This window comes from Crassostrea angulata, chromosome 5 (genome assembly GCF_025612915.1).
Source record: "Crassostrea angulata isolate pt1a10 chromosome 5, ASM2561291v2, whole genome shotgun sequence".
Classification (NCBI taxonomy): domain Eukaryota; kingdom Metazoa; phylum Mollusca; class Bivalvia; order Ostreida; family Ostreidae; genus Magallana; species Magallana angulata.
The window spans coordinates 7,979,693-8,051,781 of NC_069115.1; the positions used below are offsets into that span (position 1 = coordinate 7,979,693).

General features: G+C 33.3%; 5 protein-coding genes and 2 long non-coding RNA genes across 10 annotated transcripts; 2 read left to right on the forward strand and 5 right to left on the reverse strand.

The window, feature by feature from the left end:
• Nucleotides 1-2,238: 2,238 nt before the first annotated feature.
• Nucleotides 2,239-7,075, forward strand: LOC128184261 (citramalyl-CoA lyase, mitochondrial-like). Its single transcript, XM_052853690.1, has 8 exons — nucleotides 2,239-2,418; nucleotides 2,696-2,812; nucleotides 3,327-3,496; nucleotides 3,988-4,176; nucleotides 4,947-5,145; nucleotides 5,404-5,517; nucleotides 5,733-5,911; nucleotides 6,203-7,075. Exons 2-8 carry the CDS (start codon nucleotides 2,749-2,751, stop codon nucleotides 6,302-6,304), a joined length of 1,017 nt encoding a protein of 338 aa, XP_052709650.1. The 5' UTR covers nucleotides 2,239-2,418; nucleotides 2,696-2,748; the 3' UTR covers nucleotides 6,305-7,075.
• A 1,720-nt stretch (nucleotides 7,076-8,795) lies between these two features.
• LOC128184675 (uncharacterized) lies at nucleotides 8,796-11,258 on the reverse strand. Its single transcript, XM_052854245.1, has 2 exons — nucleotides 11,113-11,258; nucleotides 8,796-10,473 (listed from the first exon to the last, which is right to left on the reverse strand). Exon 2 carries the CDS (start codon nucleotides 10,460-10,462, stop codon nucleotides 9,182-9,184), a length of 1,281 nt encoding a protein of 426 aa, XP_052710205.1. The 5' UTR covers nucleotides 10,463-10,473; nucleotides 11,113-11,258; the 3' UTR covers nucleotides 8,796-9,181.
• A 2,841-nt stretch (nucleotides 11,259-14,099) lies between these two features.
• Nucleotides 14,100-17,628, reverse strand: LOC128184448 (uncharacterized). The gene is made up of 2 exons (XM_052853903.1): nucleotides 17,567-17,628; nucleotides 14,100-15,938 (listed from the first exon to the last, which is right to left on the reverse strand). The coding sequence occupies exon 2, from the start codon at nucleotides 15,876-15,878 to the stop codon at nucleotides 14,604-14,606; it is 1,275 nt and encodes a 424-aa protein (XP_052709863.1). The 5' UTR covers nucleotides 15,879-15,938; nucleotides 17,567-17,628; the 3' UTR covers nucleotides 14,100-14,603.
• Nucleotides 17,629-20,033: 2,405 nt separating this feature from the next.
• Nucleotides 20,034-21,691, reverse strand: LOC128184076 (uncharacterized). Its single transcript, XM_052853397.1, has one exon. The coding sequence runs from the start codon at nucleotides 21,689-21,691 to the stop codon at nucleotides 20,429-20,431; it is 1,263 nt and encodes a 420-aa protein (XP_052709357.1). The 3' UTR covers nucleotides 20,034-20,428.
• Nucleotides 21,692-21,821: 130 nt separating this feature from the next.
• On the reverse strand, nucleotides 21,822-25,357 carry LOC128184607 (uncharacterized). 3 transcript variants are annotated; one of them, XR_008243755.1, is made up of 3 exons: nucleotides 25,099-25,357; nucleotides 22,552-22,669; nucleotides 21,822-21,915 (listed from the first exon to the last, which is right to left on the reverse strand). It is a non-coding gene; the product is annotated as an uncharacterized LOC128184607 (long non-coding RNA). The 3 variants fall into 3 exon arrangements; XR_008243753.1 differs by having other exon boundaries at nucleotides 22,552-22,659; nucleotides 24,887-25,357; XR_008243754.1 differs by having other exon boundaries at nucleotides 22,552-22,659; nucleotides 25,099-25,353.
• A 4,245-nt stretch (nucleotides 25,358-29,602) lies between these two features.
• Nucleotides 29,603-32,483, forward strand: LOC128184132 (uncharacterized). Its single transcript, XR_008243697.1, has 3 exons — nucleotides 29,603-29,787; nucleotides 30,346-30,446; nucleotides 31,423-32,483. It is a non-coding gene; the product is annotated as an uncharacterized LOC128184132 (long non-coding RNA).
• A 7,424-nt stretch (nucleotides 32,484-39,907) lies between these two features.
• LOC128184130 (uncharacterized) lies at nucleotides 39,908-49,254 on the reverse strand. 2 transcript variants are annotated; one of them, XM_052853476.1, is made up of 3 exons: nucleotides 49,136-49,254; nucleotides 47,235-47,397; nucleotides 39,908-42,330 (listed from the first exon to the last, which is right to left on the reverse strand). In XM_052853476.1, exon 3 carries the CDS (start codon nucleotides 42,326-42,328, stop codon nucleotides 41,066-41,068), a length of 1,263 nt encoding a protein of 420 aa, XP_052709436.1. In that variant the 5' UTR covers nucleotides 42,329-42,330; nucleotides 47,235-47,397; nucleotides 49,136-49,254; the 3' UTR covers nucleotides 39,908-41,065. The 2 variants fall into 2 exon arrangements, with proteins under 2 accessions (XP_052709436.1, XP_052709435.1); XM_052853475.1 differs by lacking the exons at nucleotides 47,235-47,397; nucleotides 49,136-49,254 and adding an exon at nucleotides 43,290-43,357.
• Nucleotides 49,255-72,089: the final 22,835 nt, after the last annotated feature.

The window sequence follows — 72,089 nt, forward strand, 5'->3', positions numbered from 1 at the left end:
TATATATATATATATATATATATATATATATATATATATCGGCTGTCGACTGCAGTTTACGGACAGTAACGGTATCTAATATTTAGTAAATTCATTGTTAACGAATGTAAATTATCTAGTTATCAGACGGGAATCTATATCTATGAGCAAAATCTATTTGTAAACGTTTATTACAGACAAATAAGCATAGATTAACATTCGTTAACTATATAGCCTATAATATACAACCGTTCAATATGGTTATACAAATGGAAACTTCAGTAGTTACCGAATCGTGAACTAAATTTTACGGTTCGTAGATGATATAGTTAACAGTCGATGATCTTAGTTAATCAACTATAAAACTAGAAGCCAATTTCTGTGAATTTGGCGTACTCGTGGTTTTTTTAAGGGGGGGGGGGTGCAGAACACTTTTCGGCATTTTTTTGGTCTTCACAGTTTTGGCGGATATGATTTTGTTGATTATCATTGCTTACATAAAATACTCAAAATATACATTTATAATCATAGTTATCATGGTATATGTTCGATCGGTTTGCTAACGTCGGAGAAAGCAAGGTTAATCAAGCATTCAGAACAGTTTCACGTGTGTACAACAACTTTTTTTTATTACAAACAACGTTCAATTTGTATATACATTTACCAGTGCCCCAAGTAAAGCGTTCGTGTGCATTGTATCTCTTTACTTGACAACTACATGTAAATCGGAGTTTATTGAAAATACGTCGCAGAGTATACTATACATGTATAATGTCTAGTATTCTAATCTTAATTTTTAGATAACATATACCCACAGAGTCAACAGATTTTGAAACATTCTTGTGATTAAAGGAGGCTGCACGGTCAACAAATTAGCCATTAGATTTATCTTAAATTTAAAAATTTGATTTGTTTAGCTATAAACTATTATTTGGAGCTTTTCTAAATCTTTTAAAGGAGATCGATGCAATATAAATATGGCCAAAACAATCGAACCCTCTTAATTAATAATTGATTGAGTAAGTACATGTGTAGTGCATGTTCATGCATATTCGCAAAAGAGCTAAGCTTAAAGGGACTTAGACACGATTTTACTTAAAATTTTCAAATTTTATTTTTCCATTTTCAATGTTTATTGATGAATATAGATGTGTCAAAATTTGGAAGTCAAATTGTTATTCTTTTCACATATGTGTTGTATTTGTTGTATGTTTACTAGAAAAGTTTAATGTAGCAAGTAACTTATGCATTTCAAAGTGTACTGAGAAGCGAAAAAATGTACGTGTGACTTTCCAGAATTCATCAAATGATTTGAATAAATCTACAGCTAAATACAATGGAACAAATGCACTTTAAAACGTTGGTTATTGAAACTGCCGCGACTGAATTTTGTATGATTTTTTTTTCTCAAATTTTCATTCAATTTCGTTAATTGTTAACGAATGGAAATAAACCACTCGAAGTCGAAGATAAAATATTGATTGACTATGCGGTTTCATGATGAAGTGCATTCCAAAAGCATTAAAGCAAGTGTATTGGTCCACGAGACTGCAATTTTTCCTCCCCAAAAAATTGAGGGAAATGCTGTCGTGAGGGACAATTAACATACTACGTTTATGCCCAAATAGTTAGTAAAAACCCGATAATTAAGCATTTTATCAGACCAAAGCTTTATTTGTGTTCGTTACTTTGAGAAATCTACAATAACTTTAAAGCATATAATAGTCCAATCCACACTTTTCAAAGTTTTTCCCCTTTGCAGGGTTAAACCAAAGGTCAATGGGGAAAAAACCCCAAATTTCCCTTCTTTATACAATCAAATATTTAATTGGGCGTATACTGTAATGAAATCGCTTTGAATTTTATTTATTTTTTCTTTATGTGGTGCATGGCAACCCATTTATTGACAAATACACACCGATTTTGATTTCAAATGATATAAATACAAACATATAGATACAAACTTCTATACTACAAATGATATTGTGATAAATCTACGGGTTTTCCGTCTTTACGGTCAACAAACGTAGCTTTTGTGAATTATGGATTGAGATAACAACTACGATTTCCACACAATTATCCATAATACATGTATGCGATACTGACTGCAGGTTTTTGACGACAATGATGATCAGACATGTAATATGCCATATTCAAACGACGCCACCGTCTAACAGTACTTTCAGTACTTTGATTATTCCCGTGTATGGTTTATATGAAGCACGAACACAGCTGAGACCGTTTTTGGTACACGCTAAGTAAGTAATTTTAGAACCAATACTGGCCATCAGAGACGGGATGAAAAAACTGGACACTGCACAGCTTGATAATCGAAAATTTTGGGATTTATATAGCTGTTAGGAAGTGTAGGGTATATCTCAGATTAAATCGGGCGCAAAAGAAATCACATTTTCTTCGGCTGAGAATAAATGGACTTTGGTTAACTGTTTTATCCGAATTTACTCCATTGTATTAATAAGACACTAACCAGAGACATAAATAACATTTATTTATGTCTATGCACTTACCACGTGAACTGAAAATTATTTAATTTCATGTAAATCTAATTTCGACAGGGAATATTTAAGCATGCTACACATGACATTTGCTGGAACACATTGTATGCAACATAAATTTATCATATTTCCATTCTTGTTTTCCAAGCTATTTATTTTTAGTGTCCATCGCATGCACCTGTACATTTTTTTTTTGACAGACGTCTGATGTGAATATGTTGAGCTGATCTTTCCGTCGGAAACAACTAATATCATGTTACTTTGGAGATATAAAAATAGTTTGCTATGTCTTAGGACTTTCATAAGGCACACTGCAGGTAAAGTATTATTTTCATTTAATAAAAATCTTAAATTATATAAGGAATAAGGAATCATTCTTTGATTATTATGAGATGATAATTTCGGTCGGGGTGTGATCAAATCCAATAAAGCCCGAAGGGCTTTATGATAGATTTAATCATGCCCCAACCGAAATTATCACCTCATAATATTCAAAGAATGATTCCTTATTACTTATATTTATATAATTTTAAGCCATCGCACGATTAAATATTTAAATATAAATAAGCAAACCCCGCTGGTGCCTCAATTTGGTGTCATTTGTATTATGGGTTACATAGTACAAAATCGATTAGTAGTGTTATCACAGGCAAAGACACTGGAAAATGTAAATATAAACTAATCACCTCAACCAGCTGGAGGGTATTTATCCTGCAGAAGATAGTATAAAACATATAGTTTTACACATATAAATAAAACCAGCAGTCATTGGCTATATAGTCCAACATGTACCAATATTGGTCTTCAGACGTTGTGGTTTATATGTTTCAGTGGCCGGGGTCTATGGAGGTCAGACAGAATCCCAGTCCAAGCCCTACACTCCCAGGAGGGCCGTCATGTACGTTCCCGGGAATGATCAGAAAAAAATTCAGAAGGTTACCTCCCTTGACCTAGACTGCGCGGTTCTGGACTGTGAAGATGGTGTGGCAGCTAACAAAAAAGTGAGAATTTTATTGATTAAAAGCAGAATAAAGATTGAGAGCCAATATCTGCATAATGTATTCTTAATTTGAACATCAAGGATACAATACACAATCGACCCCTTCACATTAACTGCAGTACGGCTCTCTCGCAGGGCAAATTGATATACTTTGCTGAAATTTTAGTAGGTAGATAGTTAAATGATGTAAATGAAACAATTGACGATACATCATATTTCAACAAATTTTGTCATTTTCCCCTGTAAAAGAGCAGAACTGCAGTTACTCTGAAGGGGTTAATTCATTTGATTTTGAATTTGTGTATGTTTTTATGTTTTCTATTTCATTAAATATTAATGTAAATTTTAATGAAAATGTTGATGTAAGACTGAGAATTTATTACTACCACAGAAATATTCATTGTCCATATATTCAAACTTCCCCATTTTACTCCTGATTAAAAACTTATTTCCATTTTATCAATTGAAAATATTTTCTATTTTTATCTTAAGGAAGAAGCCCGCTCCACAATAAGACGTGCACTGGACGAGTGTGACTTTGGTCTCACTGAGTGTGTTGTAAGAGTGAACTCGGTCACGAGTGGACTCATGGAGGATGATCTCGGGGAGGTGCTTGGGGCGAAGAGAATGCCAGACACTCTGATGCTGCCTAAAGTCGAGCGGCCACAGGACATTGACATGGTATAAAGGTTGTGTTTGTATTGTCATGTATGTTGGTGTTTTTATATTTAAGGAATGAATTCAATATTTATTTGTTTTATACGATATAAAATGGTTTGGGGCAGTTTATGCTTTATAAACTGCTTTTATAAAAAAGCGTAAACTGTTTCAAACCATTTTATATCGTATAAAACTAATAAATATTGAATTCATTGCTTATAATTTAATTTTTTTTACTCTTCATTGTAGATAAAAACAGTCATTTGACCTCTTAAATGACGTAAATTTGTACAAAATTCAAACGTAACATCAGGCGTATTGATACGTTTTTGACGTTTGTCTTACTATGACGTAGGCAACATTCTTTATACGATATAAAATAATTTTTTAGCCAATCAGAAAGCGCGTTGCAACCAGAATTAAATTATTGCTCTGTAAAACTAATGCACAGATTAAACATGTTCCAAGACTGACTATATGATAATCTAATTTAATTCATACCAATCTTTACTGGCAATGTTATTTTATTTTATCTCTTTTGATATGCTATTAAATGCAAATAATTTGCCTCAGCAGTAACTCTGTGTTTTAAATTTTTCCTGTTTCAATTTTGCTACGGTAGCACTAGTTAGTATTTTGGACAGTAAAATCTTAATCGGAATATACTGAGAACTCTTCATCACAATTACCAAGAATTTTTAAAAATGTTCATCGATTTTTTGTCGCAAAATAATATGAACCTTGAATGTAATAATAACTTTAATGGCAACAGCAATTTTTCCTTTTAACAGTTTACTAAACGGTTGAAAGAAGTATTGCAAGGGAGACAACTGGAGACCCGTCCTTTCCTCATAACTTACGTGGAGAGTGCGATGGGTTTGATGAACCTAAGGGACGTATTTAAAAAGACGATTGATCTACAGCTCAAGGAACAGTTGTATGTCCTGGATGGAGTAGTGTTCGGATCGGACGACTTCTGTGCAGAAATAGGTCACTCTGCTAAAGATTCCTTTTTTTTTTACACAAGTGCTTAGTGACTACCATTAATTATGATTTTTATATCATTGTAAAAACAAGTAAAAAAAAGTTTTAACAAATTTGATTTAATGCATTCCATATAATAAAGTAAAAGGAAATGACATGATATTTAATTTGAACATTATACATGTAGAAAGATTTATCACACTATTTTGATTATATAAGAGATGTGAGAGAAGTCACGACTGATGTTTCCCTTGATTTGTACAGGGGCAACCAGAACTGCAGATGCAAAGGAATTATTGTATGCCAGACAGAAAATTGTAACGTGTGCCAAAGCCTTCAAACTGCAGGCTATAGACATGGTGCATATTGATCTAAAAGGTTTGTTTGTCCTCTTTAACATTGGTCAGAATCCTTCATTTGATTTCTGAAACAAACTGTTCAAACCAGTAATAGATAAGTAGTTTTTCTATTGGTTGGTATGTTTGTTTGTGCCAAAAAATTTAAGCCCAGTATTCCATGTATTTGAATTTGATTTTCATGCTTGAATGGCACGCCCTAAATTCATCCCAGCCTGTGATTTGTAATTGTTTTAGATTTGGAGGGTATAGAGAGGCAGTCCTTGGAGGGGGCAAGGATGGGGTTCACGGGGAAACAGGTCATCCATCCCTCACATGTCCCCATTGTCCAGAGAGCCTTCTCCCCCACCCAGGAACAGGTGGCGTGGGCCGCAGAGTTAGTGGAGGCATTCAGTAAACACACCGAGTCAGGAAAGGTGAGAGAGAGAGAGAGAGAGAGAGAGAGAGAGAGAGAGAGAATCAACAAACAGACTGAGACAGGAAATGAGAGAGAGAAAGAGAGAGAGAATTCAGCAAGCACACTGAGTCAGGAAATGAGAGAGAGAGAGAGAGAGAGAGAGAGAGAGAGAGAGAGAGAGAGAGAATAACATGATTTGTTGAAGGCATTCAGTAAACAGTCAATGCTTCATCTTATTCAAATACTAAACTATTGGTCAACTAAATTGTTCATTTACAATATTGTGTACATGTATTTTTATTCATTTTAGGGAGCCTTCACATTCCATGGAAAGATGATAGACATGCCATCAGTGTTACAAGCTAAAAACATTCTGCAATTGTCTGCCAATATCGGTCCAACGCAAGGCTGAATCTTGATTGATTGATGTATTTTGTGACTTTTGGTGAACCTTGTGTTAGAGTCGTCATTGAGATATCCAACAATGGGACTGTTTAATGGAATTTTAATAATTATTCAATGATTATATTAAAAATTACAGACTTTTATTATTGATGATTCACATCTGAATGAGATACGTATACATGTATCAATTATTAATATTGTGTGTAATGCACATCCTAAAGAAGTTTATGCACTGTATGCATATTGCTACATGTAACATGATATTATAGGCTTGACTGAAAGAACAAATTGATTGACATTTGTTTGTTAAATTCAAATACCGGTAAGCATTATTTACCTATATGCGCATGGGGAATATAAACAATATAAGATATTAGCCAAATATTTTAGGCTATTTGTATCAAGGTGCATTTTTGACATAATATTTTTAGATATGTTCTTTGATAATTCGCTTTACATTGTACAATGCTTGTATTGGTTGTTTGAGCTTCGCCTATTTCTGTTTTGAATTTCTTGATAGATATTTGAATTGATATTAAAATACATTGCTAAAAACATGTCTTATCACTCTAATGTTAAACATGTATTTTAAACATATTCCTTAAAAAAAATTGTGACTTAATTAATATGGTATATGAAATGAATATGAAAGGAGAAATGTGCATCCATTGTGTTAAAGTTATACATGTATGTATTTGATGAAGCTTGAAAAAATCTAAATATTTCAAGGCTTTACTCTTATATGTCACTTGCACTTTCTCTGTTCCTAGTCTGAAGTTCTTATTTTTAAATTTATTTTTTAGTTTAATAGATTACCATGTTTATATTTTTAGGTCACCTGAGTCACTCAGGTGACCTATTGCAATTGGTCTTCGTCCGTCTTCGTGCGTTAATAATTTTACGTTTTTAACTTCTTCTTGAAAACTACCAGGCCAATCGTTACCATTTTTGGTGTGAAGCATCTCTATGGTAAGAAGAACCTAAATTGTGAAATTTATGGCTCTACCACCCCTAGGGTGCCACGGGCAGGGCCAAATATGCAAAAGAAGCCAAATTTTCAAAAATCTTCTTCTCTACTCCCACTCATGTGAGGAAAAAACTGGTTGCATGGTTATGATGTCCATGAGTTTGTTAAAAACTAAATGCATGATATTGATGTCCATGAAGCCCTCTATCAAAATTGTGAAATTCATGACCCCTGGGTCAGGGGTTTAGGCTCTGGGGTGGGGCCAATATGGCCATATAGTAAAAATGTATTAAATCTAAGAAAATCTTCTTCTCTACTCCTATATATATTTGTTAAAAACTAAATGCATGATATTGATGTCCATGAAGCCCTCAGCCTAAATTGTGAAATTTAGGACCCCTTGGTCATGGGTTCAGGCTCTAGGGTGGGGCTAATATGGCCAAATAGTAAAAATGTATTAAATATTAGAAAATCTTCTTCTCTACTCCCATATATATTTGCTAAAAACTAAATGCAAGGTTATGATGTCCATGAGGCCCTCTACCAGAATTGTGAAATTCATTACCCCTTAATTAGGTTTTCAGGCTCTAGGGTGGGGCCAATATGGCCATATAGTAAAAATGTTTTAAATCTTAAAAGATCTTCTTCTCTACTCCCACACATGTTGGCAAAAAACTGAATGCATGGTAATGATATCCACAATCTCCTTTACCTAAATTGTGAAAATCATGGCCCCTGGGTCAGGGTTCAGGACATGAGGGGGGGGGGCAATATGGCAATATAGTGTTAATGCATATAATGTTTAAAAATATTTTTCTCTATTCTCACACATCTGTATAAAAAAAAAACTGACTAATAGTTATGTTTACAAGGAAGTCCTCTACTGAAATTTTAATTTTCATGTCCCCTGGGGTATGGGTTTTGACTCTAGGGCAGGGCCAAAATGGGTGTATAGATGTTAATGCATATAACGTTAAAAAATTATCTTCTTTACTCCCACACACCTGAAAGGAAAACTGAATTCATGATTTTATAGACCAGATCTTTTAGTTTTTCACCAAATTATAGGTTTCACAGTTCTTTTTGAAATGTGGTGGTCATTACAAATTTATAATTTTTCTACTCCAGTATGAAACCTAATTAATTAGATGCATATATGAGACTCCATGACAAGTTTGTGTATGGGATATATGCTACTCAGGTGACCTTTAAGGCCAATTGGCCTCTTGTTTAGTAAAAAATTGCTTGGTACTTTCTCTTAATTAAAATAGATGATTTTATGGTGCATATTCAGAGATATAATAATTATTTTTTTCATGTTTTTAAAAGGAAAATCAATCGTGAAAAACGTCAAAAGGAAGAAGTTAAGTTTTGCTTCTCATAACAGTCATGTTCATTTCACTCATAATAATTTAACAATCCAAAAGTCATGTTATAAGTCATAAGTTATAAGTCATTTATATTAATATATTTTTTAATGTTCATCTGTCCATAAAAAATACATTGCTTTCATATGACAATTTTTGCTAACATAAAATCCCCAACCAAGTCATTTATTTCTCCCCCTTTTTGATGTTTTAACAACCCGCCAATTACTTTCCAAAAAGTTATGAAATGAGTGCGGTGACTGAATTGTAGAAATTAGAGGTTGTTCCCCTTTTTCGCTCTTCATAGCTTACAAATACAATCTCGGTATGATGTCTTTGTAAGATATGGCTATCGTTTGACGACACATCTTGTACATGTGTTCAATTCTGGGGCAAAAAGTTATTTTACAAATCACTTAAAAAATTGTTTGGATCTACTTTTAGCTTTCAAAATATAACTTACTAGTAAGAGTTTCTTTTCTAAAAATTCTCTTAATTATGTTAAAGAAAACCAGCTCGCGTACATTTTTCTCTTTTTGTTTCAGCAGTTCTATTTTGGCGAACTGTCCTTCACGTCCAAAATATCCCACGATCCTCTGTCCTTTACTTTCTTTAGATTTTTCGTCCCTTCTATGCTAACAATCCCCAGAAAAGACTTCACGACTAAGAATTGACAAGGCCATTTAACGGGGGACATCATGTACTTCGGAGGGCTTCCGTCATTTTCAAATTGGACGACCTTCCATTGCCCTTCAGTCCCTGGTTGACCGGAAACGGAAAAACATTTTCCCCCTTCTTCCATATAAACGTAAGAGTCAGACCACTTCTTCGACCTGATAAAGAATATACTGTCCATATTCAGGTTTTCTACAGGTTCTAATTTAAATTCACAAGCAGCCGATTTGCTCTTACTTCCACAAATATGACCCTTATACCATGAAGACATTTCTAATTTGATTTCCGGCGATTGAGAAGAACAAATATAACGTGTTGGACCATAAAAGTGTTTATTTTGACCTATGCAAGGAATTTTGATTTGGTGTATGCGAAGAAAGTTAACAAAGTTATCGTTTTCTGTTGGATTGAAGACAGTTAAAAAAACTGCCTTTTGATGATTGGTTTCGGTGATATATCTAACAACTTCCATATCCGAGTTTTTACTTTCTGTCAACATAGCGAGAACCCCTTGAGTACTAGCTTTGTCATGGCCACTTCGCTGCTTGATGCAGAAAACTTGCCATAACACCAGGGTGCGCAGAATTGTAAGTCGGAAATAAAGATTGATATAAACCGATGCCCGATGAGCAGACTCCCTGTCTGAATTCGTCAGGAGTTCATACGCTTTTGCTTTCAATTTTCCAAGAAATCTCACGGTATCGTCATTTGGAAATCTGTCCTCCAATTTGACTACAACACTTTCGTGGGCTTCTTCGTCGATCTCTTTTAGATAGGCGTGAGCGTTGAACAGTAAGTCTTCCACACCTACTGCTTCTGACCTTAGCTCTGAATCTTGGTAGCGTAGTAACGCTGAATATACCTTATCTTCTTCTACCTGAGGAGTAGAGGACTTGAGTTGTGTGCCTAGTTTCTGCAAAATGTTCGACAGTACTGAAAAGGATATTGTAAATTGATGCACCGGGAATGAATTATATCCAGTGATGCTGGACAACAATGCAATAGCTTTTGATATTTTAAGGAAAACATCCCCAGCTCCAACCTCCATGGATTGGTTTAACTCTTGTATTTCAACTTTTACAGAACATGCAGTTTTTCCATTCCCAAACGCCAATCCTATTTCTTCTTCCATATCTTGCATTCTAAACGATGACATTTCTGAATAAGCTGCAATAAAGGAAGACAAAAATTAAAAAATATATACATTGTTAAATTGGTTGGGATAAAATTTACCTTGGTTAAGATATCGATGCATATCGATTAATAACAAATACAAACTTTTATTTTAATTACAATGCTGAATGGTCAATATAATGATTTTTTGAAGATACAATTGAACCAACAGCACTCCTTCTTGACACAAGACGTAGTTTACATTATAAAGACATTGAACATGTTAAGGTTAGCTTGAAATAAATGTTGATACACAGTGGTGGTTATCGGTAAGGATAAATGTTTAGTTAAAATGAAACTCGAGAAAAAAAATTTTTGAGAATAGATCAGCTAAAAAGATGTGGAGGGAACGTATGTGAAAAAGGCATTGATTTAAATATGAAACGAATGTGAACTTACAGTTTGACCCTAATTATTAAATGGAATCAAAATACTACCTGACCGGTGCCCTTTATAAATATTAAGATTATTGAGAATCAAAATAACAATTTTAATTTAATTGTTATATACAAATTTTTATTCTCAAAATCAAATCTTTTTAAAGGATACTTGGCAAGTCTCGTGTAATTTAGTAAATAATATGTATTATGTATTTAATTCTCACCAATATATATAGAGAAAAAGTCAACTTACCCGTCTATTTGATAGTAAAACTACTCAACATTACACCGTTTTCGAAACATGAGATTGTTACAACAATTGTTACAACAAAAGTAAATCTACCTTAGCAACGATGATTTAGTTTCGTTTTGCATAAGACACCATTGTAAAATTTTTGCTAATTATAGAACCATTGACAATCAATAAACGAAGTTAAAAATATCAGCAGTGGTGACAGTCATTTCTTTAAGTAAACCTAGAAAAACTTTAATCGTATTTTTATATACCACTCATGAAAACAGCAACGGCTAAAAGAAACCTTTTTCTTAAAGAACTCGAATATAAACGTTGGAAATAAAAAACAGGTTATGAAAAGAATATCTAAATTATTCTGCCTAACTGTCTTAGGCCACCGTCTGGAAGCTGCGTAATTCTGTCCTACATGTAGCTGATTTCACACAAATTAGGTATTTGTACATGTATTCTTAGACTGAATATTCACGTTCCATGCGTTCTGGCATGTTTTTGTTTTGATTCTATAGACCTTACTAACGCACTGTGAATAATCAAACAATAAAATGCTTTCTTTGGTGATTCATTCGGGATATAAAGGTATAGCGACATTGCAGAGAAAATACATAACCCGCCGTAGCGAGTTACTTATGTTAATTTTTTCTTCAACTATAATTTGTTTGTTTATATTAACATTATTTCTTTTAACTAGTAATTAGTAAATTGATTATGAAAAGTAAGTAAAATTCACTAAATTACTGTTAATGTACATAAGTACGTTAGCTAAAAGAAACAGCCAAATCGTCTCCTGTGAGACTTTGAGTCTGACATCATCATGATTACTTCGTGCAGTCCGTGATATTTCTTAGGTCGCAGTAGGTTTGCGACCAATCGATAAACACGGTGTCAATTTCAGTCCTGTCAGTACCACAGGGGCCAAGCCCGTTTTAACATTAATTTCAATGTTACCATAATCTTTATTTATGGTTACATTGAAATTAATGTTAAAACGGGCTTGGCCCCTGCGGTCAGTACATGTACCTCGTCACTTTCAGCCGCTGTAGATTTCGACCAACCGATAAACGGGGCGTGTAGATATCAGTCCGACTGTTTCTATATAGCTATGAATTAACTGTAAGTTTCCGTACGAAATAGAGGGAATAATACTTGGTAGATTGAAATATATATATATTAGCAATAATTTTAATGATTCTGTAATCCGCCTTTAGATAATCAACGGATATACAAATAATCAATATTGGACTGTGATTTACTCGCACTGTTCAATATTTTAACCAGATATGACTTTTTGTCACGATAATAAAATCACGACCATGCAGTTTCCTTCTTAAAGGAAGTGAACATGAAAAAAATAATTGTTGCTTAATAAATTATAAAAGCCTTTTGAAACTTAAAAATGAGGTCTGTTACCTATTTGTTTATTTCTATCAAGAGATTTTATCAATTTAACACTCTCAGTGAAAGGTTTATGGAGGTAATCCATTATTCCCCAGCATGCATCTGTTCTCTGACGTAGATAAGCCACATTGCTGCTGGTGACTGGGTCAATGTTGGAACTAGGCCAGTGTTTATGTACAGAGTTGATAAAAGTTACAAAGAAAAAATATGCCTTGATGTGAAGAAAAATTTTGTGTACTGTCATGAGAAGACAAGGATTTAGTACATTTCTATAAATGAACCTCAGATAACTATTCATGATTTGTACAAAAAATGAATATAGATAAATTAATTTGTGAAATATAAGACCATCACATTCCAGATGTTTGTACGGAGATGCATGTGGCAGTCAGTGTTTACATAAATAAAATGCTGTTTTTAGATTTCAATTTAAATTAATATAAAATTGTAATTCCATTTTCCATGTGGGGTTTCTTACCGTTACTTTTTATTTAATGCCCTGGAAATTTTTCTGATTTGTTGTTTTTTATACATAAGATCTTGATGATATGTACGCCGGTTCTGTTTATGCTGTCAGAAGAATAACAGGACTAAGACACTTTTTAAAAGTCAGGATGCTGTGCAATGCACCTTGTGTGCTCATTTATGTAGCACACATAATGTTCAAACTCATAAACAAGAAATTCCCGAGTGCAAGAAAAAATAGGTCACAATAACACTGATCCACGGACATTCCATTCTAGTTACATGTCACATTAACTGCTGGTGGGAAAGCATCATTCTGAGATCCAAAATCTTCCTCCATAAACACTGTTTAAAATGACAACTCTTTACATTCCTTTCAAGTTTCCATTCACATTTTGATGATGGCATTTTATCCCTGTTACTACACGTGTGTAAAATTGCAATGTGTCTCACTGACGGCAGCATCAGTGCTGCCCTCTCTTAGATGCTTAGAGATAACCCAGCAGGGAGGTAATGATTTTAACAATATGGCAGCGCTCATGGATTGCAAGAATTAGTTATTCTAAGTGGTATATCTTTTTACTGAGGAAAGCTCTGCCTAAACGGTTTTCAGATATCATTATACACATCTAACAGACAAATTTGAGCCCTTGATAATTTTTTCATGTTCACTTCCTTTAACATTCTGTATAAACCACGGCTTGATTTTTCGAATGAAGTAGACTTATCATATACTAAGTCAAACTGCATAAATGGAAAGAAAAGAACGCAGTTAGAATTATATATTCTTTCTGATTATCAAATACTTTATGCATGAAAAAGGCAATATGATTGAAAACAGAGCACCAAAATTGATAAAGTCTTAGATGGTTGCAGTAATAACAAGAAGAGATACGGGTTATTTCATATCCAAAATATTTGGCTTTTGAAAAACTTTCACTCTGCTAATCCGATCTCTATAGGTGGGTATCACTAAACTTACTAAGGAAATGGCGTATATAGTTCTCCATGTCCGTAGCTAAAACTGCCACTAGTCTTGCATCATTAGCAAACTGTGCACTCGTCCTTTACAGAGTCTGCACGACAGCATTCCGGTATTAAAGTAAAGAAAATAACAAACAATAATCATGAAAGTAACAAAATTATTGTAATAATCAGGGACGTATATATACTAACTAAAGATATAGGTCCCTGTAATAATATAATAAGCAATATTCATTAGTGAACAAATTGTCAATCGAAGAATGACCTATATTTTCGAAAGAAAGACTGAATTTACAGCTGGCACAGACATATGAAGAATTCACATTTACATTCGTTAAGGAAAGGTAATTTTTAAAAATAGTTTTACGGCAATTTTGTTTTCTTCCACATATAAAATATACATCGATATCCTAAATATTTTTTGTAGCGTTGTTTCTGTTGATAGGAATTCAGCTATATTTTTCAGCGCAATAGTGTAAAAAGTACATGTACCTGATTTTGGTAATTTATCATGCATAGTTAGTAAGCACTGATCGAATAAATTGAAAAGTAACTTAAGCTTGTTTGTGTGTGTTAAATCAAACTCATGGAAAGTCCAATGCAAGTTAAATCCCCAGTTCCAACTGATAAATGACAATTTTTTTCTATGCCTCAGGAATTTCCCATAGACTCTGGTCTTTGTTTGCTTCTAAGTCATAAGTGCCTCCAATGTACAACTGAGCATTTCCTAAAAAGGATTTAAGATACAGGAATCGACAGGGCCATTTGACAGGGGACATGATGTACTGCACTTGGCTTCCATTCTCAAATTGTACGACTTTCCATTGCCCTTCAGGTCCTGGTTGGCCTTTAAAGGAAAAGCAATTTCCTTCCTTGTGCATATAAACATAATAGTTTGAATACTTTGCTGATCGGATGTAAAATATACAGTTTAGATTTTCATTTTCAACAGGTTCCAGTTCGAATTTGCAAGACGCAGAATTTTTTTTATCACTTCCACAGATACGGCCCCAGTAGAGCGATGACATTTTGAACTTAATATCCGGCGATTTTGACAGGCAAATGTTACGTATTGAACCACAAAAGCTTTTACCTCCACCTACTGTGGGAATTTTGATTCGGTGAATGCGAAGAAAGTGCAAATAATGTTCGCATTTTGTAGGAGTAAATTTAGTCAGAAACACCGACTTTTGGAAATTGGTTTCCGTGACATATGTAAGAACTTCCAGGTCAGACTTATTACTTTCGGTGATCAATGCCAGAACCCCTTGAGTACTTGGTCTGTCAAAGCCACTTCGTTCTTTGATGCAGAAAACCTGCCATAACACTAACGTACGCAATATTGCTAGTCGGAAATACAGATTCACATAGACTGATGCTCGATGAGCAGACTGTAGGTCCGACGTCGTCAGTAGTTCGTACGTTTTCGCTTTTAATTTTCCAAGGAATCTCACACTGTCGGTGGTTGGAAATTTGTCCTCCAGTCGGATTACAACACTTTCACGGGCTTGGTCGTCGATCTCGTTCAGGTAGGCGTGTGTGTGGAAAAGTAAATCTTCCAAACCCGCTGCTTCAGCTCTTAACTCTGAGTCTTGGAAGCGTAGTAAAGCTGAATATGTTTTATCTTCGTCTATCTGAGGAATAGTGGACTTAAATTGTGTGCCGATTTTTTTGAAGATGTTTGACATGACGCCAAAGGATATGGCAAATGTACATGTATGTACTGGGATTGAATTAATTCCAGTTATGCTTGTTAGTAATTCAATAGCATCGGCGAATTTGAGGAAAACATCCCCTATGCCTGTTTCCATGTATTTCTTCAATTCTGGTATTTCATGGTTGACTAGATGTATGTATTTACCATCAGAAAATGCCAATTGTATTTCCTTTTTCCAATCTTCTAATGTAAATGATTTCATTTCTTATTTTTTTAAAATGTTAACTGAAAAGAACCTCAGCCTAGGTATAGGTAAATAAACCTGAAAGTAAACATTATTTACATTAATATTAATGAGACAACCGGATATATATTTCAAACAGACAAAAAGTTATATTTTCTTTTTTGCGCGCATGACATAGATATTTATGTAATTGCTGTAATAATGCATTTGAAAGACAGTTATAAACTAATTTTGTATATCATAAATTGATATAATTTTATCAGCATTTTAAATATGTATTTCCAATTGCACAGATTGACAAAAAATATTGCTATCAGAAGCCAATTTCATAAAGATTTTCTAAGATGTTTCTTAAGATAGAATTTAAGATATATCTAAGTTATAACTTAAGATATGTCGAAGTTATAACTTAGGAAGTTACCAAGATCTGTCATGACTGTTTCACAAAACTTTCTTAGAGTAACGCATGCAGTAGACTTTCTAGTTTAGATACATTGTTAGCCACTTTCATATGATGTTGATTATTCTAAATTACCGATCATAGGATAATATAAATTCTATATTATTAAAACTTTGCCCTAAGTCAACACTGGGGTCCCTAGAGAAGTTCAAAGTTTAACATAATTACAAGCATATTACATATGAAGAATATTATATATCCTAAGATCTAAGATCATCAACTTACCAGCACTATTATCCTAAACGTCAACGTATTAAAGATAACAAAATTACAAAATGAACTGTAAATAATTAAACAAAGCGAAAGAAAGTCACCGTTTTACCTAGTAAAATAACTAAACGTAAAATTGTAGTTCTTGAGAAGAATATTTTTAAACATTTTTCCTAAATACTTAATTTTTATTGAGCTTCAAACCTATCTTAAGGCCTCAGTTCTGATTTAGGGGTCACATTTCCATTACTTTTAAATCCACACTATCTTATGGTGCTTGCATGGTATAAAGTTACTTATTGATTGAATAAAGATTGAATTAAGATTTAAAATAACTTAACAAAGATTATTTGCATGGTACAAAACATTAGCTGAATAGCGGTTTATGAGAGTTGTGAGTTTTTGGCCTAATGACAATCAGTTAACTTTGTACTTTATTAAGAACAAGATTGCTCCCGAATTATTTAATGGTTTTTAAAAATTGCAGCATATATTTATTTGCAAAAACAAATAATAGCTTGGGATTTAAATCATTAATGGCACTTTAACTGTTAACTCAAACACTAATTCCTAAAAGGAAACAAAAACTCATTAGGGTTTACATGAATTCATAAATGTGGTTATAATTTCATATTGCAAATTGGTAGTTAATCAAAATTTTTAAATATTAATTTATACTGGGTATATTCTGTTTAGCAAAAAAAACTTTAATAGGCAGTATTAAGTCAAAAAGTTCTAATTTTGCATTGATATTGAAGTGTTAAAATAATAAGGGGACATACATTTCATAGGATATTGTTTTGTCACTGCCGAGTTTGGTTTACTAATGTCAAGTATTGAACACAGTCAAATTAAAAGACGAACGACAGACCCAACGAATAAAAAAATCCAAAACGAAAGGGGTAAATACTTAATGAATTTAGAAGTAATAGTTGCATATGAACGAACATTAATTGGTTTTCTCTTTATGAACATATGATCGATTCTGATTTTCATTGATATTATAGTTTTGCTCGAAAAACATTTCTTAACTTACGGATCTTAGCAACGGCCCACGACTTCTTTTCTTTACAGGTAGAAGTTTTGACAATTAACACCATTACTACTTCCTTAACAACGATATGAACTTTCGGTTTGTTGAAGAGGAATAGGTGAGATAAAAATAGATCATGAAAAACAACCAAACGCAGTTCAGGATTGATAATGATTTTTAATCAAACACACTAGCTCTTCTTATTTTTAAATACAATTTTTAACAACATTCTTTCAGGATATTTTAGTTTACAATTATTTTATGTTGTCATATTTAACCATCATTTTGACCTTTCTGAATTGTATAATTAATAATGTACTTTAATTGACAAAAAGGAAAAAGAAACTGGAGTTATATTACAATTCAAATACACTGTATATTTTTTATTCATCCTTCTTTAAAAACCATTGTTAAGATAATTACATCATGAAATCAACAAACACAATTCTAAGGTGTAAAACTAAAACTGTTTTCTTTTGTATACTCTGTATTTATGAACAATATTTATAATATTTACTGTCTTAATATTAGTTAATGATTGTTAATGATTGTTATATTTTTCATTCTACTTACAGACAACTTAAAACTAATTATTGTTTGTTTGTTATTATTACATATTTATAAAATAACTAAATATAACATAAATAATAACTGCATAGTGTGTTTTTGGTCAGGAGTTATCGTTACGGATAAACTTATATATACTAGATACAGATGAATATGGAAAGAAATGTACGAGTAATTCGCTTTCAGAGATATGAAAAGAATGTGTGTGAAAAGTAGCATTTAGTTGTATACAAAAATTTGAGATGGAAATTGCAATTGAACTTGCAATATTACCCTAGTTATTGAGTAAGAATAATTAAATGCTAATCTTGGTCAAATGATAACAAATATGAGCTTGGTTAACACTAAATAAATATGGAAAACTGTGAAAACTTACCCTTCTATGCGATCGTCAAGCTACACGACATTACAGTAGTTCATTACTGCGAACAACAGTAAATCTACCCTAGCAATAATAATTTAGTTTCGGTTTTCATATGATGCCATTGTAAAATTATTTCTAATTATAAAGCCATTTATAATCAATAAACGAGGTTAAAAATTTCTTGAGCGACTTATATAAACAGCGGTGACACTGCATTTGAAAGTTAAAACATTTCTTGTATACAGTTATGTACATGTACCACTCATGTACTTATTTTCTTTCTACGATTTTCAGTAAAATTCTATAGACCAGCGAATGGCCTCTATTACACATAGTTGTTAAACCATTTCAAATCAAAGATAAATTCTGTTACCGTAACTTTACATTGTCCGTAATGTGAAGTGTATAAAACATCAAACGCTAACTGAAATTTTTCCTAAAAAAATCAAATGTAGACGTTCAAAATAAAAATCAGGATATGAAAAGAATATCTGCATTATTCTTCCCTAATTGTCTGTAGCCGCTCTCTGTAGCCACTCCCTAGAGCCGCTGTCTGTAGGCACTGTCTGGAGCCGCTGTCTGAAGCCACTGTCTGGAGCCCGGAGCCGCTGTCTGTAGCCACTGTCTGAAGCCCGGAGCCGCTGTCTGTAGCCATTGTCTGCAACTACTGTCTGGAGCCGCTGTCTCCTGTCTGGAGCTACTGTCTGGAGACGCTGTCTGGAGCCGTTGTCTGGAGCCATTGATAATTATCTAAATTATTTTGTATATAATCCACTTTTGGATAATCATGGGACCAACGATCAATATTCGACTTTGATTTACTCGCATTGTTCAATATTTCAACGAGATATGACAAATGTTTGTCTAATATCACGACCAGTTTCATTCTTTGCAAATTTTAAAATTATATTACATGTACCGGCTTGAATTTTAGAGTTGCTGATAACTTATCATATACCAAGTCAAACTGCATTCTTGTAAAGAAAAATCAGCAATATCAGCGATGTGATATTGTGATATCAATATTCATATTATTGAAATATATCTCAATATAAAAGATACAGGTGTATATATTCAAATATACTTTTTATATTTCAATCATTAAGAAACAAGACATATATCGTCACTTAATTTATCTCTTTAATTTATTATTATTATTTTTTTTTTTTGGCAACATCCAAGGTTTTGCACTTTTTCTTTTTTTTTTACACGCATACTGTATACAGGGTTAATTTTGCCTGTTCTTTTTTTTTGGCCTTTTACACTTGTTAAAGGTATTGCTCAGTCTTGAATTCGCTCAGACACATATAGGATTACATATTCTTTCTAAAGTTATGTTTAACCTGTTTTTAATTCACCCAGACTTAAATTATCCGCTGACAACAAGGGTGAAAAGGGCATAAAAAGGAGCAAATATTTTCCTTTATACAGTGTCAACGTAGTCAACTGAACGGCTTTTTGGTATAAAAATATGATGGGATTTTGGAGGGAGGAACATATATTCTATTGTGAATTTTATAATAAAGAAAAATACGTATCACTATTGATCAAAGTGATTTATTTAAAACCTCAAACTTAACAGACAACAAATTTACATTAGATATTAGTAAAGCAAATAACACTCAAAATCTGTGGAAATAATAAATAGGGAAATACAAAAAAGAAAACAGAAAATATATACACATAATGCATTAAAGATAACAAGAAAAATGAAAAAAATTACTGCTATCAAACATTATGTTTATATATATTTACAATACCATTTAAATTTTGATTTAATAGATCTAGAACTAGCTTTGCAACTTAAAGAAAACTCGGAAGGAGTAAGTGAGTAACACTCAGGCAATAATGCTAAATAATAAGAGCAAATTCTAGAGTCAGTCGATTTAAACGTTCCAAACACTGTCAGTGTTATTATAAAAAATCAAACTCCTCTATAAATCAAGGATTTCCCACAGACCTTTATCTTTAGTTTCTTTGGAACTGTAAGTGCCCGCTATGGAAATACTTCCCAAAAATGATTTCATGAACAGAAATCGACATGGCCATTTAAGGGGAGACAACACATACTGCGGGGGGCTCTTGTCATTCTCAAACTGGACAATCTTCCACTGTCCCTCAGGTCCCGGCCTGTGGGAGGCGGAAAAACAATTTCCCCCGTCGTGCATGTAAACGTAATGGCCGGGCGACTTTGCTGACCTTATATAAAATACATTGTCCACCCTTCGTTTCTTTAGAGGTTCCAGTTGAAACTTACAGTCAGAGGACATATCGCTACCTCCACGAATACGTCCCCCAAGCATTGACGTCCTCTCGAATTTTATCTCCGGCTTTTTTGACGAGCGAATACAATGTGTTTGACGACAGAAGCTTAGATCTTGTCCTATGTTTGGGATCCAGTATTGTTGAATTTGAAGAAAATGCAAGAAATTTTCGTTTTCTGTCGGGTGGAATATTGTGTGAAACACTACCTTTTGGAAACTTGTTTCTGTTACATATCTGACAACTTCCAGGTCTGACTTTTGACCTTCATTTATCATGGCGAGAACCGCTCTAGTACTTGCTTCGTCATAGCCACTTCGCTCTTTGATGCAGAAAACCTGCCACAACACCATCGTACGCAATATTGCCAGTCGGAAATACAGATTGATATAAACCGATGCCCGACGAGCAGATGGTATCTCCGACGTCGTCAGGAGTTCCTGTGCTTTAGCTTTTAATTTTCCCAGGAATCTCACAGTGTCGTTGGTTGGAAACCTTTCTTCCAATCTGATGACAACACTCTCGTGGGCATGTTCGTCGATCTCGTTCAAGTAGGCGTGAGTTGTGAAAAGTAAATCTTCCAAGCCTACTGCTTCCGCCTTTAGCTCTGAATTTTGGTAGCGCAACAAGGCTAAATAGGTAGCGTCTCTTTCTACAGGGGGAGAGGAAGATTTCAGTTTTGTGCCTAGTATCTTGAACACTACCGATATAGCTGAAAGGGATACATTAAAAGAATTGGGTATAATGGCAGAGCCTTCAGTCAACTTTGATAGCAAATCAACTACATATGTAAGTTTCTGGAAAATGTCCGTAATGTCTGTTCCAGTGAAGTTGCTCAGCTCCTTTACGGCTTCTTTCGCTAATTTTTCAGTGTTGCCATTCGCAAAAAGCACGCGTAGCTCTTTTACTAATTTTTCTTTTGTAGTTTTATCCATTCCTGATTAGAAAAAAAAACAACTATAGATTTTTTTTCGTTTTTAGAAACAAAAAAAATTATAATGTTTCGGATCAAATGATCTAAGCGTGCCAAGGTAATTTTCCCTTTATAGCATATGGACGAGATCGTTCCTTACACTTGTATAACACTATCATCTTATCGTGTCATAACTGGTACCGCTTCAAGGGGCCCTCGTCTCACCAAACCTCAGTTTACTGCGTTCTGTAATGAACAAGAAAAAAATTAGATGGATGTAGACTTTTGAAAATGTTCATTATTTACATTAAGCAAACAGGAAGAAAGTTAAATAAACATCTGACAATAATCTATAGCTACAACAATGTGTAATATAGAACGAATGATCAATATATTGCAATTTAACTTTCTCGTAGCAAGAATGCTCATTACATAATCAGTTCTCAGTTTCGTTTCATTTCCCTATATTTATATCGTAGTTATAATTCCAAAACAGGGCGGGGATCACAAAACAATGGGGTGGGATGGGGGTGGGGGTTACACAAAACAAGGAGCCAAATTCACATCTAAAAGTATCAATATATACCCCCTCCAAAGAAAACCAAATAAAATAAAAAAAAAAATAAATCAAGAAGAAGGAAAACTGGGGGTTTCGCTTCGCTACAAACTTTTATTAAGTGTAAGAGTAGTTCCAGATGTCAAGTTAGACCTAACCATTAAGCACATAGCATCATAGAGGGTTGAGCTCCACACTTTTCTCGCAGGAAAGATATTTGTTGCCAAATTGACCTTCAATGGTATAATAACCTCCCCCCCCCAGCCCCCCCCCCCCCCCCCCAGCACCGACATCGACATTACATAATTTTTTAAAAAGTAACTTACCGGTATGTGTTAATCGTACGTTTAATTATCCCATACTGAATATCTATAGAATGCAGCCTCAATGCAGGGGCGATCGTTTTATCGACGATTTTACCGGCTTTTCCAGTTCTATAAATAGCTATGCAAAATCTGTTATCGAGTCTGGCTAAATATAGCATGACAGTACTCGGGACTTTGCTTATGCAATACAGTCATTTAGGGTATTTCGGGTCACTTTTTACATTTCTACTGCAATTAAATAAACAAACGAATATTATTAATGAACCTGGGCATTATTAAGAAGTTTATTGTTTGATTGAAAAGACTTACCAACCAAATTGCGATTATCATTGATAAAACGACCGCAGTGGGAGCTTTATTTAGACCTTCAATTCAAGGAACTGCGGGTCACTTCCGGTTATTTCGGGTCACTTTATAAACGTGTGCAAAACAAAACAAAAATTACATTTAATGTTGTTTTATGACCAAAATTAGTTAGTTTTGCTAATATCCAATTGTTATTTCAACAGAAATGATTTTTTGTGGGGGAAATCGCTCACGGTGAAAGCTGATATCAACACACTATATTGACCGTGTGTAATGTGGGGCGGATCTAGCTTGAAGACCATGGAATTATGTCCTTTGGATTGTTAATTCAGAGGCAAACATTTATGTCATTATTTATTTCAATAAAATGACTTTTTAACAAAGAAAAAAAATAACAATGGAAACACCTGGTTTTAAATAACGGAAAAATGACTAGGAATGTAAACATGGTAAAAGGCTATAAAAAAATTATACAGTAACAAAAAAAAGTAAATTCGTCCTGCTAGGACTCATATAAAATATAAACATATAAAAAGTATATAGATTTACAAAATAAACATAATAGTAATAAAATAGCACATTGGTATTACATTGTAAAACACCCCTCACTTTCAGTGGAAATGTGCATATCTCTCTCTCTCTCATAAGTCTGGCAAATTCATGCTCTCTCTCTCTCTCTCTCTCTCTCTCTCTCTCTCTCTCTCTCTCTCACATTCAAATTTATGTGCATCTTAATTAAAATGATATTAAGACTAAGTATGTCAATCTTAGTATGTAAACTTTTACATTGAAAATAAAGGTCCTACTTTGGACATACATGTATAAAAACAACTTCACATTCTATTAAGGAGGCTGGGGGTTGTTGTCTTAAAAATTTAATTAACCATCAATTTTAGCTGAAAAAATAAGATATGGTCTATAAATGTGTCAACAATTATTTGATGAAGAGAAATTTCTAAAATGTTTACCAATTTCTATATTTTCTATATATCATGTATATATATAGCTATTCATTTATAGGAGATAAATATGCTACGACACCCCAGCCTCGTTAAATGTACTTTGATAAAAGAATCACAATTTATGACACAGAGACATTAATGACAGACTTTTCAGGCATATTTTCAATATGCTGCTCTATAACAGTCAATGCTGCATGGAAGTTTTTGGGACACACTTTGTATTGGCAGGGTATAACAACACCTCCTCCTTTTTCCAGCATATGGGGCCAGGGTGGAAAACTGGGCAATGGTTCTCCCCATTCTTCTGAAAATAAGCAATGTGTATGTAGGGGCTTAGTATGTTTATTCACCACTTGTCTACATGTACATTGTCATTGAAAAAAAAATTGCAGGTCGCAGCAACTTATTTAATACACACATACAAAAAAATGGATTTTTCTTAATAAAATGATTACTTTTATAATGTTTAATTTAGTATAACAAATTTTCTACATACGAATAAGCTATAATCATGATAATATTGAAAAAGCACAATGTAAACATCGACATGTGACATACGAAAACGCGAGGCTCTAAAAACGCACATGACCCGAAATAACCTAAACCGAAGGGGGCTAGGAATACACCACTACCTCAATAGATTTTATTGCAACCAAAATTTGTTTAGTTGCATTAGAAAGCGTATAAAGTTTCCTTTCCAACGGTATATAACACGTAATGTTTTATCAAACGTAAACTTCACATGATCGAAGAAAAAAAGATGTCTCCGTTTTTGACATGCAAAATTCTCTGGTCGGGACACATAAGCCAATTAATCAACGTATTAATTAAGACATCTATTTTCAATATTTTCCTTTGTAACTGTGTGAATGCATATAACATACCTTGATGGACGTGACTGCAATATATTTCGTTTTTCTGTAACGTTTAACGGGAACTGTGTATGGAAAACCCCGATGACTCCCGAAAATCGGGGTGACCCGAAATACCCTAAATGACTGTAAAATAGATTATTATGAAATAAACAGAAAATAAAGTTGAAATAAGAACAATCCATTATTCCTGACTTTAGTCCCATCTTTCCTAGCCTATGGTTTCTGGGTTTCTGATTCGCTCCGCCGCTTGTCACACACGATGTGAGGAGTCTTACAGAAACTCTTGACTTGGGACGCTTACAAGAGATCACCACATGAAATCTAGGATTACAATAAGAGCAGCACAAAAAGAGGGTTCTGAATCAATATGACCCTGGCTCCATTTACATAGTTTAATTATTTACCTGCTTTACTCATAAAACATGTTGCTAATGGAAAATGACATTAGATTCAATTCATATCAAGTGACTTTCATCTCACAAATACTTCCGCTGCTCTTATTTCCAAAAACAACAGAGTTGTTCGATAGTTCGATAGTTTACTTAGCAGCCGAGGCCTTCCGAGTGCACTATTTACATGCAATCGTAACTACTCGGTCATTTCCGCTGGCGAAAAAATGAAATGACAGAGTAGTTACGATTGTATTTACATGTAGATCAGCAATTTTTGTGGGTGGATCAAAGAACTTATTTCAATGCGTGGGCTGGTGTGAGGGAATATGTATGATTTTTTATTTTATAACGGCAATCAATAAAGCTTAATGCACTACATTTTATATTGAACATTTTCGCTAAATCGGGATTTTAATAGCATAGACTAAGGATTTATAGTTTGGGCCCCTTACCCCCCCCCCCCACCCCCCGAAAATATGGTTTTAAAATTTCAAAGAATTAAAGGTTTTGAAAGCATTGCTCTTTAAAAAATTGTGTTGAAAAGGATAGATATCTAACTTTCATAATACAGAATTTGTGTTGGGAAGTGGGTGTTGTAATATCAACTGAGATTTTGCACGGCTTGATGTATACATGTATTTATATCAAACAATTAAACCCATCATTTTACACATATTCCTTATCCTAATATTATATTAAGCACCCTTTTTGCGGTTAAACAAGTTAAGATAAACCACTCTATTTCATTTAATCCGTGTCTATAATTATGAAAAAAAGTTAATGTATATTTTACAAAGAAAAAAAAGGAAAGAATAAATTGACAAAAATTACAGTAATATTAACTGTTTGTTAATGTTAGCCATTCGGTTATAAAATTGGTCATGTTGTCAATTTTATTTGAGAGAAAAATGTCTTTTAAAATGGACTTTCGTTTGAACCACAGAATTCTGCCTTCTTGCATTTTCGGTGTTATCTTTCTTCCGATAGGAAAGTCACGATTAGCAAACATGATACATCAAATTATATGACTGATCATAAATGTCAATAATAGAATACTAGTAATAGAGATACCAAAAAATAGTAATCTATACAACAGAAAAACACTAAATATTTGAATAGGTGGGAATTTTATTGTTGATTGGGCGAGCACAGCATTTCTTTTATATTTCTGATATCATGAAAAACAACCCACTACTTTCTACTTTCTTTTTTTAGATCAGCGTTATATTCATTTCGTTAAAATCTTATGATCTATGCATTTTTGGTTACATGAAAATATGTTGCAAGTATTGTTTCCTTACAGATTTTGGAAACCACGGGGACTTCATGATTTATGCTACTACATGTACAGTCATTTAGGGTATTTCGGGTCACCCCGATTTTCGGGAGTCATCGGGGTTTTCCATACACAGTTCCCGTTAAACGTTACAGAAAAACGAAATATATTGCAGTCACGTCCATCAAGGTATGTTATATGCATTCACACAGTTACAAAGGAAAATATTGAAAATAGATGTCTTAATTAATACGTTGATTAATTGGCTTATGTGTCCCGACCAGAGAATTTTGCATGTCAAAAACGGAGACATCTTTTTTTCTTCGATCATGTGAAGTTTACGTTTGATAAAACATTACGTGTTATATACCGTTGGAAAGGAAACTTTATACGCTTTCTAATGCAACTAAACAAATTTTGGTTGCAATAAAATCTATTGAGGTAGTGGTGTATTCCTAGCCCCCTTCGGTTTAGGTTATTTCGGGTCATGTGCGTTTTTAGAGCCTCGCGTTTTCGTATGTCACATGTCGATGTTTACATTGTGCTTTTTCAATATTATCATGATTATAGCTTATTCGTATGTAGAAAATTTGTTATACTAAATTAAACATTATAAAAGTAATCATTTTATTAAGAAAAATCCATTTTTTTGTATGTGTGTATTAAATAAGTTGCTGCGACCTGCAATTTTTTTTTCAATGACAATGTACATGTAGACAAGTGGTGAATAAACATACTAAGCCCCTACATACACATTGCTTATTTTCAGAAGAATGGGGAGAACCATTGCCCAGTTTTCCACCCTGGCCCCATATGCTGGAAAAAGGAGGAGGTGTTGTTATACCCTGCCAATACAAAGTGTGTCCCAAAAACTTCCATGCAGCATTGACTGTTATAGAGCAGCATATTGAAAATATGCCTGAAAAGTCTGTCATTAATGTCTCTGTGTCATAAATTGTGATTCTTTTATCAAAGTACATTTAACGAGGCTGGGGTGTCGTAGCATATTTATCTCCTATAAATGAATAGCTATATATATACATGATATATAGAAAATATAGAAATTGGTAAACATTTTAGAAATTTCTCTTCATCAAATAATTGTTGACACATTTATAGACCATATCTTATTTTTTCAGCTAAAATTGATGGTTAATTAAATTTTTAAGACAACAACCCCCAGCCTCCTTAATAGAATGTGAAGTTGTTTTTATACATGTATGTCCAAAGTAGGACCTTTATTTTCAATGTAAAAGTTTACATACTAAGATTGACATACTTAGTCTTAATATCATTTTAATTAAGATGCACATAAATTTGAATGTGAGAGAGAGAGAGAGAGAGAGAGAGAGAGAGAGAGAGAGAGCATGAATTTGCCAGACTTATGAGAGAGAGAGAGATATGCACATTTCCACTGAAAGTGAGGGGTGTTTTACAATGTAATACCAATGTGCTATTTTATTACTATTATGTTTATTTTGTAAATCTATATACTTTTTATATGTTTATATTTTATATGAGTCCTAGCAGGACGAATTTACTTTTTTTTGTTACTGTATAATTTTTTTATAGCCTTTTACCATGTTTACATTCCTAGTCATTTTTCCGTTATTTAAAACCAGGTGTTTCCATTGTTATTTTTTTTCTTTGTTAAAAAGTCATTTTATTGAAATAAATAATGACATAAATGTTTGCCTCTGAATTAACAATCCAAAGGACATAATTCCATGGTCTTCAAGCTAGATCCGCCCCACATTACACACGGTCAATATAGTGTGTTGATATCAGCTTTCACCGTGAGCGATTTCCCCCACAAAAAATCATTTCTGTTGAAATAACAATTGGATATTAGCAAAACTAACTAATTTTGGTCATAAAACAACATTAAATGTAATTTTTGTTTTGTTTTGCACACGTTTATAAAGTGACCCGAAATAACCGGAAGTGACCCGCAGTTCCTTGAATTGAAGGTCTAAATAAAGCTCCCACTGCGGTCGTTTTATCAATGATAATCGCAATTTGGTTGGTAAGTCTTTTCAATCAAACAATAAACTTCTTAATAATGCCCAGGTTCATTAATAATATTCGTTTGTTTATTTAATTGCAGTAGAAATGTAAAAAGTGACCCGAAATACCCTAAATGACTGTACAAGTATCTCGTACGTCCGTCTAGTGTTATCGCTTATCTTGCGAAAGTTTTGGCGCAGACATTTTACTCCGTACATGTTAAGATTATTAAAGAACAAATTAAAAATAAATAAATCTATGCATAATTTATTTTTCTACTCTGCTCAGTTAATCGCCAAGTCATAAATCAAATTTTGAATGTTTTTACAGCGATTTGGAGTATGATATGCACTATTTTTTAGTCTAGGATTGAATTGTGAAAAAATCTGTCGTGAAAAGGTGAATTAAAGGTGACAATAGAATATACATTTGGTTAGTGACTGTTTGGTCAGCATAAGCATTGGACAGGCTGACGATGGCCGACCATTGCTTTTGAGTGGCATTTACTCTCGGCATGTCATCGCCCAAGACCGTCAATCCCGTCCCTTCGGAGGAATTTCACTTTCCCTCACGATTATTTTGTTTAATTCCTGAAAAAGTGTTTTAATGAAATGAAAGAAAGTAACTGATATGTAGAAAACAATAAAAAATTCAACTTTTAAAATCCAGAAGGAGTTTTGTCATGTATGTTGATATATAGTATAAATAGATTCATTTTAACAAGAGCTTAGCCATTGGGTAGTTGTATCACACAGCAATGTGACGTAGGCTTTCCTACTAGTATTTCATTGGTGGCCATTCAGCCATGGCTCTAACTTGCCTGGCTTTAGAGTTAAATCTTGAAACTAGCGTCATTTTCAACTTGTTTTGACGCGAGAAATAGACAGTTACATTTTTGTACATCCTACTGAAAGTCCAAGGCCTCGTTAAAATGGTTCTGATTGCTCAAACATTCAATACATAATCCTTTCTAATGGTACAGCATGCAGGCACTTAATAGCCACGACCCGACAGAATTTGATCGATGTTTTTACAGAATGCCATGTATATGATGCACATAAATACGTCTGAGGAGGTATAATTTCCAAGACAATTTGCGATATTGCTGCAAATGTTGGACTGAATTCACATTGCAGCAAACTTGTGTAAGTACAATATATTATGAGGATGTTTTGATTTAGTTGATATACATGTACTATGTCCTATAATAATTTTGAACATATTATTCCAGCGGCAAGCTTTTTAAATTATTTTAAGTTGCAGAACAATTGTTTATTAATGTGAAATCGAAGTTTGGGGTGATTTTTTTTATAGTCTAACTCTTATCTCGTTAAATATTGCTCAGCATGAAACCGCATGAAGAGCAGTTTTCGATTTTGTCAACAATCTGAAACGTGCTAGGGGGTAGCCATGTATCGGTAAGAACATATTTACTTACAATGTTAAACTAGATAAATACCTTTTTAAAAACCTGCAGTGCAATAATTCCACTGCAAGTGTTACCAAAATGTAAATAGATAATGGTCCGGCAATGGTCGTTGTGAAATGTGCCTTCACTGGCTTCAGTCATTTCCATTCAGAATTTCCTCGACATGTACGTGTATTTTTGATACACGTATATCTCTTTGAAACTGTTAACTTTGTGTCTTATTTATCTATTAACGATGAGAGTGTTTATTAATCAAGGGTCTGTATTTGTTATGTAAATATAACTTATAGAATTGTGAGAGAGAGAGAGAGAGAGAGCTAGAGAGAGAGAGAGGAGTATGAAAAGCCATGACAACTTTAATAGTTACATATACATGTCATTTCCCACTCAATGAGTTGGTATGGCTGTTACTAGGGTAATGTTTTGACCCATGTCTCAGATACTGCATGTGCCCATAAAAAGTGTAATCTTGGACACACCCTTTGTTTTGATAATGACAGCATTTAGCTTTGTTATGATAGTGTGTCTTTTTTCTTCTAATCTACAGGTTTACCTGTGGCCTCCAGATGATCTGAAGATCAGGAATATAGAAGATATTGTCAATTTGATATTGCTTATGACCCAGTCAAGTCTGCTGAAGCCCAGAAGGTACTTTCAACTTGTACTCATTATGTAGATATATATTTAGTTTAAGCTGATTGAAAGCCAAGCAAGGTCCTATAAATAGCCACCATGTCTTGTGTAAAAGAGAAAGGTTTGTATGGGCATCTTGTTGCAACACTGCATGATTATCGGTATTTGAAGTGGTGGGAATTATTACCTCTGAAAGGAATACCGGGAGTTTGAAAATGTTATTTAAACTTAAAGAAATGTCTTTCACACTCTCAGAGAGAATAGGATTTGCAGAAATCCCATGAATTTCTTATGTTGTAAATATTTTTTTCAGATTAGTTTTTGTTATTGACACAATCTTATTTTGGTGTACATAGAATGTTGATAGTTGCAACTCATACAGACATTCATTTGTTACATAAGAGTTTATGACTGATCTTTGTTCAACATCTTTCTGTCCACTGGAAATCTAATTATTAAGAAATATCTTTGATGTTACACCAGTTGGTAACAAAGGCAGATGGTTTCTGGTGATTCTGTTTTAAATATTTGATTCATTACATTTTTCACATGTGTGCAGACTTGATTGACCCAAGTTTCCTGATTTTGTCGTACAAGTGATATTGCTTTAAAATGTATATCACTTGTGACTTTGATACTGGTACATCAGTACATATTTGATTTGTTTATACAAAATTTGAAAAATTTAAAGTGTTTTGTTGGACTAAAATGTTTTTATGGCTTTTAAAATTTCTGAAAATACATGCACATGATGCAACTATCTTTTGACATTATAAATATATAATAAAAAGATAAAGAAACTGTCAGCTGGGTTTAAAATTGCAGCAAAATGATGTAATACATGTATGTACAATATTAGAAAAGATTACATTGTCAGTATCACTTTATAGCACATTCTTGAAATGACTGCATTGAATATATAAGTATTTGATGAGTGCACAATGTTTGCAAAAATTAATTCTTTTAACACTTTATGTTTATTCTATTTTAGTTTCCAGACCATGACATTAATGAATATTTCTAGAATGGAATGCATGAAGATTAGGATGGAACCTTATTCTGCCTGTTAACCAACTCACGCCATCTTTTCAAGATTCATGGAGCCAACCACAGAAGAATTTGTTCTATACACATCATTCATAACATTCTTATTTATGTTACATAAAAAAGGTGTGGGCACTTTAATTAAATGTTACTGGATGAATTGTTTCAACAATAAGTGTTCACATAATGAATACCAACAAACTTTTTATGGAGTGCACTTATTTTGTATTTTTCCCATCCATCTAATATATGTTTTTATATAACATATTCATATACATGTAATATTTTTGGAAACAGCTATCTTTATTTAATTTAAATTTGGCATTACTATTTCATATAAGTTTTCTAATATACTCTTTTGTATACAAACAGAACAAAAATACTCAGTAACAATTGGAAATGGACATAATATATATAAAAATTGTCTGATAAATGTATAGGTCTTGTTCATGAACAGAAGAAATTGACAGAAAAATATGAAGTTTTAGCCATCAAATACAAATATACATATTTTTTACAATATTATTTAATATAAGATGAAAAAGAATTAAGATATAATTTTTTCCCTTTTAATCATATGCTTGGAAACAAAGCCGCAGAAATTTGTACCATTTATATCTAATATTGCTGCACAGTATATCCTATTGATCCCTGTAACATATCACTAGTTTCTAGAACAGCATGTCAATTACTTTATTTTTTCTTAGAATGATGTATAGGGGTCATTAATTTATTTTCATTTTATTAAACTAGATACAAATAGGCCTACTGCAACCATTTCACCATTTAAATGGTATGGAGCTTTTGAAACAAGTCTTGTGATTAATTTTGAATTACCTTTCATATGAAATATGTCATCTAAATCTTTTATTGCTGTACAGTATATCCTATCCATTTAATATATCACTTTATTTATGTTGAACTGCATGTCTATTAGTTTTATGATTTTTAAAGATTGATATATGCAATTTTATTAATTAAGAAATTTTTTTTTAAAAAAGATCTCATACAACCTGGTTTTTTTTTTCAATTTACATAATACAGTGTATTACTAGTACTACATTTGATAATGTACTTCTTTTATGCATTTTTTAGCCTTATACTCATTGTAATATGTATTATGTATAATTAAAATACTTTGAAAACTTTTCTGAATTTATTTATGTTAATAAGATAAAGAAACAGACTATAGTCAATGCACGTTTTCAAGAGTTGTCTCTCTTGGGGACAATAATGAATGCTCCCAAGGGTTCATGACCCTGAATATTGAGTAGGCTGTGAGGTGTGATACAGAACACTGCCTGTTTCAAGACTATTCCTCCACGTGAAACCAGTTCGCGGCTCTGCGGTATTCTTCGCACAGGTGTCTCAGACTCCACGGTACGGTGCTCAAGAAGGGATTCATATATAGTACATGTAGCTACATTTCTAACGTGGCGAGTATAACTCAATTTAGTTGCATGGCAACATCACCAAATTAGGGCCATCAACAGGGCTGCGTTCAAGATCGTAGCTGCTAGCCTAGCCGCTAGGTCGTAGATATCTAAGTCTATTGAACGGACCGCTAGGTTAGCCGCTAGGTCTCAGATTTGAAGTTGGAAATATTCAACTAAAGACTTAATATGTTTTAGGGTGTGACCGTTGGGGCGAGCGCAGAAGGAACCACACATCTGTGGACTTGCCCAAACCAAAAAACTTGGGCTCTGTTTGAAAACTTTTACCGCCGCAAGGAACCCAAAGTTATTAAACTTTTATTCTAATGGTCCCTAGGCTTATCATCTTCGCTAGGCAAGGGTTTTCGGTCCACTTTGCTCCCCATAAACCCTTGGCGGATTTCATTACGAAAACTCGGTGATGTGGTGGCGCTATCTAGCGAGCAACTTGAGTTGCGCCCCTTGCATATTTACATTTTAATCGAATTAAACAAGGGGTTTTATATACACACTACAGTATTAATACAACTTAAAAACATGCTGACTACCGACTATCGGAACATAATTAACGATGCTATTAAATACGAATTGTAATAGTATGAATATTATGAATATCATATTATTTAAGTACATAGATTAAGTACATAGATTTTAAGATAAAACCAACCAAATCTGACACACATTTTAAATACACACCACACACACTTAGATCCACCCTGTACCTTTACACACCTGTATATATACCCCAGGGGCAGTGATTTGGTAAACATTTGTGTGCATGAGTTTTATTGGTCAGATATTTGTTAGGGTTGTTGTGGTTGGTTTGTTGATCTGAGTATGATATTTTGCCGCCGAGTTTTGTCAATCTTTGTTTGGTCAGCCAGAGGGTAGCAGTTATATAGAATAAGACCTACTGTACTTCAAGTTTGACAGCAGACTATTTCTCTTTCTGGTAAGTAACATATTAACTAATATTCCATGTATTAAAATATTATTAACATGTACTTTTCTATAATTTAGCAAATTAGTAATTTCTCATGAAGCACTTTAACTAATTAGAATGAATGAGTGTCATGAAAGAGTATTATAGATTTATTTAATAAATATTGATTATAAAGTCAGTATTTGTTTCTTATTTAAAGGAGTAACTGATTTTCTAATCAGTTTCAGAGTGTTTTTATGACGATCAAATATTTGGTCTAATTGGTCAAAATGAGCAATGTAAATGATTTTAATTAAATAGTATTTTTAGTATTCTGTTAATTGAATTACAGATATATAAACCATTGTACACTCATCATTACATGAATAGAGGAATATTATTCCCATAGAATGGGGAGACAATTTCTAATGAATAATGTGTTTATTATATTTTTTAATTGCAACCTATTTTTATGATTATTATGGGAGAAGTGCATATCGTATAATACATTGAAATTGTAAGAGTTACCTCCCTTTAATTGCTTTATGTAAATATATAATATGAATTATGATATCGCTATGATATTATGTGATAATTCAAATCTAGATGGAAATTAAGTAAATTATCATAGCATGAGGATTATTGTTTTATATTTGCAGGGCTCTCTATCATTTAATTTCACTATCACTGTGTCCACAATAAATATTCGAACCCTCAACAGGCGTTATTTATTATAAGTAAAACCTGTAACAAATTAAGTTGTAACCATGGGAAAGTACGGAATGTTTTTTTCATAGTGTTTTGTAAGGATCTGTACCGGGAGTGAAAAATTTGCCGATTTATATGAAAGCTTTCATGCCATAAAAGCATGTATCGTTGTCGTGAATAATGCGAACCAAACAAATAAAATAAAACAGAGCTCATTGAACCTTTAAAAGCAATAACCATAAGCAGGAACGAATATACTAACAGGATAGGCAACTTCTACATTCGCCATGTTTACTTCCCACGCTATCACGCGAGCCTTGACAAGTTTGCAGAACTATGTCTAATCCCAGTAAAATATATAGGTTTTTAAAGCGATCTGGTTAGACCATCGTTGGGGAGGCACTGTACTCGAGAACTTGTGCCTCAACTTGTTAAAAGCACCGAATGTTTTACCAAAGATCACACATGTGTTTTCTTTTAAAGTTTATATTTACAAGCACTGCGATTGGATCAGCTACTCGCAGCTGCAGCCAATCATAAAACGGAGCTTGTCACCGAGTTTTTGTAATGAAATCTGCCAAGGGTTTATGGGGAGCAAAGTGGCTAGCGAAGATGTAGGCTTATACACTTTTTGAAATATTTAGATAAACACAAAGCCGTTTTTTTTTTTTTGTAAATACAATTACATTTGATCATTCCTTTACCTTTTAATAATGATCATTTAAATCAGTAAACAGTAGATTGTGTGTCTGTGTTATTTCTCATTTTGTTCCTTGTTGTTATCTGTGTTTTGATTATTTTCCTCTGTGACATCAATTTTGTTTTTAATCTTTTTAATTTTTATACGCTTTATAAGCGTTGTAGACATGTGCCCTCACCCTTTTTAGTGTGTGTTATCCAATATTATTTAAAGGTTTGACCACATATGCAACTATAACAAATACATGTAGATATTTTAACAGTTTAATTTTTTTCTTTTATTCATTCATTACAAAATGACGTGGCTGCACGTAGATCTAATAATGATTGGACTTCTTCTCTTTTTTGATAATTTTTTGTCACCTATCTAACGTATGCATATATGTTTGGATCAATATGACAGTAAATTTAGCTTGGAACTTGCATGTGTATTTACTAAGCAAAAAAATTATCAAAACAAGACTTATCAGCCAAAGAGTCACCGTTAACACTGATACTGAGTACCTTCTACACGTTACATCCAGTACAGATGCTTGATCCACCTCTTAAATTACTAGAAATTATATAGCCCGAGATCACAGTGACGTCATACTCAACTTTTTGCGCTCGACAGTTTTCGTAAATTGTCGGACAAATTCGGGGAAGGAAATGACGTCATATGTCAGCAAAAGTTCAGATAGGTACAGTTTTTTTACGTAAGCATGTGTGTTGTTAACTTTAATGTTTTTAAAAGGAATTTTTATTGTTAAATGAAAATGAGGTAATAATTTTCCTTAGAAACGCTTCCTGTTCCACCGTGTTGCTATGCACCGCAAAGGATCACTGGGAAAGTAGAACTTTTTCACGCGGGTCCACAAATTTTTTTTTGAACAATGTGCAGATTTCTACTCGAATTTCCTCCGTTCGTACACGTTGTCTATGGAGCTCGCTATTACATTAACATAATTTGTTAATTTCAAGTGAAAATATACATGTTAAGATTCATTATAAATTAAAGGATGAATAAAATATCACTAAATAAATAGATTTCGTGTTTGTTACAATGTGGTAACTAAGGTGGCCATCTTGAATTCGATGCTTAGCATTAAATGTTTAGGCTACGAATATCTACCTAGTGGCTAAGCTAGCTTACCGTCAGTAACGTAGCCGCTACGATCTTGAACGCAGCCCAGACCGTATAATATGATACTGAAATGAGTAACTATGATAATCATAATTATTTCCTTGTTGGTGTACCTGTATGAACTGTAGACGTGTTACATTAAAAGTTTAAACTTAATCAATTTAAACTTAACTATATGCTATAGTTAAGTTTAAATTGATAAAAATTAAACTTTTAATGTAACAAACGTTCTGCACTATCAAGGAAATTTTAGTTTTGTGATAATGCTGACACATATGATACATGTAATAATAATCACAATCTTAGCTCCAAATACAGGTTGGTCATCATCCTACCACTTTATTCATCTCCATTCAGTATCATATCAGTCAAAACAATAAATACATAATTAATTACGGACAACTATATATTTAGACCGATAGATTTAACCATTGCACATAGATGTAACCCGTATCCATTTACATTGTCCATCATAGCAAACGGTTGTTCAGTCAATGTCCGCTGGCATGCACCGTAGCTACATGTATAGCATGACCATAATTTGCTTAAGCCTCGAGCCCCTTTTTGTAATGGCTATTGGCCAACTGTCTGATAAAAAAAATCAAACTTGAAACTTGTTATGTTTGTTAATCCATAAGCTCCGTCATGACGGTAGCATTCTGCATACAATCCTTGTTTAAAGCTACCGTCAGTAACATCTTGTTTTGATGTATGAACGTCAACTTATTGAAATTATGCCAGTGCCAAGGTGGCATGTTTCATAAAAATCCATATACACCAAATGATAGATTATTGTCTAGAGAATAATATATAAGCACTTTTGATTTTAGTAAGTCTTATCTGACAGATAAAATATTTACATTTAAACATCAATATCCCAAAGGAAATTAATAATTCCCATAGGATAAATATTTTCTACAGGAAATATTTAAAAATCCTTTAGGAATTCAAAAATTCCTATTAAAAAAGATATTTCCTGCAGGAATTTGATTCAGACAGTTTTAAGAAATTAAGATTTCCTATCAGATTTTAAATTCTTATGGGAGTTTCTCTCATTCCTATAGGGAGTTCTTTTATTCCGATGGGAATTTCCGAAGATCTAGCAGGTTAAATGTTTTTTCTTACTGGAAATTTTTTTCCCGTAGGAATTTATATTTCAAAGGTAAATATCTCACCTGCCCGGTTAATAAGAAATGTGGTTATAAACTCTTTAAACAGTGGTCTATCATATGGTATATTTGAATTATTTGATACATGCAGCTTAGACATGTGCACACCTTGCCACTGGCATAATTATCCGACACAGTGTTATAATTTCACCATTATTCCATCTTTTCGGCTCCCAATCTAAAAAAAAAATAACTCACTCAATTCACGCCTAGGTTTGAGACAAACACTTGCAATGTTCGCAACAGCATCACATATATTTCTTTAACAAATGAAAACAAGCTATTGACAAACAAGTCGATAAAACAAGTTGATAAGACAGGACTAATAACAATCGTGTTTGAAGTCATCTTTTCGTAAGTTCTATGGTCGATACAAGGACCTTTTCAGCAAATACAATCTTCAACTGGGTCGTATGGTGGCATATATCTGCCCCTTGAGTGCAAGTTATTTTTTTATTAATTATGTCGAAATGCAAGATAACTATGTTGACATGCAAGATAGTTATGTCAACATGCAACAAAACTATGATGACATGCAAGAAAACTACAATCAAATAAGAGTTATAAAAAAATCTCAAATATCGCCAACATGTGACATCCAAGATGCTAGATACGCTACCTATTTATGTCAACATGCAACTTATATGTATTTATGTTAAAACTTTTTTATGTCGACATGCAACTTATTTATGTCGACATGTAACTTAGTTATGTTAACATGCAAAATAATTATGTTGTCATGCAACATATATATGTCGACATGCAACTTTGAGATTTTGTATAAATCTTATCTGATTGCAATTTTCTTGCATGTCAACATAATTATGTTGCATGTTGATATAATTATCTTGCATATCAACATATTTATCTTGCACGTCGACATATTTGATAGAAAAATAACTTGCACACAAGGGGCAGAGATATGCCAACATAGGGTCGCATGCTGACTGACGTTTTTTCATACTAATTGTTAGACCAAAAATAATCACTTAATTGTCTACGGACTTTTCCGTTTTTCCCAATTACAAGAGTACACGGCAGGTGTGACCGGTCAGCAGAGGATGCTCACTCCTCCTAGGCACCTGATCCTACCTCTATCTTTTTAGAGGTCCGTGTTGCTTTGCTTTGAATTTGTACTTCGTTTTTTGGATTTTTAAGATGGTCGACAGTTTGTAATTCTCATTTTCCCCCACTCAAATCAAACAAAATATGTTATGATTCCTTTTAAAAGTGTTTATTTGTGTTTCCCTGAACGCAGCATTTTTGTTCAATCTGTAGGTTTAGTTGCAATGGGAACACATAACAAAATTAGATGGTGTCAAGCTTTTCTACTTATCAAAGTCTGCACAGCTAAATGTACAAAGTGTGAGAAAAATTGTTGATAACGACTGACCTCTGTCTTTAAACATAGTGAAAATGAAAAAAAAAAGAATTGTAATCTTTGTATTTGCTGTTTAGAACAACATTATAATAGCTGAATTTTTAATATCCCCATAGCAAAAATGTTCTACACATGATACATTCAGTTTTGTTTTGATTAACTATTAATATCTATATTCAGTGGCTAGTCATTGAGCTGATAAGAGAGCAGAACCTACATCTTAACATAATCAGTTAAAGTACGCAATAAACCTACGATGGCAACTGAACATTTCCTAAGTTGGTTTCCCTGTTGTCTTTATGTCCTCACTTCAGCTGTTTGTTATCTGATATTTTTCAACGGGAAATATTACTGCTATTGTAAGATTATAATTTGTTTAGTTATGCTTTAAAATTGCGTAGAATAAACAATATAACTAGATGTAAAGTAAATGAGGAAATATAGTAAAAAATTCTTACTTAAAATGATTGTTATTGTGATTCGACAACCCTCAAGTTGTCCTCTATGCCATAAGTTTAATTGCATTTGAAACATATCTAATATCTTCGTTTTTTATGAAAGGTATATTTGAATTCTTTAAGCAAAGGAAAATTTCCGAAATATTCCGAATAAATCATGAATATTTATAAACATATGATTAAATTTTAGTTGCAACTTTTTTTTTAATAGGCTGTGTGTATTGATCTTTTTCGTATAGCATACCTTGCCTGGATTGCAGTACTTGATATTTACTCTGACTTATAACTTGTTGGATACATGAAGAATTATATTAATTTGAACTTTTCCTGATTGATTGTTTGTATCGGTATAATAAAACAGTTAAAGTATACCACTGAGGGAGTCAGCAAGATTCCAGTTCCCCTCAAGCTTGCCTATTTTCCCTGGCTTCGCCTCGGGAAATAGACTTGCTCTCGGGGAACTGGAATCTTGCTGACTCCTTCAATGGTATACTTTAATGTATACCGTACATGATTAAATAAAATACAAATGAAAGTAGTCAGTTTTATATGTAGAGATATTTATTAAATCGGTGCGATAAAACGAATAGAATAATCAGTCCTTCGTTCTTCAAAATACAAACGTTTAAACAAAATAAAAGACACAAAAGGAACTAAATAAAAAAAGAACCAACTTTTCAAGGGTTTGATTGGAAGTGTAGTCAAACTAAACTAAGTCATCCATGACTCTCATGTGTGCATTCATTTCATTAACATGGAACTAAATTTTGTTTTAGAAACGATTTCTCGCAACCTATCACATAATGTATTCCGATTTTTTAACACAATGACGTGGTGTTGTTTATCTCTATAAAGCATAAAAACACATCGTTAATGTGTGGTATATATTTTTGCTTGGATATAAAAATGAACATATTGTGTTTAAAATATTTTTAAATCTGTATCATTTAGCTAATGCACCAGAAGACAAAATTCAAACAATTATGCAGCAATAACCGTTGGCGTTGTAAATTACTAGTACGTTTAATAAATGTTAGATTTCATGACAACTCTTAACACAACCAAACTATTTGTGGGGGGGATAAAGTGTGTAATTCTTATAACATGTTTTAATCAAGTCTGAATCAGAAATAGAAGAAAAAGATTATATTAACGCAATCAAAGCATTAAATTAACTCATGTTGAATCATTTTAACACATCTAGACAACATTTACAATAAGAATTTACTTCTTTGCTATCATGTTTGACGCCACTGAAAGTTTTAGTTATATTACCACACCTAACTATACAGTTTTTTCTTACACATATAGATTATAACAATATCGCAGTATCCCAGGAAAGTGAGTTTTGAGACATAAAAATTAATTATGAAGTTTTAGACAAAAATGCAAATAACAAACGATTATCGAGCTTTACTCATTAGCTATATCAAAAAGATTCCATATAAATTTTACATCTAAAATTGCATTTTAAATCAGATCGCTAATAACATGTTTTAAGTAGTTACATTATATAGGTGCATAATATGTAGGTCTTACAAATCTCTTCCAAACTCCCAGAACACACAACAAATACATGTATATCAGTATAATCCTGGGTATCCTTTCCATTTGCAGATATTCTTATCTTTGGAAACGATGAACGATAATAATTAATGCAAAATAAAGTATTTATGATTCTAAAAATCTTGAGCTGTCTATATGTCAAGAATTTCCCACAAACAGTTTTCCTTTGATGCTTTCAAATTTTCCGTGCCCTCTATAGAAAAGGTTCTCCAACACGATTTCAAGAACAGAAATTTACAGGGCCATTTAATGGAGGAAAATAAGAACTGCGGCAGGAGCCCTTCATTTCCCAATCGGACGACCTTCCATTGCCCTTCGGACCCCGGTTTGTCTGAAACAGAAACACACTTTCCATCTTTGTCCATATAAACGTAGGAGTCTGACCACTTCACTGATCTCATGTAAAATATACCGTCCAACTTCCGATTTCGCACCGGTTCCAAATAAAATTTACAAGCAAAAGACGAGTTTTGGCTTCCACCAATAAAATCCCTATTAGGTGACATCATTTCAAATCTATTGTCCGGCAATTTTGAAGAGCGAATGAAATGTTTCCGACGACAGAACTTTTTATCATGACCTAAGCTTGGAATTCTTATTCTATGAATGCAAATAAAATGCATAAAATTTTCGTTTTTTGTCGGGTGGAATATTGTATGAAACACTGCTTTTTGGAAACTTGTTTCCGTTACATATCTCATAACTTCCATGTCTGATTTTTTACCTTCATTTATCATGGCGAGAACCCCTCGAGTACTTTGCTGATCATAGTTGCTTCGCTGTTTAATGCAGAAAACCTGCCACAACACTATCGTACGGAGATTTGCCAAACGAAAATACAGATTGATATAGACCGATGCCCGGCGGGCAGACTGTGGATCCGACGTCGTCAGTAGCTCGTGCGTTTTTGCTTTCAGTTTGCCCATGAACTTCACTATGTCGTTGGTTGGAAATTTGTCTTCCAAACTGTTAACAATATTTTCGTGAGCTTGTTCGTTGATCTCACCAAAATAAGCATTTTTAATGAAAAGCAAATCAACCAAACAAGCTGCTTCTGCTGTTAACTCTGAATCTCCGTAGCGTTCTAATGCTACAAATATACTATCTTCTTCTACAGGGGCATCAGCAGATTTTAGATTTGATCCGATTTTCTTGAACATCGAAGACAGAGCTGACAAGGAAAGTGTAAACGATAATACGGGTACTGTAGAGCACCCAGTCAATTTAGACAGTATATCAACTCCATATGCTAGCTTCTGGAAAACGTCTGCGACGTCAGTTCCTGTTAAGTCAGTTAATTTCTTTGCGGCACATTTTACGTAATCATCAGAGGTGCCGCCGGCGAAAAGCCTTTGTAGTTCTTTTTCTAATCCTTCCATTGATATTTGATCCATCCCTGATGAAATAAAGTAAATGTTTTTTTTTTCAGAATAAGAAATACTTTGATTCTTTAATACGTATGTTTTGTCGAATAAAAGAAAAAAAATGTCATTGGTTCTAACAAGATGACTTAACTAATCGATATCTAAGTGTGTCAAGGTATTGTATGTAAAAATCATGTACGATACAAAGGTTTATAGTCGTAATATGTAATCTATTGTTCAATGGCCTGCAATTTTGCCAGTGTGATGTATACCTTTAAACGAATTTTAATTCGTCACATCTGATTTCGCGTCATCTCACCATGTACAAAAACCCTAATATATTGACATAATTATGATAAGAAAAAATGTTTAAGAAAGCAGAATGCATGCATACCGTATTTTTTAAAGGTACAAATCATATACATATACATGCTATTAACATGCATAGAGAGATATCACTGTCTGTTTTTCTTAATGATTAAACTAAGTTCAATTGAAAACAAAAATTAAGTATATGCAAATTTATTTATTTTTAAAAAGTATTTTTATACGCTTAACTATCTGTGACAATTTTATTTATCTTTAAAAAGATACTTTGCATCAGCAGGTTAATAATTTTTCTTTGCAATGCCCACAACCCAATTAAACAAAAACAAAGATCAATAAATTCTTTTTTTTTTCTATATCGTTTTTTTTAAACACATACCGCTATTATCTGTAACTAAAATTGAATTAACCGGAAATGATTAATCCCAAGTCCTACGTCTATAACTAGCATCGGTCAGTGCATAATCGATACATTGAATTAAAACAATAACGTTTTATCTATATCATTATGTGTTGATTTACCGATGTTGAAGCTAGTGACGAATCCAAAATAGAAAAAACCACGTCTGACGTGTTTTATTTTATAAGACAGAGAGAATAGATCCATCATATGTTTTGTATTTGTCAGAAAAAAGAGACAACTTTATAGAAAAAAAAACCTTACCGATATGTACTTTGTGTCAGATTAGTCCATACCGAAAGTTGATGCAATGTATATTGGCGATATATTTCAATAGCTTATCAATGAATACACCATAGCAACGATTGTTTATTCGTGTTGCGCAACTTTTGTTATTGTTCTTAATATAAATGCTGGAATTTCCTCCTCTTTCAATAGTCTTGCAATAAAGCAGCTGTCTAAATTTAGCACCTATAGTACATATGTAGAACTAAAGGAAAGAGCGGATTGAACAAGGGGTTTCCTAAATTAATTAGGCTTAGAGAATGGTCATTATATCTATAAGCAAGAAACGAAAAAGAAACTAGAAGAATCAGGAAAAGATTTCGTCATTTCCCATTATAGATCTCCGTAAATAATTGTTTTGTTCCAGTGAATTTTTACGAGTAAAAAATGATATTATGCCAATGAAGATACCTTAGATTTTTTTCCTTTCATCGATTTCAATTCCACTTTTTTCACAGGTCTGTGTATTTTGATGATCGTCCAAATACCTTGAGACTTAATAGATTCTCACAGTCGATCGCAAGGTCAATCATGTGCACTAGGTTTGGTCTATTAAACAAGGAACAATCTGCTTGACCGGGTCAAAAGATTTCATTCAAATTTCGATTTAATGGGACGAGTAGACAAAAGAATTTATTTACGAATCATTAGACAAATGCCTAATTTTGGACATTAATTATATCCATTTTTCATCACTAAAGTCAATAACTCGTGTCATGTTAATGTTTTCATATGTTGCTGAATAGAAAATACGTTTTCCAAAACCAATTTAGAAGATACATTATTGAAAACTGCTAATATATAAATGTATAAACTACGCTTGAAGATTTAAAACATGAAAGACATTTAATCTAGCTGTAACAGTATATACATGCACAATATCTGTAAACAAAAACATAATGCAAGCTTTGTTTATTTTAATTTTTAATTATTTGACAATTAAATTTGATCTCCTATTTCCCTTAAAACTTCACAATTTTGGCTGACCTTTATATATACGTGTACCTGAGAACAACTCGCCTTGTTAAATATTTTTTTTTTTTAAATTACTATCAAATTAATATTATTTACATGCCTAAGATACAAAACATCCGCTGAACAAATTTACTTAATCTTTGAGAATACACTTTTTATAGTTTTAATAAAGTGGCGTTCGTTGCAGATTTATTTACAATCCATATGACGTTTCCAAAACTTCTTTGTCTTTAATGTTTCTCTCAGATCAGTGGTAATCTTTAACAATCTCATGAAATTTATTTACTGATCTAGAAATCGTCAGTACATCTATTTAAACAAATTGATTTTCTATATAAAGATTTAATTGTTTTAACTCTACTACAAAAGAAATCATATGTACATGTTATGAAGTAAATTCACTGCCCTAAGATTGAATCATATATTATGCAATATACTGTGAGGTTGTGAGACCAGGGCCCCAACTACAGTACTACATGTACTTATCGCTTTGATATAATATATGAACAGAATTTTGCTCTCCTTTTGATATTGACCCGAGATGGTCTCAATTGTATGTTTACGTAACAAAGAATTCTGAGATCTGTATCTCGCTGATATCTCGACATTCACCTGACACTCAAATTTTGGTTTACTATTAATAAAGCCTTACTGATGCATTTTTACATTAAAATCGGGTAAATAAAAGTTGACCATAGCCGTGATCATGTGCCTCTTAAAAGGATATTTCAAATTACTTGTTATGTCACATAAGTATAACATCAAAATCCGATTTAACAGAAGCCAATATTACAGTGAATTTAAAACAGAAATATTTGTTATCAAGCGTTAGAAATTTTTTAGCATATCGCATCGCCGACGCCAGCATCGCAAACTTTAAGTTTTAAGGACCAAAAAACTGAAAAAGGATCGAACTTTAGACTATCTAACGAGTAAGTCTGAGTAGTTTCAAACTCCACATAGTTTGGGGACTTTTGTGCATGCGATGTTGGTACTGGTGTAACGAAGAATTTTGACCCGGGTTGAAAATTGACCCGGGGGTCATTTTTCCACGTTGAATATTGAGACCAAAGGTGTTGAATAATGACCCTAATCCGTTGAAAATTGATCCGCATCGTGGAATTTTGATCATGAAACTGATTCAAAATTCAACAGCAAAGAACCACAAATCAACGAACCAATATTTATAACTTGAGTTTATTTAATTGAAAGTAATCAGTTTTTACATTTTTATTCTCCAGATATACATGTTTCAGCAGGGGGTGTTAAAACTGACACTTAAATGATTATTATTTAAATTTACTATTATTTATTATCCCTTTAAACATGTAAAAACTAGTTTATTCATAATAAACTTTTCGCGTATAATTGCTTTTTTGTGTGATATCTGTATATTTTTTATAAAAAGTATGTTTTTAAGAGTGTTTGTATGCATAATTACACGTTAAACTCCACAATTCAGTAAAACTCCTTTTTTAAATTTGCCAGAGAATTGTACAGATATTAAGATTTTAAAAATTACAATACGAATACTACAATATTAAATAATTATCTGAACATTTACCATGCATGATTGTAAGACATATTGTTGGTAGACATGTTCCCTCACCTACATTAACAAACCTATCACCTTCATTTATACTTGCAGATATAATTAGATCAACAATCCTCCGACTGTATATTTAGATGCAAACCTACTTTTTTAAATTGTTAACATTTTTGCTGTAGATGGTATATGTTTTAAATTTTGAGAAAATATATTACCTCAGGTGCCTGTGTTTCTAATTTACAGGTAAATAATAGATTTGAAAACTCAAAATAATAGAAATAAAATAGCATTCTAAAAAAAAAAACTATGACTGCGTAACTATGCAGAAAATTTGATGGTGCTTCAAAGTTAATCTGGCAGGTATATGGAAAAGTGTTAAGTCGCAAAAAATAAAATAAAAACAAGTGTAAATATGTATATGCTGTATATATATGTATACTATATATAAAAAAGGATAAAATATTATTCATTTATTTTTGTCAGGGAAATATTCTACTTCAAATTAAGCACAGGTACCTGACGTTATATCTTTTTGTCTTTATATAAATATACATACCCTTTACCAAATAAAAGTGTATAGAGGTTATATACTTTCAATTATTAGAAAAATTACAACGTCAGGTGCTTGTCGAATAGAGCTCTGTTGAATTGCCTGAAAAGTAACGATAACGGGCAATTATAGATATATTTATCAGAGATTATGACAACTTTATATTCTGTCACACGAGGGAATGAAAGTTAATTCTAAATCAAAAAGTATTCTAGCCCGAATCGCCTGTTCCATTCCAAAGCAAACTATCACCTTCTTAGCTTTATTTACGTACAGAGTATTGTAAAGATAAATGGATATCATATTTTCTCAAAATTAAATGATTAATCGGACATATCAACCTAAAAGAAATCAGCCACGTCCGCATATGCATCGGAAAGTATGAAAATTTTAAAACTGAAACTTCCAGATATGTGCATGATTGTACATTTAAACCGTGTAGAGTAAGTTCCAATTCAGATCAAAACTCTGAGGTTGGGGTCAATTCTCACCAGGATCAATTTTCAACGCGTCGAGGTCATCAGATTTAAGAAAAATCTTTCTCATACCGTTGAAAAATTACCCTGGGTATAAATTTCACAACCTGGTCTCAATTTGCAACATTGTTAAATGACCCCTCGAGTCAATATTCAACCCGGGTCAATATTCTTCGTTACACTGGACATGACTGTATCAGGCTAATATTCAAGTCGTAATATCACAGCAAGGTTTTTCGGATTTTGTTGTCATAAACCTTTGGTGCGAGTGCAGTGCGTAAAAATACAATATTTTGATTTAAACTATTGAAAATTCCGTTGTCAAAAATTTAATTCTCTGATAGAACAGTAACACCAGTAATTTCCTGTAGTACCTAAAATTGCGGGATTTTACTGTTTGTTTTTTGACAGATGGCATCTGGCACCGGTATTTCGGTTGTGGGGCCTCAGAGGTGGACGAAGCAGGTTGGGGTTGCGGCTGTTTTCTCTGGCCAGGTCCCAATCTTGAGGCCGCTGGATTGGAGGCAGTGATGCTTCCTACAAAGTTAACTTACGAACTGTGTTAGTACTTGGTAAGGTTGAAGGATTGATGATTCCTGATCGTTGGGAATCGGAATGATCAAACTATTTGCTTGAAGGCGAAGTTCAAAAAGGAAGCTGGTTGTTCCACATGATTGTGCAAATTATTAACCAGGAACGATAACTCTAAATTGTACATGTATATGAAACTAATGAAGGTAATTGAGAGTAATCTTTCGTGGATCAGCCAGTTATCTATTTGTCTCAATAACTATGCATCTCATATCAAGTTAAATATGATTTTTAAACTATGAAGTAATTTGAACTAATGATAAAATTATCGGACCGTGATAATCCCTACGTATCCAGGTAAGGATCCTCATGCACTCTCTATCCCAGATACTGCAAAGATCTAGTTATAAGATAATATTTGCAAGACTTACTTGTGTAGCAAACTAAAATTGAAATATAAGGCAAACATACATCTTATTACTCTGCATTTGAGAAGTGCAGGTGTTGCAAAAATGTTCCGTTAATATTCATTACAAATTAGGGTGTCTTTATTCAATAAAGTATATAAACTATGAAAATCCTCAAATGCATCAAAGATACATTAAAGAGAAGTTTTGAACAGATGTATTTTGTAAATGAAGTATTTTTTGCCATTTTTCTTTTGCTAACACTAAGGGTATCAAGACCAAATTTCAATTCGCCAAACCCTAAATGTTTGTAATTTAAAACATATTTACTTTTCTGCCTACATGGTATTTTTGGTCGTATATAATAGCTGTTGTTGATTAATACCGTACTTCATGTACCTGCAAAAAGACGACAAGTGTGCTAGGGAGACAGTTTTTCTTGATTGTCTCCTTCATGAGGAGATACAATTTTATTTGTTTGTTAAACGATGACTTCTGAGAAGGATTACGGTAATCACGATACCAACTGTGGCGAAAATGACAATTGCGCAGCTAATTGTGAAAAATGATTTTTACGATTTTCCTCTTCCATATACCACTGCTAAAAGCGCCATGGATGTTTGGGTAAGTATCAGAGAGAGAGAGAGAGAGAGAGAGAGAGAGAGAGAGAGAGAGAGAGAGAGAGAGAGAGAGAGAATGGCGGGTAATGTCAATTTTAAATTAGCTTATTGTAACAAATTTTATTACTTTTTCACGTCGCAGATTAACTGAATTTAGGCGAGTGTAATGATTTCGGAGAACCGACCACAACGAGTGCAAAACGTAATGTGTGTTCACTTAGTAAGAATATGGAAAATGTGTATGCCCTGCGGAAACCTACGGGCCACCTTCATGTCTCGGTAACATATATTTTCTCTTCTTTTTTTTTTCAAAGTACAACACATCCTGTTCAGTAAAATAATATCCATTAATTGTACTGATTTAGATGATTGTGAATCGAATGTACAATGCAGTTACCGCAATGATTGCCAGAATGGCGATTGGAAGTGTTTCCTCGGCATGAAGGAAAATATTGTGAGGGTGATTTTAGAACATGACTAAGGCCGAAATGTAAAATCTCATCATTATTTCTTATGTACAACTATATATCTGATTTGCGCAATTTGTGGTAAGAAATTGATATATCGATCTTTAGTTATTTTACAACGCTGGTGGAGATGGTACATCAATTTCTTAAAACCGTTACAACAGTGTACATCCAAACTGTAATATATATGTGCTATGCAATAATAAGTACTCCTTTTTACAGTTATCTCTGAATCAAAGGAAACCCTTACAGAGAGACCAGGGATAAATTTGGCTGTGTTGTTGGGAGCCGGGGTACTTCCTCTACCGCTCCTTGTGCCCACCATTTTTCTGAGCGCCCTAACATCAGGCTGACACAGTGCAATGTTGTATGAAGCCTATTGTTCAATGTTATATCATTGAAATAGATGAAGGAAACGCTTTGTTATAGTTATTCTGATTATATTGCTTCAAACGTGAAACAAAATAAGTAAAGTGAAATAAACAAAAATTAGTTTAGAATTGCACCTGATCAGAATTAAAATATCTCTTTAATTATCATATAACAAAAAATATTTCAATAAAAAAAACTGTTGTAAAGGTCCAACGATTTTGAGTGTGACCGTACCATAAGTTTACCATAAAGTTTTTGCAATCTGCCATTTTTGTCATATCAAGCTTTAAAAAAGCATTTGATATTTGTCCTCTTGGGATAAGGGACGATAAACGAGGAACTGCGTTTATTACAAGACAATTGTTGTCTTTTATTGCTGCATTCACATATTCTTGCAACACAACACTATCTTAGTATTGTTGTTTTAATTACCATTATGAAACATAAAATCACAATAAAAAAAAATCTGATTTTATTGAAATGATTTGAAAATATTGTGGAAGGTACTTTCATATTTTTACAGACTTGTTAATGATGTATGTTGGAACCTTTTTTATAAGATAATAAAACAACCTTACAAACAATTTTTGTTTTACATATCCTTACTTATTATTAATATATATGAAAGATTTCAGAGAGTATTTTAATTGCCCCTCAGATAGGGTACTTTAGTTTCTTACACATGTCTTTAAGCTAGCATAAACAATTCCTATGTAAAACTGCTCTTTAGTGTAAATGAAGGACGTTTATTTTTGTACAATCACAATTAAAGAAAATTAACTTTATCTTCCATTGTGAATTATCTATTTATTTATTTTTAACTTTTCAAAACAAGATTCGAAGAACGAACACAACTTCTTTTACTCACTCGTCACAAATAACGCATCTTAATTAATATTTTTCCCAAATGTGATTGTAAACAAAACTCTAGGTGTAATGTATACATAGCCTGTAGCCACATAATTAACTTAAACAAGTATGTTTAATATAAATGTAACTAACAATTTTGTGATCCATGATATGATTGCATGGCATAATTGACCTACTGTGGGATCATTTATATTCGTTGGGTCAATTTTCGTGGGTAGTCAAAACTGTGCCTGCTTATATTAGTGGGAACCTTATTTCGTTAGTATTAAGAACATGCTCGTATATACTTTCAAGGGGGTGTAGTAAATTAGTTGACAATGGTTACCTACTAAATTGGGCACTTTAGAACGTTAGTCCCTGACAAACAATGATAAGTCCACAGTAATGAGTGGGTGAGATGTGTTACACTCCAGGTAATGTATTAAAATTATAGTTTTCACTGTACACAAGGTATCCTCATGTATACTGAATGTAAATTGGGTACCTTATATGATTATGCATGGTGGCTACGATGATAGTAACATGTACGTACATAATCGAATGTCAAAAAACACTTAAACAATTTGTAATTTTCTCTCTATTAATCGTTTTAAAAAATGGGAAAGTGTATTTAAACCATCTAAATATTAAGGACTTTGGACTATGTGAAGATGGCGTAGAGTTTCACAGTGTCGAAGTATCACAGTGGACAATGCACTCGCTTTTCACCCCTGCGACCCGAGTTCGATCCTCGTGATCGACAGTGTTTGTATGTGACAGGGTATGGCGGTCGCCCGCTTTGACACGTTGGTTTTTCCGGGTACTCCCGCTTTCTTCCGCATCAATGACCCCCTCGAGCTAACATACATGCCAACGAGAGATATTAATAAAAGTTGTTAATTGTTGAACTTGTTTCTCAATCGTTGTAAAATAAATAAATTTCTGTCATATTTGATGAGACCAGAGGCAGATAACATCCTATTGGTTGTTAACCCGATATAGTGAAGGTAACCGGACGAAAATGCCATTTGGGAAGTGAATGAAGTGCATAACTTAGCCTTTCAGTTACCTGTTTCAGCCCATTAGATAATACCTACAAAACTGAATGACTTTCCATCATCCTGTGTAGCATTATTATAATTTATACCTTCATTTTGCTTAAAAAAATATAAACAAAATTAGTTGAATTAAAAAAAAATTACATTTTACCCAAATAATCATTACAGAAAAGGAACTCATTTATTCATCAATTGTTTTAATCCAGATTAAATATAGGTACATTCAGGTCCTAGTCCTCGATTAAAAATTGTAAAATGTGCTTGAATAAATAGATAAAAGCTTATAAACGATTAGATCGTTGTACATATGATATCAGTCATTTCTATGATATGATTTATAGGAAAAGTGAATCAAAATTGAATTTTATTTTTTGTGTTTTTAGCTCTAGATTAATTCTTATTGTAATGATTGGCATATCACCGATGGATTTTAAACTAAAGAACAGAAAATTATACTCTTGTTTGTACATGCGTAAGCCTCATGTTTGAAATAATTAAAAATGAACAGAGTGGTTGGGCCTTTGTATAAAAGATATGATACATAAGAGAGCTTTAGATATATCAGAATCAATCTCTGTACATATGACCTGGCATTGTTAATTTGCCCTAAATCTCTATATATATAACATATCCAAAAATAAGTTATTAGAAACAAAATAAGTGGAAAATACAGTTTGCAAGTAATACAATATATTTGAATAAATCAAGAGAAACGGAATATGCACTCACGTCGAGCATGTTTTCCAAAATGCATATTACGTGATACACTTAGCAAGCACATGTAGCATTATATAAAACTAAGATCAAGTTTACCCCGGGCAAACAACTCGGTAACAAGCAAAAGCGATTGTTGCATCTTTGAATAATCTTATAATAAAGTTTAATATCTAAATCACCAAATTGTATTTAATTTTACTCATGTATTTTAAAGGGCTTTCAAATGCGGGGCGAAGCTATTTGTTTATATGTAAACTGTATGTCAACAGTGTGATCCTATTATAATGATCTATATACTTATTCTCTCTAGTCGTTTTTTATTGGACATTGAACGTGATGGGTGTTTATAAAGTTGTAAAATTACATGTAATAATTAGTTTTAGAAATTCAATCTAAAAGATTTTCTTTAATTTAACAAGTCCCCTGTAATAGTTATCGTATTAGAATTATAATATCCACTTTCTTTATCAAACGATTACATGAAAACATGATTGTCATAAAATTAATAATTTAAAGCTTTACACTTTCATATGAAACTTGCATATGTTAGAAAATAATCATTTAATCCATATTTGATAAAAACATGTTACTAATGGTACAAAGTACACTTTTTATAACTGTATATTAATGAAATTCACGTTACTGTGATGTTGTTATATAGCCATGTATATTTCATTAAGTATTACCTAAAGTAAAATACCACATGTGTATGTTTAGCAGTAAATAAGTATCACAAAAAGGAAAAGAGCAGCGTTACTTGCATATTGTTAAGTATCAACAATTTTCCAAACTCCTTTGTCTCTAATTTTATTTAGATTATCAGTAGTTTTTACAATTCCCATGAAATCCATGAACATAAAATGACATGGCCATTTCAGAGTGGATAGAATGTAGTTCGAAGTTTTGGCGTCATCCTCCAACTTCACGAACTTCCATTGTCCTTCAGGCCCTGGCTGTCCTTGCATAGATAAGCATATCCCGCTATTGCTCAAGTAAACGTAATAATCCTGCCATTTCTTTGACTTAATGTAAAATATGTTGTCCACATCTCTGTGTTTCACCGATTCTAACTTAAATTCGCAGCCATCCGATGGCGTAGTGTTAGTTGATCGTAAAGGGCCTTGGTACATTCATTACATTTCCAATCTCCATCCCGGCCATTTTATCGAGCCAATGTTGTATGTTCGATGACGAAAGTTTAATTAATCTTGACTAAAACTTTGAATTCTGATTTTGTGAAGGCGAAGATAATTTTTAAAAAAATCGTTTTCTGTTGGATGGAATATTGAGAGAAACACAATTTTTGGAAAAAATTTTCCGTCACATATGTAAGAATTTCAAAATCTGACTTGTAGTTTTCATTTATCATTGCAAGAACTCCTTGGGTACTTGGTTGATCATACCCAGTTCGCAGCTTGATGCAGAAAACTTGCCACAAGACAAGAGTGCGCAGATTTGCCAGTTGAAAATAAAGATTGGTGTAGACTGTTGCTCGTTCAGCAGACGGTATATCCGGCTGCATTAGTAGTTCATACGTCTTAGCTTTTAATTTTACTGTATCATTGGTGGGAAATCTGTCTTCTAGTCTAAGTACAATAGTTTCATGGGTTTGGTCGCTGATCTCGTTCAAATAGGCATGAGTAGTGAAAAGCAAATCTGTCAAACCTACCGCTTCTGCATTATGCTCTGAATCTTGGTAGTGCAGCAATGCTGTATATATCCTATCTCTCCCTGAAGGGAACGCAGTGGTTATAAGAGTTGTACCAAGTTGCTTTAAAATGGATGCCATGGATAACGAGAAAACCAGCTCAGTTGGTAATACAGAAAGTCTAGAAGCTTTAGATAACAATTGCAAGAGAAAGCTCGTGATAATGGTTCCCCATACCTGTTTCATTTTTACTCAATTCAGCCAGTTTTGTAACACATTTTAAAAAGAAGTCAGGATGCTGGTAGATCATGTGCAGAGGACATATCTGATGATGATAGATCAGAGGACAGCTCAGAATCAGATTCTGACTCTAGTAGTTCAGAAATCAAAACAACCAGAGTACTATATATATATATATATATATAAAAGATATTCTTTATTTCCTCCAAATTAATGGAGAGTATTACATAATCAAATTATAAACTCAAGTGAAAATAGAACAGAAATCAACTAGATGCTGTCATTAGACAGTAATACCCGCACCATGTGTTTGCCCCTAAATAACACTGTTTTGTACCAGTTTAATGAAAAATGAAGGCCATATGCAAGCTCCGGTAATACAATTAAAATTTATAATTTTCATAACTGAAGGATGAGATCCCTTCCCATATGATAATACACATCGTGACATGAGCAGCACTTTATGTGCATTTTGGGGTAGAACTGTTTGCAGTGAATTTTCAGTTAATCAATAATCTTAAAATTTTATGTCATAGAAAGTATAATGGTCTGCATAATTATTACAAACAAAATTAAAAATTAAATTATGCCCCCTCCCCGTGGCGGTTGCCGGTTTTAGATTTGCTTCTGTGTGCTTCTGTGTGCCTACATGAAGATCATCGTGTGCACAGATTGAGAGAAGGGGTGGGAGTCCAGACCCCCCCCCCCATGAAAATTCATTTATATCAATCGTAAAATTACCAAAAATACACCTTGGACCCCAATGCTCTTACAGACATGTAAACGCTCAAACCCATTGCGCTTCAATGTTATGTTATTTGGGGGGTAAATATTTAATCAATATTTAATATACTTTATTGTTTATCTCAATAGAAAGTATACATGTATATCACAATATGCAGGTGTCCTGCACCACCTTAAAGCTGTTATTTACCTAATAAAATAGTGCAAGTGGATTTGAAGAATAGGTCATAAAAATACATGCATGTTTCAAATGAATGATCTTTGTCTGAAGTTACGTACACAACACAGGTCTGCATGTCTCATTAGCGGGTACTAGTTTTACCCAGCTCTTCGATTAGATGGGTTCACGTGTATATATACATGAGTGTTGCTAAAACGCGGAACGGAAAACGGAACGGAAAGCGGAACGGAAGGGAAAACGGAAAATCTTATCTAATGTTATTTACCTCATAGATTTGTTAATCATGCTAAAACGATATACTTTATGTACCTTTTTAATTTTTTTTGAAAAATTAGCAATATTAGATTATTTATTCAAGAATATTTATTTCCTCAAAATTAACAGTACATGCATTCACCACTATATTCTGTCCCAAAATATCCTCGATTCACTTTTTGCTGTATATTTATATATACCTCAGGGTTCAAGCAATTCTCATTTAGAAGTATTAAACATTCTCATTATTCTTTCTTTAAAACGTCCTCTCTAGCTTATCAGCTGGTATAAATACACGGCTAAAAATAAAGAAGTCTACGGGGTTTTGCATTTCAACAGACCCGGATGATAGTGTTGAAAAATTGAAAAACTTCTGAGTGACTTCCAAATGGAGAAAAGATTTCAACATTTTCCATTATAAATCGTCCAAATGTGCTGCATGAATATTTTGGGATCGACAGACTATAGTCCCAATATATAATCGGAAAATCAAACCAGGCAACGTCTAGAGCTCTCTATTCGGATCATATGTATATAACTGCTGGAATAAACAAGTAATGTAAACGTAAACAAAATTGCATTGCTAAAAATACTAGTTTCACAAATTACTAGTTTCACAAATTACCGGGTATTTTAATGTTTACTGTATTTTAATTTTTAATGTCGTCAGTCCTACGGTTTTTTTTCTTCCATCTCAATGATACTGTATCGTCTGTATGATAAAAGATCGTCTAGAACACCGAATATTCAATTTTTATGTAAGTATATACATGTACATCATATTTGAAATATAAAAATACTCAACACACGCATAAAAGGCTTTCACTAACTGCATACGTTACACTGATATGCCAGCAATACCATAAAAGAAAAATAAGTAAAAAGTTATAGCTAATTTGCTCGTTTAATCATGTTAATGTTTCACAATTCGTATACATTTGATTTCTCCGTTTCCGTACTCAACTAAAGCTGAATGAATACAATGCTATAATTGATAGACATTCATATGAATATTAATAAGATAACAACATGTTGCTAATCATTCATTAAATATAAATAAAAGATACAAAATAAATCGTTTCTGGCCAGTCTATACCCTTTTTAAGCGATAAACGTGATGATATTTTCCATTCCGTTCCGCTTTCTGTTTCGTTTGCCGTTCCGCGTTTTAGCAACACCCATACATACATGTTTGTGTTTTCCGTATGAAGAAAAGGAATAGTTAAGATCAGCTAAAGGAACTCATAATTGTGTTTTAATTGGAATATCATTATGATGTTGACCAATTTAGGTAAGCATAATACATGTAGTAGCAGTAGCACAATATAATGAGATGCCAGCATACATATATAAGTTCTACTTTCACTTTCTAAATGTGATCTCCCTTTGACCATGTTGACAGCATACTGTATCATCATCTTTTAATATTTAAATAAGCTTATCATCGTTACCTATCCTATCGCATTTGTAAAGTTTCTGTCATTTTAGTTGCAAAAGTTATTTTTTTCATTTGTCAGACTGCATGCACTATGAAGTTGACCCCATATTGACCCTGTATAAACAATTTCTTATTAAATTTGTGTATTACATGTAAGTAGGTGTAGACACTTATCATTTTTATATTAGTTATAATAGGAAGGAAGGAGTATTTCTTTCTTAATGTATTATAATGCATCAAATACAATGTAGGTCATGACCTTATGGGACTGTTCTGACCCCATGAAACAAGAAAATACAAAATATCTTCTAATGTCATTATGATGCATCAAATGGTGTAAAGTACATTAATGACCCAAGGTGTTGTCTTTAACCCCCCCCCTTTATGAAATAGGAAATGATATGATACACTGTATATTTTGTTAACTTCTGAAATCTGAGATCCTCATCCCTAAACCATATAATATAGTTTTGCTCTTTGTGTCATTGCGCGTAAAATTGTATGTAGATTATGCCCCCTCGGAGACACCCTGACATTTTAGAACTAGAAATAATAATGTATTTTATCTTATCCATATGTTATACAGTAGTGTTTGATCCATGTGGGTAAATCATAGCCTAATGATGTCACTGCTTTGTTTAGGAGACTTTACAATTGCCCCAAATAGGCGAATACACATGGAAGTGATGCATATAACATTTTGTTTATAAATCCTAAAAATTGAATTAAGCAATTTCCAAAATGTTTATGTGAATCACGAGAGAAAAAGCAATCAAGAAATGATTTAGAATTTGCTACTGTACACATGTAAGAATGTATTAAGAAGACTGAATCTTTATAACCAGGTTAAATTGGGGGGGGGGGGTGAATGTGGAGTATAAACATTTATAATTTGAATCATTTATTGTTATTAATTTTAACTTGTCAAAGAATACATGTACTACTTATTGATCCCAAGGTAGAAATATGACCTCTGATCATATCTCAATAGATCATTTGTCAATTAAGCAAGGTGTAATATAATTTTTTTTAAGAAAGAATAACATTGTTTACCAGTTTATAAAAGTTTTTAGACACCCAAATTATATTTTGATTTTAATAGATCATTCGCCTTCAAGGCGGGGGGGGGGGGGGGGCAGTTTATATTTGAGTTTGTTTGGGAGTGGGGGTTCCAAGTCATATATTTGACAATTTTTTAATGTAATTTAAAATAAGACTAAGCCATACTACAGTCATGAACATGAATAGTTTAGAACAAAACACAAACTAATACATGTACATGTATAGATACATAGGAAGTATTACAAAACAGATGATTGATCTATATCTTGGTTCTTAAATTGAATCATATATCATGTACATATTATATTATTGTTTCTTTGTTCAAGGCATTTAAGATGGTATGTAGGTCATGATCCCAAGTGCTCCTTATGAAATTATTAAATATCATAAAAACCATTAAGATCCCCACCTTAATCCAAAGATATTATTCCTCCTTAGGTCATGCAGGCGCATCAGATCATTATGGCATATGCATGTAAGTCATGACCCTAAGGGGTCATCCTGACCCCCTTAGAATCAGAAATTGTCAATTATCTTTAAATTATTGATGTTTGATGATCCTATCTCTATTTAATCTTTATTATTAAGTCTCCCGAATGAAATTTGGAGACTTATTGTTTTTGTACGGTTCTTAATACATGTATTATTATTCTTCATCTTCTTTTTCTACTTTCCTGCTCTGAACTTGTTTATCAGAGATGGCTGAACAGAATTGTACAAAACTCTAGGATATGATAGGCCTGCATATCTAGTTGTGCACCCTGGTTTGATTTTTCTCATTCACTTTTCGGGGGAGGGGGAGAGGGGTGTCAAAAGGGTGTGGGGTCTAACATTGAACCTTGTAGGAAGAATCGTAGACTCTATTGTAAATGGTAACTTTAAAACGGACAAAGATAATAATAAGGGTTTTCATAATCATATATTGGCTGTTACTGGCAATATATAGGGTTTATTAGATCTGACCCCTGGGGTCATCCCCAACCCCCAGGAATTTGAAATTACCATATATCTCAGAAACTGTTATAATCATGACCCCTAAACCATATATATTCATGTTTCTGATGTCAAGGGGCATCAAATGTTATGTAGGTCACGGGCCCTGTGGGTGGTCCTGACGCCCTCAAACAGCAAGTCCCTTAATATCTTCAAAACAGTTGAGATCCCCACCCTTAAACCATATATATTCTTGTTCCTTGTGTCAAGGGGCATCAAACGGTATGTAGGTCATGGGCCCCGGGGGTGGTCATGACCCCCCTTGAACAGGAAGTGCACGGATGTCTCGAAAATGGTTGAGATCCCCACCCCTTAACCATATATATTCTTGATCCTTAAAGGGCATCAAAAGGTATGTACCGGTAGGTAATGGGCCTCAGGGTTAAATTTAATTTTTCAAAACCGTAATGCACATCTATGGAACAGTTCCTATCCTCCCAAGATATGATGTGTCTATCCATTAAATCATAAAAGGAGTTCTAGGATCTATGTTTTTTTTTGAAGTAATAAACGTCAATTTTCTGCTACTTTTTGACTCCCTGGATGAAATTTAAATTTTGAAAACCCTACTGCATATCTGTAGAACAGTCCCTATCATATCCCAAGATATTATTGTCTATCCATTAAATCATAAGAGGAGCTCTCTGATCAATGTTTGTATTTTTAGTGATAAACGTCAATTTTCTGCTACAATTTGACTCCCAGGATGAAATTTAAATTTTTAAAACCTTATTGCACATCTATAGGACATCCCCAATTATATCTTAAGAGATGACGTAGCTACTCCAAAAGTTGTAAGAGGAGTTCTGGGAACCATATTTTTTTTTTGCCAAAAAACGTCATTTTTTGTTGCCCACTGACACTACTGGCTCTAAAAACCCCTGTCCGTATGAAAATCCCCTGTCTTCCCCTGTCACCCCCTGTGTTTTCACTGTCATCCCCTGTACATCCCCTGTGTGCCACTGTACAGAGCCCCTGTATACCCTGTCATCCCCTGTGCGCCCCTGTACACAACCCCTGTGTGCCACTGTAAGCCCCTGTCACCCCCTGTACGCCCCTGTCATACCATGTAAGCCACTGTCTGCCCCTGTGCATGCCCCTGACATCCCCTGTAGGTCTTTAAATGCTCGCTAAGTAAATAAATAGCTTTTAATTAATTCAGATTTTTAAAAATTTATATATAGCATTCATATTTTAGATAGTGATTGTTTTTCTTTGCATTTCACAGAGGGCAATATTATTACAAGCGTGAATAATTTTGACTTAACATTGACACAAATCAAGATATACTTGTATACCGATAAACCGCTTATTTTTATTACATGCATTTAAACAAATGACCATGTTCTGTAATTTGTAAAAATAAAATAGAAAGAAAAAAAGAAAGAAAAATAAGTGGAGGAGTGCGTGAAATCTGCAATGTTCTGTGCCATGTAACCTGACTGAGATAAAGCGCATAATAACACAACATGATCAGCACGTGCAGATAACCACACACCGATCGAAATGATGAAATGATCACCTATATTTTGACTGTTTTGACCAGTGTAATGATGCATAGAATTAAGCAGCCTTTATGAAGTTCATGTAAATCGCTGATATTTGCTGTCAGTATTTTTTTTTTTATAAATCATGAGAGAGAGAGAGAGAGAGAGAGAGAGAGAGAGAGAGAGAGAGAGATGATTTTTCTTCGGAAAGGGGGATTAGACCGGTCCATTGACACTTTTAACTTTTATCAAATAGTGTGCATTTTCCTGTTTATAGTTATTTATATGCATTATTGTATGGAATTGTCCACATGATTATACACTGTAGAGCAATGGTACCGTTAATGAATTATTTAATGCACGACTAAATGCAAATGCCGGTAACGGGATACCATTTAATTTACACACATGCATCACATTAAACAATGGTCCGGATTTCGGATCAGAACAATATCAGGCATGAATTTAAATTTTATTTCATTTGAAAAATGAAAAATATAAAAGAGCAATACACAGTTTTAATTCATATCACTGTGCCAAATAATGTTCTGAATTTAAAGCTCTTCAATCTTTTCATGTTTGAAATTCTCAGAACTGAAAAATTGAAATTTTCAATATCTTGTTTCTTTACTTGACAGACTGGGAAAAAGGTCATAAGGGGTGTTTCAACAACATATTGCATTATTGTGTAGCATTACCGAGCATCCAGACCTGAGGACGTATGTGTATATACAAGTACACGTGTGTCTGTCACCTCATTGTTCCCAGTCTGGCTACCGTGCACTGCAAATTGTCAAGAAGGGCTGTATACAGTATATAGCTATTATATAATCACTGACCGACCATTCAGATCTGAGGAAGTGTGTGTATATATACGTGTACACGTGTGTCTTTCATCTCTTTTTACCTATCTCGCTACCGTGAACTGCAAATTGTCAAGAAGGGCTGTGTACAGTAGCTATTATATAATCACTGACCGAGTGAAATAATGTCAACATCGTCTCCTTTGAAAACTGTAGCTTCAATCAGCTAGTTGTTAATCATGTGTCTTCAAGTTTTTTGATCAATTGATCTAGTATACGTAGTATAAAACATTGATGAATTTTAAATCAATTTGACAGCTAAGTTAATCTAAATAATTATAGAAAATTTGTTTAATATAAAAGTTAATCAGAATTGAATGTTTCCTTATTAAGAAATTAATTCCCAGTTAAACTAATAGTAACATTTATTTAAAAATCAATGCAATCGCTCTCTCTCTCTCTCTCTCTCTCTCTCTCTCTCTCTCTCTCTCTCTGTATAAACTCCATAGGCTAAATGTATAGAAAACACTAGTTCTACATTTACATTTATGATAATGTTGTGTATGTTCTGACCAGGGCTGCGGAATAATAAAGAATAGGTAATAAAAATTAAGATTGCATGTTTACTTACTAGGAAATTCCCGGGTAAACTATATAATTAATAAATTTAATTCAAAGTCAATGCAAACTCTCTCTCTCTCTCTCTCTCTCTCTCTCTCTCTCTCTCTCTCTCTCATTACTAATCAGGGTTTTTTTAAAAATATCTCAATATCTATAAAACCTCCTACATGTGTTAAAAACACATTTACATTTTCTGACAGATTTCTGTTCACTGGCAATTAATTTAATTATCTTTGATATCTTCCACTTTGCAGTAAAAAGAGATATGACAATTAGATTTTGGAAATTAATGAAATTGATTATGAGATTAAAACAGCAGTTTAAATTCAATTCAAGAGTCCAATAAGCCGGTCAGAAACGTATTGAACAAACATACTAAAATATTTCTTAGACAAACTTATATAAGCTATTGAAGCTTTATTTTGGTATTCACGGGAAATTAATGAAGGTATAACCAAGAACTTGGTTAGAACAAATTAAAAAGGTGTACTCTATCGTTACATAGCTGGTTATAAATTCTATATTCTGACTGATTTATTGGTTTTAGGTCGCTCTTATATGTTTAGATATATACAAAACCATGTGCCGCGCTTGATCCTAGTTTGTAGTGTGTTGTTTATTACCAAGAATCATATGATTCATAGGCTTAAGATATTCATAAGTAAAGTGAACATATATCTGTAGAAAATTTAAAAAACTGAATAATTCACTTTATGTTCACTCTATGTTGTATTGTTATGTCTGTTTTTCAAATATTAGGGAGGAGCGATGTTCCCGAGCTCCAAAGGACTATATGCCCTGAGGGCTTGCACACCTAATATAAAACATAATTCCCGCCCTCACCTGAGGTTTACCACCCGGTGAATCTCAAATCTTTAGTTGTTAGCATGAATTTTGAAGTGTCAATAAATTATCAACTAAAACATGTGATTTCTAAAATTACGATAACAGTGTGTCTTGTGATTCGGCGCTGTTGAGTGCAAATATTGACTTATAGCTCAAAATATAACACATGTGATTTCAATAGTTGAATTAAGAAAATGATATTAAAAATAACCCAGTCAAAAGCCGTACAGGGGATGTCAGGGGCATGCACAGGGGCAGACAGTGGCTTACAGGGGATGACAGGGGCGTGCAGGGGGTGACAGGGGCTTACAGTGGCACACAGGGGATGTGTACAGGGGCGCACAGGGGATGACAGGGTATACAGGGGCTCTGTACAGTGGCACACAGGGGATGTACAGGGGATGACAGTGAAAACACAGGGGGTGACAGGGGAAGACAGGGGATTTTCATACGGACAGGGGTTTTTAGAGCCAGTAGTGTGATCCCCTTAATAAAAAAAAAAATCTGAAACCTGATCATGCCTCAATATGACACCCCCAATCATATTCTAGATGATCATTTGGCTACTGCTTAAAAAAAATGACGTTTTTGAAACCAGTTTTTTTGTAAAAAAACACGTCATTTTTTAGCCATTAAATGACCACCAGGACAAAATTGAAAATTCCGAAACCTTATTGCGCATCTATAGGATACCTTAAAACATATTCCAAAAGATGATTTGTCTACTGTTGAAAATGTAGGAGAAGTTCGAGGAAGAAGGTTTTTTGTGAAAAAACGTCATTTTTTACCAATTATTTGACCACCAGGACTTACAGAGAATTTTTAAAACCTTTTTATAAAACAACATGATACCCCAAATCAAACTCCAAGAGTTCAGTTTGCTGGTTTATAAGATGTAAGAGCAGTTTGAGAAAGTAAAACGTGACAGACGGATGGACGGACGGACAGACGGACAGACGGACGGACGGACGGAACAGGGTAATAACAATATACCCGAACTTTCTTTAGAAAGTGCGGGTATAAACATATATATATATATATATGTACATATTTGGATAGACATTTATAAATTACGACAATCTATTGCAAAGAAACCTCTGTTTTTATACAACATAAATGCAACGATTAACATAATCTGTTTCCATTTTGTATACGATATATTTTCAAAACTTGTACCATTGACACATCCCATAAGGGATAACAACTGTAATTCTGGATCTTGATTTTCAAACAATATATATTCGTTGACATCAAGAAATTCTAAAATGTTTTCAAGCATAATTTCTCTGTCTTCTAAAAGATTATAACAGCTTAAAACAAGGTGCATATTATAGCTATCTGTTTCCTTATAAAATAAAGGACAAGTTTTACATACAGTTTTCATTGATGAAACTTGAACTAAAAAGTTGATCAACAGTCGTTTTGAGGGTTCCTCTTTAGCAATTTGCCAAAGCTTATTAGGGCACAAATTCGTATGTGTTCTACTAAAAAAAGAGAGTTCAGGGTTCACACAGAGAGAGCTATGCCATTGTTTTTCTTCCTCTGCCCAAATTGTTTTGATAACCAATTTTGAATATTCTTTTTTGCTAAAAATAATATTACAATCATTAAAAATCGCATCGAAGAGCTTATATTTCTTAGCTGTTTGTAACAAGTTTTTAGTTGCAAAAAGTTTTTCAGTTACATGAACATCAGAAATAAACCTATAAATCCGATTTTGTAAAGAGTTTTGGTCTGATCGGTGTAGTCTCCCTAAAAACAATAAGCGGCATTTATCAATGTAACCTTGCATGGTCCACAGTCCAATATTTGAGATGCTGGAGAGCGACAGAGAAAATTTGGAAAATCCTTGAATGATTCTGGAGAAATGTCTTTGTACATACTCTTGGAGTTGCATGTATGTGAGTGTCAGTGACGACCATATTTCACAGGAGTAGAGGGCAGAGGGTAGCACAACACGTTTCCATATTTTGGCAGACACAACTGGATGAATGTCGGAGTTATTAACACTAATAGAGTATAATGAGTGGATTTTTGATCTTGCATTTTTGCACACTCGTTCGGTTAGCTTGTCAGTTTTCATATTTGCTTGTATAAGGCAGCCAGCACAAACAGTGTTATCAGACTGAGGAATTTCACTACCAAATAATCTAATACTATAAGAAACAGAACATTTTTGTGTCTTGGAAAAAACAATAAAGACACTTTTACTTGGATTGTAATGAAGTCTCCAAGTATATGCATATTTTTCTACTTCATTAAGTAAACATTGTAAAGACCTTGGCGAGTTGGTCATTAAAATAGTATCATCCGCTAATAAAATACCTGGTATGTGTATATCACCCAAAACAAGACCATTACCATTTTGGCAAATTTCAGATAACAAATCATTAATGTAAACAAGAAACATAAAGGCACTTAGGACCCTTCCTTGTCCTACACCTTGTAAAACTTTAAACAAGTTGGAGTTTGCACCACAAAATGACACAAAACATTTGCTGCCATTATACCAGTATTTTATAATTTGCCATAACCTTGAGACAATATTAAGATTATATAGTTTATATAGGAGACCATTATGCCAAATTCTGTCAAACGCTTTTTCATTATCTAGAAATGCACAAAATACTGATGAACCTTTATCTACATAATAACTTACTGCTTCTTTTAAGACGTAACAAGCTGGTATGGCACCATATTCACTTCTGAACCCACATTGCAAATTATGTGGGAATGATACGTTTTTGTTAGCGAAGTCATTTTCAATTCTTGATAGAATTATTTTTTCAAACAGTTTGCTCACTACAGATGTCAATGTAATACCTCTGTAATTAGTAGGAACACATCTATCCTTATTTATACCTTTATATATAGATATAATTTTTCCAACTTTAAACATTTCGGGTACATACTTTTCACTCATTATAGCATTAAAAAGAAGACATAGTTTTTCAATAAGAATATGACCACTGTATATCAGGTGCTTGGTGGTAAGAAAGTCTGGTCCAGGGGCTTTGCCTTTTGAGAGTTTTTCAATATGATGCTTTATTTCCTTATCTGTTATAGCGTCTTGTTCCGTGAATGGTTTTTCCTGATAGTTTAGATTGTTATCGATGTTCTCTACGATTTCATTAATGTAGTTTTTAAAGTTATCATCGAATTTACCTGGACAGTGTCGTTCGCACGCTAGATCTGAATAATATTCCTCCCAAAGGTTACACATGTCAGTTATGTTTTCAGCAGTTTTTTCTTTATATCTTAACTTGGAAGGTAGGGATGTGCTTGTTCGTTTTTTATTTTTCCATGCTGTTCTATAAAAAGTTCCTATATCTATTTTGGTGGCTTTATCGATTTCATCAACTATTGTTTGTGTCCAATCTTTTTTTGCTAATCTGTGAAGTTTTCTAAATTTACATTTTGTTTTTTTTTGTAATTTACATAAGATTCATTTTGTTTGTCTCTAGGCGAACCTTCTGATTTCCATGCTCTTCTAGAACGCCGCATTTCATAATGGGCGTTGTGTAACTCTGATTTTTTCCAATATAGTTTGATGTGTGAATTAAATTTTTCATATGGAATATGTTCGTCAGCAGGTGACAGAAGAGAAGCGGTTAGGTGGATAAGGAACATATCGATGGTGTCCTTAGATGACGGTACCATATCTGTTGAGTTTAAAAGATTATCACATGTAATTCTATATGCTGCTAGGTTGTTTGTGTCAGCTAACTTCCATTTCGGAATATTTCTTGAATAGTCTGGTGGTAGGTGAGTGAAGATATTTTGGACGTCAATTTCACATAGTAATGGAAAGTGATCAGAAACATCGTAAGCAAAGTCTTGAAATATTTCCTTATATTTGAACTCTGGAATAATCCACTACAAAGATGTAGTCAAGAAGTGATCTAAATATTTTATCTTTTGTTTGGAACGTAAAATGGGTGTCAGATGAGAATAAGCTACTAAGATGTCTTTCATGTGTAGTTTCCATAAGGAGTTTTGACTTTGCACTGCTGCATTTGTTTTTATTATCCGTATTAAAGTCGCCGCATAGTATTACGGGGCCAATTTCACTTAGCTCATCGAACAAGTCGAACACATCTTGCATCACCTGTTTGTATTCTTCAAGCAGAAGATTAATGGAAGGGAGGAGACATCCAATAATAAAGAGTTTGTTTGTCTCATATCCTATTTCAATTCCTATCACTCTTTCATTTACTATTTTTACCTCTCTTGCAGAGATCTCACTAGATTTTCGAAAAAGAAAGGCAATGCCGCCACGTGTTATGTTGTTTTTGATAATTCCAGGTTTTGCAAAACAAGCATAGTTTTTTGTGGGAGAAGTATTTAGAATTGGTAAGCAATGTTCTGGAAGCCAGTGTTCAGATATAAAAACGATGTCAGACAATTCCATCACATCGGACAGCTCAGACAGACAGCTGAACACTCCATGTACATTCCAACAGGACAGGATCATAAAAATACATAATAATGTCACTGCCATTACGATTCTTCCGATCGTTCCGGTTCGGTATTTCTGTCTGTGCGAACAATCCAATCTCTTACGGAGATGGTGTCTGGCCAGAAGTCTGGAGTCTGAGTTTTCTCGTAGTCATCAACATCAATGTTTGCACGGATTACAAAAGTGGGGAATTTTCTTGCCGAATGATGAGCTTGCAGGAAAATACCAGACACATTAACACCCCTGTCTTCACACCATTTTATGATTTCTGTTTTGACATCGTCGAATAATAATCCCCACGCCTTGATGTTAGCAAGAAAAATTCGCTTTGTTCCGCGTTTACCACGGACAAATGTGTATCCCGTAAAAGCAGATTTTGTATCCTTGTTATGATATTTTCTTGATAGCCAATCACTGCGTTCTGTGTTTTTACTTTCTCGCCTTGCCTCACTTTTTTCAATAGATGTTAGGGCGCTTGCATAGGATTTGATGCTGTTTTGATTGTCTATATTCGTTTGTAGATTTGTTTTGTCTGACATTTTTGTTTGTATCATAGAAAACGAAGTGTCCTTTTCCTTGTCTGTTTCATTATTGTGAACCTATGCTAGGACTTGATCCTCAGTGTTAATAGACTGGTTGATAACTTCAGGCTTGTCGATTTCTTGCAAAGACATTCGACCGATAACAGATCTCCGATTCTTGCAGCTAGGACTGTCACTTGCATTGCAATGCTCTGCCTTATTATTACTTGTATTTTGATAATCAGTATGTATTGATTTAGACGTCTTTTGGATATTTTGTTGACATTTTTGTATTTTCTTTATTTCTTTGAGAATTTCGTCATTAGAAATGTTTGTTTCCTGACACGATGTCTGTTTTTGTCTCGATACTTTTATTTCGGATTTGAGTTGAGATGTAGAGTCGGCTAACCTGTTTTTCTCCTCCATGCAAGTTGAAATCTCCATATGTAGACGATTGTTATCAGCCTGCCGTAGTCGATTTTCCGCAACGAACTGCTAGAATTCAAAAGCTTGATCCTGTGGAGACTGGATTAGGAAGTGTATTTATCCCCTAAACTGCTTTTATGATTCATGATTTTATGATGCAGTTTTCAGGGTTTTTTTTTTTAAATTGAATTCACTTATCATATTTGATGCCAACTCTCAGGGTAGAAAATAAAACACCATTATAAAAAAAATTCCCTGATTTTAAAATTAATCCCTGTTTTTTTTAACTACTTGATGTGGATGACTCTTATTTTTCAATGCCCTTGTTTTCTTAATTTTAAGGGTCCTTAATTCGCATTTGTGTATCATGAGATGATGATTATCACCCATTTATTTTGTTGTGGGTCCTGCTCTAATTTTAGTTGTAAAACTGTAATATTAGTGTTGTTGTTGGATTTACAGTATGTGAGGAGAAAGTTATCTTCCTTAGGAGATTCTGATGTGTTCAGGATGGTAAATCGTTATTTTGATTTTGTGTACAGTGTTTTTGATGTTTCACCTTTGTGATCAGACTGACTGAGGCAGCTAAATCATTTTGTGACATGTGAATTAGCTAAATTTTGCGGAATTTGAGTTTTTATTGTTGTTTTGCTATATTCTTTTATGCTGAAATTATGTTGTTTTATTTTAGTGTTGAATCATATTTCCTCTTCGTGCATTATGCATTTTAGTTTATTTTATTTAAAATGTTAGGAGCCATTTCAATGAAGAGGGGGAATATGTAACCAGTTATATAATTTGTATATAAAATTACAGCGCTAGCGTGTTTGATTGGTAAACGTGTTTAGAGTGAGTGATTATTTATGAGAATTTAATATCTGTAACGTGGACAATGATAAGACTGGACAATAGGGTCACATGACTAACTCTGCACGCACCCTTCCCCGCCAACATATTATACCGGACTATCACTATCCGCCTAGCCCTTGAACGGGTTAGAACTAGCTGTATAACAATATATTTAAGCATAAGGATTGTTTGTCCCGGTAAGACTTAATGTAATAAATTAAAGTCATTCTAAATTGTAATATTACTGTTTCATTTCGTTTTCTAATGTTTATGTTTGTCTCTGTCTAATTGTCTTGTCATTTGTGTCTATTCTGTGTTATTCGTTTAAATACAATTTTTTTTCTGTATTAATAAATATTTAACAACGACTTAAGCTTAGCTTATTTCGACCACTGGCTACACTTGTTTTATAAATGTTTTTCTTCTTTCATATGTAGTTTTTATTTTGTTGTCCTGAAGTAGGGAAGGGTTGTCCCGAAAATTTGACAATATTTTACTTTATTGTTCGTGTCGTTGCTTATTTTTAGTGCTTTTTTATACCCCATCTTATAACCATGTATCTTTTGATCCGACACTATAGATAACGAGTGTTGTTGGTTTGTTCGTGCTTCTTTTATATATATATATATATATATATATATATATATATATATATATATATATATATATATATATATATATATATATATATATATATATATATATATATATCAATTTAAAGCATACATTGAGGGGAAATACGTAACAGTTATTTCCTTAAAATCATAATTTGAAAATAACATTTCCATTGGAATTCAAAAATGCTAATTTTTGGCTCTGTTTTTGTCTCGTAGCTCTTTAGATAAAAATTTTCCCTGAACACATACAGAACAAAATATGTGCAAAATATCAAGGACTTTTACTTGACACCATTGAAAAAGGGATGGCTCCATACATTAAGGGTCTAGAGCCCTTAAAAGTCTTCGCTTTATAACTAAAAAATGGTTAATATTTTGGTATAGCTGTCGATAAAAAAGTTTTTTATTATGGTGTTATCAATGTCGTTACGAAATTATTTTGTATCGGTATTGCATACATGTAATATGTGTGTAAAAAGCTTGTCTTGTTTTAAAACATGTACCTGTTTTCATTTGGCAAGTAAGCGAATAGTCTTCGTGCATATAACGGACATAAATTAACAGCTGAAAGTGTACCAGCATATATGTGATGCTTTAATTTATTAGAAAAAGTGTTTTTAAAGTATACTTTACATGTTTTTCTTACAGCCTTCTATTTTGGAGTCACTTCTGCCTAGGTCGTATAGTAGACAGCCGCTACGAAAAACGAAAACGAGAAAATATAAACGTTAATTCTCTTATCTAGTGAGATACATAAACTGGATTTTAAAAAAAAAGCTTCCATGAAATAGATTTCAGTCATTTTACAGCAATCATTTCAATTCGACTTAAATTTTTAGTTTTGTGCGTCATTACGTAACTCACCCCTCACCCGCGGCCGAGATAATAGGTCGCCATGGTCAAGACTGGACTACCTAGCGGTCAGCGGTTATCTAATTCACAAGAGTCGCGTCTGTCATATGTGATTTTGTTTAGCTGCAAACACAAGAATCGTTTTTATATTGATTACACATTAAAGCTTACTCTTCTTAACTTGAATTAAACGATAGAGTGTCAATTAAGAAATTGTTCTGTTTTTTCATAAATACAATGCCATTCTCAAACTGATGAAGCAGTATCAGACAGGTAGATCAACTGTGGGATTTAAGAAAAATATTAATTAGAGTTTAGTCATCATACTGCAATCATTTTTAATCTTCCTGTGTTCTGAGATCTCTATGTGTGTTATACCTTTACGTAAGGTATCCGATCCCCCATCCGCGGCCAAGGAGATCAGTCGTGGCTGCACTACCTAGAGGTCAGTGGTTATCTTATAACAAGATATACTTGTTTGAGTTTATATACAAGAACTGTTTTAAGTTTATGTTCTAAAGGTTTGTTCATCTTCAATTTACTTAATTAACCATTAGAATGTAAATTTAGAAGTCGTTCTGCAAATTGATAAAAGCAATATTATTTCAAATCAGAAACATCGTCAGACATAAATCAATGGTGAATTTGCAAATCTAAAATGTCCTAAAACTATACTAATAATGTTTTAGATAAACAACTAAAAAACCACAAAGATTAAAAACCTTAAAATGATGATCACCCCTGGCACATAGCCAAAGAGATCCCGTGCGAGTGGACAAGTGATCTGCGGTAGCTTCGTGTTTTTCTACATGTACTTTCTTACACGTACATGTTTATTAATATTTTTTACGATCAAAACTATTTGATTATTTGTAATTTTGACCTGTACATGTTAGATTGACTTGTGTAAATTCAACTTAAGATTTTTTTATTTACCCACGAATATTTCCTCTAAATACTGCTGAGAGGTTTTACAGATATCGTAGAAAGTAGTTGACGTTTTCATAGGGTTGCACAAAAATGAGAGAGAGAGAGAGAGAGAGAGAAAGAGAGAGAGAGAGAGAGCGTGCGCTCAAATTGAAAGCAAAATTTAGAAAATGAAACACTCTCCAAGCGTTCAAGGCAGGATAAAAAATATATATCGAATTAACACATGCGGTAGAGTCTGACATATGAATAAGATAAAATACTTTATTATTTCTAGTTCTAGAATGTCAGGGTGTCTACAAGGGGGCATAACCTATATAAAATTTGATGTGCAATGACAAGAATAAAATATATGGTCTAGGGATGAAGATTTCAGAAGTTAACAAAATATAGAGTGTATTATCATTTTCTTTTTTCATAAAGGGAGGGGGGGGGGTATTGACAACACCTCTGGGGTCATGTACTTTACACCATTTGATGCATCATTATGACATTAGAAGATATTTTGTATTTTCCTGTTTCATGGGGTCAGAACAGTCTCATAAGGTCATGGCCGTCATTGTATTTAATGCATTATAACACATTAAGAAAGAAATACTCCTTCCTTCCTTCCTTCCTATTGTAACTCATATAAAAATGATAAGTCTCTACACTTACTTACATGTAATACACAAATTTAATACAAATTGTTTATACAGGGTCAATATGGGGTCAACTCAATAGTGTAAGTCTAACAATAAAAAAATAACTTTTGCAATTGAAATGACAGAAACTTTACAAATTCGATAGGATAGGTAACGATGATAATCCTATCTAAATATTAAAAGATGATGATACAGTATGCTGATAAAGGGAGATCACTTATTTAGAAAGTGAAAGTAATACTTATGTATGCTGGCATCTCATTATAATGTGCTACTATATGTATTATGCTTACCTATATTGGTCAACATCATAATGATAATCCAATTAGAGCGCAATAATGAATTCCTTTAGCTGATCATCACAAAAGAAATGTTTATGCATGTTAACTAATCCTTTTCTGCAACACATACATGTATGTATACACCACGCGAAACCCACCTAATCGAAGAGCTGGGTAAAACTAATACCCGCTAATGAGACCTGCAGACCCGTTTTGTGTACGTAACTTCAGACAAAGACTAGTTATTTGTAGCATGCATGTATTTTTATGACCTATTCTTCAAAACCCCTTGCACTATTTTATTAGGTAAATAA

Bases quoted from the DNA above. Each gene is read 5' to 3' on its own strand.
- LOC128184261 (XM_052853690.1), top strand. From the start codon at position 2,749: ATGTTACTTTGGAGATATAAAAATAGTTTGCTATGTCTTAGGACTTTC. The intron at 3,497-3,987 runs GTGAGAATTTTA...TTTTATCTTAAG, and splicing joins GTGTGGCAGCTAACAAAAAA to GAAGAAGCCCGCTCCACAAT. The intron at 5,518-5,732 runs GTTTGTTTGTCC...TAATTGTTTTAG, and splicing joins GGTGCATATTGATCTAAAAG to ATTTGGAGGGTATAGAGAGG.
- LOC128184675 (XM_052854245.1), bottom strand. From the start codon at position 10,462: ATGTCATCGTTTAGAATGCAAGATATGGAAGAAGAAATAGGATTGGCG.
- LOC128184448 (XM_052853903.1), bottom strand. From the start codon at position 15,878: ATGAAATCATTTACATTAGAAGATTGGAAAAAGGAAATACAATTGGCA.
- LOC128184076 (XM_052853397.1), bottom strand. From the start codon at position 21,691: ATGGATAAAACTACAAAAGAAAAATTAGTAAAAGAGCTACGCGTGCTT.
- LOC128184130 (XM_052853476.1), bottom strand. From the start codon at position 42,328: ATGGATCAAATATCAATGGAAGGATTAGAAAAAGAACTACAAAGGCTT.